A 72,089-nucleotide genomic window follows, 5' to 3' on the forward strand; every position below is an offset into this window, starting at 1 on the left:
TGAATTAATGACTAAGCTGAAAATTACATTTGACAGAGAACCTGCAAAAGCAGCATCTGAATCCTCTTCAGCACATTTACTCATCTTTCCCTTGCAGCAACCAAAAAAAAAACCTGAACCCACCAACCATAAAATGAGTATAGGCAGCAGATGTAGCACATCAGTTCAGAGTGACAGAAACTGGACCAGTATAATGCTGGTAAAAATTATTTTCCTTGAGATGCAAGAGAAAGAGGTAAAGATGCTTTTTTACTACTCATTTTTTTCCCCATTTATTTTCCTGTTATGGTGCAGTTCTCAGACCATGTTACTGGCCTTATTTCACAGAGGCAAAATAATTACACCATCCCCCACCCCCACCAAAAAAAAATAATCTTTTTTATACTTTCCTATCTCTAAACAAGTTTGGTTCAAGGTATTCTGCTGTCAGGTTCCTGTTTCTTCTATGTGTAATACATGCGATTGCTGTCGAAAGCTCATTAAGAAAGAAGCCATGCCTTTCACTGGACAAAGGAGGATGTAAAAGCACTTCATTGTTCCTGCTCTGAAGAAAAACAATTTGCCACAGCCAGATCCCCCTCCCAGCTGTGCCAAGTGCACAGTAATTTATTACCTCTGGATGTCTGATTCCAAGTGAAGGAAACTGAAATGTCATACCTTCATTCATAACACCATCTCATGGAATTATTTTTTCCGGATTCCCGGGAAGTTGAAATATTTGAGAAGAATATCAGGAACTGTTGTTTTAGCCTGTTTGGTGAGTAGATAATTGCCTTCCAACTCTATTCTTTCAGGAAATGATGTGAGTGTTGCATTGTTCCTAGATGGGGGCAGCAATGTTTTTTAACAAGACACATACATACATATTTTTTAAAAAAACAAAACACAACAAAAACATGCGATCTAAGCCACTGTACTGAACCAGACTTTCTGAATCTGGTGTAGATAAGAGGTTGGCCCAGACAACGTGTCCACATTTCACATAACTAAGAGCATTCTTTAGAAGGGATGTAAGCAACACTTTTTGTTGAAGAAAAAAAAAAAGAAGGTCTAAAACAAACCCTTTTATGATGTGGGAGTAAAAAGCTCATTATGTTAAGTGATATCAAACATGACCAGAAAAGACCCTAGGGAGAAATTACAGTTTTTTATTGGATTCTGTGGGACAAACTAGCCTGGGAACTTGAAAGCACAGGGAAGGTGCACGTGGAAATCACATCATATATGAAGAGTAATTTCTTACCGTGTGAAAATTATTTGGAAATAGTTTTCAGCTAAAGTTTCTCTTTATGGCAGCCGTTTCAAAGGGAGCATACTGAGGCAATGACCTACAGTAGCACTAATACAATAGCTGCTGGATAACCTCCTTGCAGAGGTATGCGGTCTTAGTCCAGTTCCGTGTCAACACGCAAAATGTAATCAGCACTGAAACTCATAGCAACAAGAGGCTCAGTTTGAGCCTCTTACTTTATTTTGATTGAAGATAATGACAAAAATTCAACTCAGTTTTTGAATTTCAATTTAATTCTTGATAAAAGTAAAATTGCACCTGGAAAGAGTATAAAGAGGGAACTACTATTTCTTCTTCAGGAGAGGCTGCAAAGGACAAGGGACAGCATACAGAAACCCTGCTATGACTTTTCATGCTCCAGTTTGACCACCACGCACTTCTCTAGGACTCGCATCCTCTAAAAACCAACAAACTGAAGAAAGATTTTTGCTTTTTGTGATCCTGTGGTGATGATGACTGCCACCTCAGTGACAAACACCAACCTCCATCGCACAGCAACCTGATGCAGCAGGCTGCATCATCCATTTCCTCCCTACTTCAACATCTGGCTAAGAAACAAAAAATCAGTAACTAAACAGCTTTATTACATGAAGTTCTATCTGTTCATGGATGTTTTAAAGGAAATTGCATTTACTGTACCACCTGCAAGTCACAGCTGCAACAAAATTTCAAAACACAATACATCCTGGTCAACCCACATTTTTTTACATATATATCTACCTATCTATAAATACATGGTTTTTTTACAATCAGAAACAGCAGCCTGTGTTTGGGCCCCCTTCTCCTGGATACACAGATACGCAAAAAGCCTTACACAAAATGAGCGAAAGGTACTGTCCTACACTCTGTATCTGTGCAGCATTTGTATTCTGCACTCAAGGTGTCCCAGACAATGAATTCAACAGATTTGCCTAATGAATGCCTCTAAACTTGCTCAGGACACAAATATCAATATATTTAGTGGGCATCGTTGATGGTCGGACTTGATGATCTTGAAGGGGTTTTTTCCAACCTAAATGATACTATGATCAAAGTCCTACTACCTCCAAGTGCTTCTTGATTCCAGAAAACTTTTCCAGTGTTGTGATGTATTGCGGGCTGCTTATTCTGAAAAAATTTTTGAACCATTTAGACTTTGACTTTAAAAGGTAATTCCTCCTTAAGATCTCAAACATTAATTAGTTGTTTGAAACAAAACTGCTAACTGGGTGTAATGCTGTAATTCTACTTTACAATTTTTAACATTGTTTAGTAAATACTTTCTAAATTATGCTCAATTTTCTTTCAAATCAGTACATTGGAAGGATGCACAGTATCTCCTATTTATGTAATTCAGCTTAGAAGCTTTCTAGGTGACATAGTAAGTATTGGAACAGATTTGGAGCCATCTGGAGAGGGGATTTTCAGGAACCGGAATTTATTTAATGAGGGCTAAAAACATCTGGAAAGGACAAACTTGGGTCCACTCATAAAGGACTTCCTATGACCTCAAGCAATCTAGAACTAAATTTCCCAAAGCTAAAGCTACTAAAAAGGCTGTGCACATTCTAGAACATGTTACAGCAAGAGGCATTTTTGCATATCCTAGTTTGGGAGAGCACTGGCTAGGTACCACTCCACAAGCTTTGCAAAGCAAGCTTGTAAATTTATTTTACAATTAACTCAAAGACAACTAAAAATGCTTATCCGGGTCCTGCGGTGTTTGCTATGGCAAGAACAAAGGTTATTTTTCTCATGAAATGCTAGATAAATTTATAGATTATGTCCATCGCGAGATGTCAGTAATGAGTAACAAGTGAAGGCCGTAAATAGTACTTTGGTTCTCACTAAATTCCATTACATCAAGTTAAATGCAATGTCTGTGAAAAAAACCAATGATACTCAGCTGCAGGTCTCCTTGTATCCACCCACTGAGTCATTAGTGAAGAAGACTGAGGAAATGTAAGGTTTTATTATAAATTACAGTTTTAAAACACAGTATTATCCATCCTTCAGTGCAATTCTCTTGAAAGTTCCTATTAAAAGATCCAGCTTTTTCTTTACTGTCTATAAAATAACATTAAATAAAAATCTGAACCACCCAGGTTCTGATCTGGCCCAGATAAAGGATTTAAGAAGGCAATCTGAAACCTAGGTGGATAGCTCTACTCAACTCCTAGTTAGGAAGCAAAAATCTGAGCCCCAGATTTTCAAAGCTACAGCTTTAAGCCCTAGCAGGACTTCTGCAAGCTCCTCTTCTTTCTAATGCTCACCATCGTCTTCAGTGAATTTGTTCCTACTTCGCTCATTACTATATAAAAAACGGCAAAGGTACTGCACGCAATACTATACACTCTTCAGAAATGGAAGGTACATATACGTGGAGTAATGTATTTCTAAAAGATTTCTTTCAACCCTTATAAAATTCCCTTTGTTAATTGCCCCAAAATAGATTTAAGCATTTTTGACTTCTCTTTTAATACCTATGTTATTTGGAATTTCTGAATAATCTGACTAAACTGTTTTTGAAAGTTTTGTTATTCTTTAAAATCCTACTACAGCAACTGCACTCCCATCTTCCTGCAAATTCTGCTGTATGTTAACAGAACATAAGCTAGATCAACAGCACTGAGCGTACTGCATCTTTACTACTTTGAGAAGTTCGTTTAATTATAAACAGTTAAAATAATTGGCCTGTTTAAACGTGTGTGGTATGACAATTTTGTTAACATATTTTGCAGAAGTCCCCATTTGTTTATTATGGCACAATCTCTTATCAATAACCATAAACTTTTGCCTCAAACCTCCAGAAAACCTGATCCACTGAAGTGAACAGCAGTGTAAGAATGCAGCTCCTGAAGGTTTTAATCTCTGGCATTGAGTCTTAACTTCAGATTATAGTAAATCTTAATTAGAATGCATAAGTATTGCGGACAAGATTGTTCAGATCAGCACACCTTACATAAATAATTTTAAGAGTGACCTGTTGTAAGCTTTTTTCAGGACTAATGGGGCAAAAAGCTGCTGATAAGTAGTGTCTTTTTTATTTAAAAGCATGTGGTTTCATCCACAAAATGTCTTGTACTTATACAAAATACTATATTAAAACTGAATATAAGCATTTAGTCTACACCTCCTATAAAAACAGGCTTTCTAACTTTCCTCCTCAGGCTTGCACTGACACCTACTGGGGAGTATTTGTAAATCTCAAAATCCATAGCCTCGAGACATAGGAAGCTTTTCAACTCAGGAGTCAGCTATATATGATTCAATTCATTGGCTGATTATGCCATGTATTTGCCATTTAATTTGACTACTGAAAAAAACTCCATGGTTTTTGAGGAAAGATTTAACAAGCCATAAATTAAAATATCAGAGAAGATGTACATGTTTTGGCTGCAATTATGGCATTTTTCTATAAAAAGTACTACCCAGTGATAGCATAGAAAGAAGCAAAGTAAGAGCAAATAAATCAGCTTCCTTCCTCCTTCCAAAGATAAAAAAAAATATGATAGGCCTTAGATATAAAACATTCCAAGGAGAACAGCACATAGGTTCATTGTTAAAACACAGCAGTTAAAACCAAAACAAACCCTTAAGTATTTCTTCAGCTCCTCAGTTTGTTACTACTCCTAAACACAGCAGCAAAAGATTTCATTTAGCAGGTCAAAGGAAGATACCAATTTCTTGCTATGTATTCATCAGAATAGAAAGACTAAGAAAATATTCCAGTGATTACATGACATCCAAGCCTACTTCCAGTTACAAAGAAGAATAGCTAAACCTACAGTTCAGTATAATAAACGGCACTAATAGTTAAGCAAAAAGTTATATGCATAGCCTGGTACAAAGACATATTGCCAAACTCACCTGCCATACTAGAAGTTAACTTAGGGCTTGAGGACCCTTTCCAGCTCCTATTGGAATCCGATGTAAACTTCCATCAAATTTAACAGGGATTAAATAAATGCTCAAGATTTTTAAAACAATGAAATTCAATCATGCAAATATTGCAAGTATAAGTTAAACACTTCCTTCATGCACCAACGACATAAAACCAACTTTTAAACTAATCATTTTTCTCTTTCTCCCAAATGGTAGATACTTGAATAACAAGAATTTGAATCTTACAAAGAAAGTCCCATTGTGGAGAACTACTGCGTCCAGACATAGTCCTGCCTTGCTAGAAAAAAAAACATGCTGAAGAAAGGAATCTTTTATATCCATCAGATGTGTTCTGCTTTGAGATAATATTCGACACATCAGGTTTGTTTTGGGTTTTTTTGGTTAGTTTTTGTTTGTTTGGGCTTTTTTTACACATTTGGACAGAAAAGATATGTTTTCCTGTAAATGTCTGCAAGTTGCTTCAAAGACAACTAAGCATTTCCAAGTACCTCAACACCTACAGCTTATCATATAAAAAAAGTGAATGTTACTGAATAAAATAATTAAGCAACAGACAGTTTTAACATGGTCCCCACAACGAATAAGAATGGGCCAACAGGCACATATAGACTATGAAGAAAAGTGTTTTTAAATGAACTTCAGCATAAAAATACCTGTATCATTCTAAAAGCGGAACACATTTTCAGTGTTAGGATTTAGAAGCTTTTCAAAGAATCAGGAGCACGCATCCCAGAAGATTTTGGAAATACCACTTTATTTTCCAGTGAATATCTAACTTGCAACATTTGTATCATTGCTTAAGAGCCCTCAAATTGACAAAATACTAAAATCTACAGCTTCAGTGCACAGTTAATTAGATATCTAAATCTTAATAAAAATTATCAGTGCAAAAATAAAAATTAATTCAGTATGCAGTTAAATGCATTTTGTTATAAAGATATTTGGGCTTTGAGCATATATACATCAAATAATCTGGTAAGAGAAGCCATTTTCAGTCTGTGCTCAAAACAAAACTATTCCACACCCAATTCTAAAGACAGGCAAGAACTAACTTTTTCTTTTTAAATGAAAGTCTGAGCTTAGTTACAACATTCATCATGGGTACATAAGCTGAAAAATATTACAGAGGTCACCTTCTAGTCAAACAGGGGTTGTTCTAAAAGAGGCTTTCCTATTTTTCATGTGTGGGATACTTTTGAGACATCTACGTTTTTTCCATCCACAACAGAGAATTAACAACATTCCAGCATGCCCCAGTGTCGGCAAGTCCTCTTTTCAGTCCAGATACACGATGATGATTGATGGAGCTGTTGGGCCTACAGTAGTGGGCAGAGCAGCTTGGCAGGAATTCAGTGTTATTGAAAGAAATCTCAAATACTTATTCCATCTCCTCTACTAACTTTAATCACACTATCAACATGCTGCCAGGAATGGAGCCTTGACACCAAGCCATAAACTTACACAAGCAACCATTGTTGGCATATTACTGTTGCAATACAGGTAAAGGGTAAATTCTGTTTAATTTTACCTGTTTCCATTCTATATTGGACACCAACTAAATTATGGAAAGATATTTCCTGTACTAACAGTTAGCTTGCGCCATATTTCATTAGGGTACTATGTCTCATTTTGCTTGGTTAATGAACTGGTTAACTTCTTCAGTTACGCTGCTGTTAACTGCAAGTTTTAAATAAAGCGATACAGGAGTTTCACATACCCGGTAAGAGTAACAGTAAGAAAGCAGATCAGTACTACAAGTATTTTAACACTAATCTGCTCATTTGTTATGCTGATAAAGAAAAATCTTTCCTCAATTGCTTTACAAAGTTCTGACAAGCTTATTCCAAGTAAACCAACAGCAGGTCAAATACTTAAGGTAAATACTGTACTAGCTACAAAGCTAATACAAAGACTGATATGCTTCTTGTGATTACTTTTCAGCTTGTTTTGGCTTTGCTTAGAACAGTAAAGCTTAAAAGGAGAGGCCTGAGACATTTAGAGGGAGAGAAAAGAAATTGTTCTCCAAGCTCACTTATCTGTTTTTATGTTAGCAAAAACCATTTAAATATCAACTGTACTTCATAACACTGAACATACAACCCAAAAGCTGGAATTGCAACTGCATTTAAAATTTTGTTGCGATCTTTCATTGCTAAAGCTGCAAAGTAAAATATTCCATAAAACAAGTTGGTTTTCCTGAAATCTGTGAATGGGATTTATGGTTTTCCCATTGAATTTTCAGCTAACTATGACTGGAACCTATTACACCTACTTTTTGGGAAAGGGCTGTGGCTGCACACTGGGACAGTTAAATGTTACATTAGTCTCTGTTTTCCCAAATGAGACAATACTCTCTGCAGATAGGAGAGAATTCCAGTTTGCAACTCCCTGAGCTGATGTAGTCACACAACATAATTTCCAGTTCCACCTTCAAAAAAATGAAGAAACACTGGTATTCCACCTGCCCTGAAGAAAACAAGCACAGATAGGCACTTAAGTTGAAAGTATGCAACCGTTTCTTCCCATACCAAACCTGTAGAGGAAATTCTCCTTTTTTTCCTATGTGTTTCAGCTTTCCAAAAGAATCTCAATTTAAGTCAGAAGCAACTGAGTATTGGCACAAACCCAGCACTATTAAAAAGGAAAGGTCTTAAAAAGAAACATATTTGGTCAGTTCCTTCTCCATCTCAGAATACTGTTCTTTGAGGTGTTCCATAGCTTTTCTGTGCTCTTCATCCACCTCTGCTTGTTTGTTTTGTTGTTCTTTCATGAATTCCTCCCAGTGGGCAATGCGCTTCTCTTCACGAGCCATCAGCTTGTCCGCCTGAAGCTGAGAGGAGGAAAATGTCAAGTTTTAATATAATTTCCATATTAAACCAGAGGGTTTAATGAGACCTACATAATGTTAAAGTATCAGAGAAACTGGACTTTTACTTCAGTAAAGTGAAACTAGCAAGGAAACATATGAAAAGGTGAAACTAAAAAGAAAACATTTATTTTTATAGTCAATCCAAAACAAATGGTAAAATGCCTGTGATACTATTAACGTGATAGCATTGGCTACAATAGCTTTTCTACGCTACAGCCTTGTGAAAAATAATTAAATAAATAAATGGAAAGACATTTTAAAGTTACTAGCTCACCTCGTTTGCTTCTGTTGGTTTCTAAAGATCGTACTTGTTGCATTGTTTGCTCCTCTGATTACTGACAATGTCAGAAGTACTGTAAGCAGCTGATATAAATCCATATTAGCTCACAAAGATTTTCTTTTAAAATGAACTTCTCATTTTGGGAACACAGCATTCAGTGGTTTTAGTCCCTTAGTTATGGGGGACCCCCCCCCCCCCAAATCAGCAAATGGACACAGCTCCCCCCCTCCCCCTGTTCTTCTTTTCTTGTATTCACACATAAAGAAGCTGCCTACTGACACTAACAGATTCAGGGCGTCCACTGTAAGTACAGGCAGGCCTATGTTATATATGATACAAACTAAAAATGTCCGAGTTATGAGGAAAACACTAGGCCCACTATATTTCATATTTGTGAGTTCTAGACAAAATTTTATAGAGTTATGTATGTCTATTATTTAGGTACATATGAATTATCAGAGATTAAAGGATCCACTTCAACACTCAAGACAACATTTGAGATTGTCAAATCCGTGTAAACAGAATGCTTCTATGTTTCACAACTAATTACAATGGTTAATAAAACTCCTGTAAATTATGTCAGCCAATCCTTCAACATATCGCTCCTCTTTTCTTGACATTTGCTACTTTCCCCTTGAAAGTCACTTTTGTTTCAACAAATGAATTTTCTACATTCTTGAATACATTTTTAAAACTAGAAACAAGCCACATTTCTATTTTACCACAATGCTTAGGTTCAGCATAGTCATCAGATACTAGTCTTGATGAAAAGCCTCTAATACAAAAAGGAAAAGAGTGAAATAGAATATAACAACATAGATATTCAATGTTTTGAAACTGGCAGTTAGTGTTTCTGCTTTAGCTAGCTAGCTTTTACTGTAATTAATGTTTTACTTTATAAACAAGTTATTTTTTTCCCCCTCATTCTTTCATACTGCTTGGCTTCTGGTAAGCCTGATTCCTTTCATTCTCTTATCACCCAAATAAAAAAAAATATCTAGCTATTGAGAAAGAGAGATCATACACACATCCAATATTCATGTCGAAATGAGATGTACTTCCGTGGATTTTTTGCATACAGTATTAACAGTCTAGCCTCCTTATATTATAGATGCCGAAGTCACAATAAATCTAGGCAGCTGTTCTTACATTTGCTCGATTTTCCAGCAAGAGAGGATTCATTCTTTTTTCCCCCCCTTTTTAATATATAAGCAATGACTCTTTTCTATGTACCGTACTTCTGTGTAGGAATAAACACTATCTTACAGCTTTAATAAACATCTGGCATTTTTGTCACCTTAAGGCAATGGGAAGCCATATATGTATTCTTCAACACTCTCAAAGTGTTGTTCTTCAAGATCACAAACTGTAGGTTAAATACACTAGTTTTGCCATGCGGCATTTTATATACATTATAACATTATGCCAAGAATGATTTGGTTTGCAACAGATGCAGTATCAGCTACTAACAGAATACACCAGTGTATATAAATAGGTCCACTAGTACACTACTTCCTATCCAAAAAGTTTTGAAACAGCTGGTGCATCACACACTTTTTGACAGGACTACGCAGCACCTACCCAAAACACACTTCAGCTAGACTAACCCATGCTCCTCACAACATGAACAGTTTGCAAGGAACATGAAACTCATGGTGCTACTTTCTATTTTCATTTTCCACTGTGCCATTCCTACCCAAGGATATAAAATGATTTACCTGGGAAAACAAGTTAAGACATTTCTGGAACATGACATAGTGAAGTTTAGTTTATCAAAAATCTGTGGTCTAACTCTTTTCTTCTCCCCCTGCTCAATCAGCCTTTAGTTTGTTCTGGCACAAGAGAAGTGACATTGTGAAATAAAGGGATATTAGCAGCTAGGCTATATGTACATTGCGTAATCTATGCCTAAAGACAAATTTAAACAGTTGAGTACTGAGAAGCAACTGCTGAAGTGCTTATTCTTTAAATACATAAATGCAAGCAGCATTGGAAATAAATTAACTCCATATAATTGCAATTTACACCTTTAACAAAGTAAAAAGTTGCAGATATGAATAATCACTTCAGAAAACAAAAAAAAATTAAGATATGCTAGACCAAGCAAGTAAGAATGACAAGAAATACCAAGTAAAAGACACCAAGGACTTGAATACTGTTTTCACTCTCCCACCCTGGTAACAATTTGGAAAACCCCACTGTAGAAGCTCAGTGCACACCTTGGGCACTGCAGCTCTGCTTCCTAGAAAACAAATTCAAACTCAACTGTTCTCGGCAGCACCTCCAAATCATTAACACTTAGGGCTGCTGAGTGGATATGTTTGTGTGTGCGAGACAGTCGTAATCTTGAAACCAGTATTCCTATTCCTACCAGATGGATAGCTGTGTGAACAGCAAAAATAACAAAGCGTGATTCTTAATGGATGTGTGCCTTAGGATACAGATCTTTTAACCAAAGCACGTGTTGCAGTGTAAACTTTCTTCTTATTAGAAGTTAAAGGATCCACGCAGGAGAGACCTACGAATGCTATTGCTGTGGGACAAGCTTCAGTGGGCACTTCAATCTCGTTAGGCATCATAGAACAATATGAGAGAGAAATCCTGACCAAAGACAGGTTCCTCCTATGCCCACATCCAACTGCAAGACCCAAGCTGCAACAGACACCATCCCTGGAGCTAAGGTACTACAAGGCTCCCCTCATCCAAGCCTTCTCCGCTGCCTCATAACATAACATCTGCTACCGTGGTACAGCCTTTTGCGTAGCAGAACATAGTGCACTAACAGTCTCTTGAGGACACAAGCTCACACGCAGGACATCGATACCTAGCCCTCCAGCCACAAAAAGATTCAGTTTCTCAGAACAGAAAGATGACTCTCACACTGTAGCTGTGCAAGGACCCTTCAGGTTTGCTCTAAATTGTGCTTTCTTACCACAATGCTCTCCACTCCTACCACATCCTCTTCATATCCAGCGCTGTTAGCTTCACTGCTTTATTCAATTGACGGTAACACACAGGAGGAAAAACTAATGAAATCAAGACACTATGCAAAAAATATTATGTCCTAACTGTAGTTGTAGTGGCAGCACAGCTAGAAAGCATGGAGGTCCATATAGGCAGATGAATAATCTCTCTTGTTAAATATGCCATTGGTAGCCATGAAAAATCTTTAAAATATAAAGTTTTTCTACACGTATAGATATCTTGGCATGGATTTGTATTGGTTAAATCAGAAGTCACTCTCAAAAAGCAAACAGTTTCCAAAAGTCAGCACAATTATGTATATTAGTGATCTGTAGAGACAATACTGAGTATATTTTATACAATCAATTCATGATTTCCAAATTTATACATTTGCAAAAAGTTTGTTTTCCAGAAAACAATACATGTAGAATTTGACAGTGTGTCTGGCAAATTAATTTCCAATTTTGTAACAGTGAGGAAAATAACAACTTCATTTTAAGATTACAGAACTTCAGGTTATTTTCCATCAATTTGTTATTTAGGAAGCATTCCAATGTCATATTATATTTCTCACTCTTCAAAGCCTGACTACTTAAAACTGAAGAAATAACCTCAATCAACTTAAGTATTAATACAAATTGGTGTTGCTCTCTTAAGCGTCAGGATCTCTAGTTATGAAGCATTAATTCATAGCACATTTAAACTCATGCCGAATAGAAAAGAGCATGTGAACATCATTTAAGAGAAGCAATCTTTGAAATATACATACCTTCTCTTGCTAAATATGAACTGAAGATTGAAACAAAAAGTTTAGGCTCTAGGTATCTCCTACAGCTTGCTGACACAAGTATGACAACAGTAAGAAGTATGATCAGTCTCTAGAGATCTGTACCACCTCAGTGATGCTGGTATACACAAAACTCTAATAATTCTTTTATAAGGTAAAAACAAGTTATCATGACTACAATAACTGTTAGTAATTCACACTCCAGCTTTTAATGTTCTCAGAAATTTTGTATTCAGGAAATGTTTAACAGCATTCTGAGCAACCTCAAACATGTTACCTTGCCTCAGTGGTTTAGGCTTAAAAAAAAATCCCAACAAACCAACCCTCACTCCTAAGAGAATAAATATATTCTAAGGAATCAACAGTCCTCCAAAATTGTAATCTGTATGTACAAGGTAAAAAAAGCTGGCCATATGCAAAATAGTCCATGTTTAGCAATATTAGAGATGTATGATAAAGTATCTTTTTACTTAAAAAAAATAAAAAATATCTAATTCACATATCCCAACTCAGAAGACAGTCTTGGTATTACAGAGCTACAGAATATTCTGGGATCAATCTCTACAGTTTCCCTAATCTGATGTATTCCCCAGGCAAGCAAAAAGAGAGGAATGAAAATCTTTTGCTTACGGTATTTACCCTGATGGTGGAGACCTACTTCAGTTTCTTATACATTGAACAATTAAGTTCTAGATAACTAATGCCAATAACTACCTCTAATATTAGAAGTTTATTATTCTTACATGCTTTTTTTAGTCAGCTGTTTCAAAGGGATACAGAACAGAAACACACCCTTTATCTGCTTGGTTACTGTGTTGATTGAAAAGAGTAACACTGCCATTTCTATGTATACATACATATATTTATAAATCTGAATTAATCAAGTCAATGACTCCTGTCAAATATCTTAACTTGCAAGACAAACAATAATCCAAAGACCTTCAGTAGCTGGGCCCCCGTAGGTGACATACGACACAGTAAGAGACTAAAGAACTTGAAATTGCCTTTGCATACTGATGGTCAGTTAGGAAGCACTTTAGTCTTATCACAGAACATGAAAATATAACATGCATTCTGATTAAATACATATTCATATTTCAGGAAGGTAAAAGAATGTTGTTTTTTCTCAAGTCCAGAAGCACTTGCAGTGGTAATAAAAAACTTCTGACCTGTTAAAATATTTTTTACTGTCATTAAGAAAGAAATAATGCCTGCATGCTTGAAACTACAGGTACAGTTGCATGAGAAAATAATCCCTTTTTCTCCTTTAAAAAAAAAAATTTAAAAAATCGGGAAGAATAGTAATTCAGTGTTAATTTTCATTATTTTTTAAACTTGTAACTTTGCAAGACCAACCCAACTATGTAAAAGATAAATTGCAATAAATTCTGGCCATACACAGTCAGCAAAACACTTAAAACAAAGATTTACAGAACTCCCAAATTGCTGAAAAGTTCTAATTACAAATTTTGGGTTGCTGGTAATGATTAAAAAAAACAGAAACAGACACCTTGTTTTTTAGGTTTCATTCTTCTGTTTCCAACTGCCTGCCAACTGGAAAAACTGTTAACTTGTAAACTAACAAAAATATCACAAAGAATAGCACATACAAACATGAAAATCAGTGTACTTTCATAGAACAACTTTTCAGCGTATAGCCTAATTTTAATTCCTGCCTTTTGTCATTTCAAATGACTGCTAAAACAAACAAACAAATCTGTAAAACTATAGTATAAACCCACAAGTAAAAAACCAACCAAACAAAAAAGAACACAAGCCCCTTCAGTCAGACTTAATTATAAATTAGAAAACAGCACCTAATAAACCCAACACAGCCACCTCAGAAAACATGTAAGTTTCCACTTTCTCCTCATCCAGTAAAGAAGTGTCTACAAAGTTGTTCTGGTATTTTTGTTATATAAATAAACCAATGCACTATAACAAGACAGAAGCCAATATTATGATACCACATTCAGGCTTCAGAACAACACATTTTGTTCTTCAGTAAAACCTCACGACCTTTGTAACATGGGAAAATTGCCGTATGAACTAAAGCATGCAGACGGACCTGAGCCAAGAAGAAGCGTTAGGTAATCATGATATTGTATGGTATCGGTACAATATTTAGCCAGGAACCAAAAAAAAGAGTCTCAGTAATCAGCTATAAATTGTAATATTTTAAGCATTACACAATGCAACATTTCCTGCCATGCTGTAGATTTCTATTTGATCCAAAAGGTCGTCTAACTGTCAGCCACAGTACATTATTCTTTATGCTTTTATTATCTGTGTTACTGACTGGCACTTACTATCACCTACTGCACAGATAATATTTTTACCCCACCTGAAAAGATCTACAAGGCAGCACAAATGGTATTTCTACATTGCTGTTAATTTGGCAAAATTTGGATAGATTTTTTTTTTCATTTGTTCATTTAATCTGAAAATCATCTCCTCATCCCCAAACACTCAGAACTCCAGTTCTACCCTCCTATAAGGTTTCCAGCTCCTGTCCACACTGATACAGCTTTTTCCTGGTTTTGATTGCTGGTTATATATTCTTTCAGCAATACCTCTTCTGCAAACAGTATTTCACATGTTCTGCTAGAAGTTCCTTCAGTCACCCACCAGAACATAAGCCACAGCAAGCTGTTAAACTTCACTTTTTGCATGTAACCCAAATACTTGGCCTCCATTTCTGTCTTTCAGTATAACTTCATAAATACAAGGGTTTGGGAAACTCAATCTAAGCTTAGAATCTGTTCTATGTTTGTAACAATGCCTACTACTTTTATGAGTAATTTTTTTAATAAGAAATTTAGACAACACCGAATTTGGAAGATTTTCAGCTTTCATGTTCATATAAAAAGTTGAAAATAGTTTTGAGTTAAAGTTTCGATATAAACCAAAGCTTGTCTAAATTACAAACATAGTTGCTGCCTTATTAATTCCTGTTCTTGGAATTCCCTTTGGTGTGTTAGCAAATTTACATATTTTGGCAGTGATGTCTTTTATATTCCTTTTATATCAACACCTAAGCTCAGACATTAGTTATTTGGAAAAAATCTAATCTGATTATGAAACCATTTTTTTCACTCCATAGTGCATACTGCTTGAACCTGAAAGATAGCAAAGCCTTCTTGTACTCAGTACTGACTCACATGAGTTGGTTGCATTTATTTCTATCCTTGTTTTACTGTCATTGGTTATGCAAAAAATTAACATTTGTAAAAACATCAAATTTATCAGTAAACTTTGTTTTTAGTATTACTTGGGCTGTTTTTCTTGAAATTAAAAAACACAAACAAAAAATAAAAACACATTAAAAAATGCCAAACCCAAACCATTTGAGGCAGACACAGGCTTTGAGAAATGTTACCATACTAGTTTATGCTAAAGCAATTAAGAGGTAATGAGAAGTGTTGGGTACCTTCCAGTATAAGCCTGTACTCTTCTACATAAAAATATTTAAAATAAAAATAAAAAAATAAGAACGTAGTACACAAAACCAGGTTTACAAAATTTCTTGAAATCTTCTCTAGTTTCTCCCATAAGCTTAAAGTAATCCACAGCTTGAACTACTAACTAAATATTACTGATCTAGATGGGAAGACTACTCAATGAGACAGAGGATTCCATGAATGCTTCTTTCAATGACACTCTTGTAATCACAAATTACTTTATACCCTAAGTGAGAATGTGGTAGGGACATCATCATTTCCCTTTTGTTCCTTAGCTGATACCAGCAGCTGAAAGGAACTGCAAAAAAGGATAATTAGTAAAGCAAACAATCTTAAAATTCATTTGATTCAGCAGAAATTGATAATTTCACTGAGGACTGCTAACACTAATCACTTGACACCAGACCCTACCAAAACTCCATTATTTTTTCAGAGCACGTAATTTCAGAAAGAAAAGTAAGGAAAAAGTATTTCTCCTCAAGTGGCTGCACTACAATGACAACTTTTATCTATAATGTAAAAAAAGTTACCTGCCTGTTACTATGCACATTTGGGAAGTTTCAAGCCAAAAAAATTTACTGTACAAGCTTAAAGAAACACTACAAATCCTGAATAGCTACTAGTATTCTGCCACTGCATAAAAAAAAAGAATGGAAACGTACAGCTAATGTTTTTAAAAAGAATAATTACCATTCTTATTGAGTGTTCGTTTTATAAGTTATAAATTTTTTAATTAAAGTTTTACTACAAACACACAGTAGCAGAACTGTAAGAATCTCCTACTTAACCTCTCTACTATTATCTATACTAGCGTTAGACACAAGCAAACTTTGTCAGGGTTCAGCAGTGTGCTGTTTGCACAGTACCAGTATTCAACTGCAACTGTACTGCCCATCTTCATTGATTACAAAAAGGAAAGAAAAACATGACTATCAGCTTACATAAATCAATGCACAGCCTGTTTTGCATGATGGCAACAGAAACGTCTTCAGTTTTTCTTAACTAAATAATTATAACTAACATTTAGCAAGTAAAAAGATAACACAGGAACACAATCATGAAGGAGTAATGGGAAAACATGAAACTAATTTCTTGTATAATTTTCCAAATTTTAGATTGAGAGCACATGTATTTCAAATGAGCAAAGTGTAGCCAACTGAAAAGATTCCAATGATTCGCATGTTCCTATAATATAGCCCTTCATTAAATAACCCATCCACAAGTGAAAAACACACTTCCTTTTCAACAAGCAATATATATAATATGGTCAATGTTCTCAGCTAACTAGGAAAGATTTACATTTCCATTCTGGTAGGTTAGTAGGTGATTTTTGTTCCACAGAAAATAATTTTTTTTTATATTTAAGCTTTCCCTGTGTGCTACAAATATTATAGTCTGAGCTAGGAGGGAAAATAAAGCAAAGGAAATAAAAAAAAATAGTTTCCATACATCAGGAGATTGTAGGAAGAACTAGTGAACCATTAACTTTGCAGTCAAGAACATATATGCCACTGCAGTATGTTTTATAAGTGCAGAAATCACCCCAAAATACATTTTACTGCAAGTATATGAAGTATAGAAAAATATGCTTTTAAGGTCTGCTATACAGAAGACAGAAAAACTTGCTGTAGAAGCACAAGACTCTTACTTAGAACACATTATAAAAATCTATCCATCCATCCTTTACCTTCCTCTCTTCGTGCTCCCTCTCTTGGAGTCTATGGATCATATTGTTGGCAGCTTGCACTGAAATAACAAATTGCAGTAGATCAGTCTGCTGTTCTAAATCAAAGAAATTTGCCTGAAAGGGATTTAAAAGACATGAGGCTGTTGCAAGTCAAAGATTATATTCGACTGTGTCACTTAACTCTGCACAAATAAGATTTGTCAGTACTTGCAGAAAATACTTTACATTGATAACTCTATGTAGGCATATCACCGAGATCAACCCTTGTGTGTTCTAGAAGCCTAAAAGAGAAAGGCAGCTAGGTCCTCTTGTGCCCATACAGTGTTGCTGACGAGCTAGAGTGCACTACTCAGCACCTCAGAAGACATCAAAAAAACTCTCATGTCAGTAAGTAGAAATGGGTGATCAAGCTCTATGTTTTGGTTGTTTGGGGTTTTTTTGTCTTATTTTTTCCCATCATGTGTAAAAAGTGATTTAGTATAAACAATCTACACGGAGAACATCTTTATGCTGGAGCCAGCCTCTTCTCTCGTGAGACTAAGCCTAGGAAAACTTCTCAGTGGAAATAGGAACTGTATTCCTATGCATTTTTCTCCCTAACTTACTTAACACTTAATTAATGCAGAATTAAATAAACCAATTTCCCCAGAGCAGTCATTTCTCCCACTAACACACCCTAGCATCAAGAAATACCGTACTTATTTATCATCATCTTAAAGTTGGAGACTTCTCACAGCAGGAGGCAGGCTCCTGACCCCCTGAGAACTTCCAGTTACAGAACACGTTCACTGCCCTCGTAGCTGATGAGGAGCTGGTAGCACCATGCATTGGAGCATCTGGTGGCTGAGCCTGAGCCACTCAGGACAATTAGAAGACAGTGGCAAGTGGTAGTTGTAGCAGAATCCCTATGGCAGGGGATGGAGGCTCCCCACCTGTCCGTACGTTTTGTCATCTAGGGAGGTTTGCTGCTTGCAGGAGCTCACACTCAGCATGCTGTAGAGAGGCTACTGAGGCTCAGACTATAACCCCTGCTGCTTTTCCATGTAGACACCAGCTGTACTGCAGAGGTGACCTGAGAAATATCAAGAATGACTACAGGGATCTGGGGACAGTGGTCAAAGGCATAGTAGTCTGGGTAATGTCCTCCTCATCCTTCCTGGTGAAGGGGGACTCCATGGGTTTTTGGGGTTAACAGCTGGTTGCACAGTTGGTGTTGGCAGCAAGGTTTCGGTTTCTACATCCATAAGACCCATTCTGAGCACCCACAGCTGCTTGGAAGAGATGGGATACATGTGACTAAACAGGGCAAGAGTACGTTTGCCAACAGGCTGGCCTACCTGGCAGGGCCAGCTTTAAACCAGAAATGACAGGTGAGGGAGTGACTCCTCAAAATAAAAAAAGTAAAGAAGTTGGGGATAGGGTAGGCAAACCAAGGGTCTGGGATGATGGTAACAGAAGGGACATAGCACCCTTTTCAAGGATCACCTCCTCCAAGCTCAAGAAAGGTCCATCCCAACAAGCAGGAAATCAAGCAAAGGCAGCAGGAGGCCTGCATGGATAGGCAACGAGCTCCTAACTGACTTCAGACTCAGAAAAGAAGTGTATAGGAGGTGGAAGCAGGGGCAGGTAACCCAGGAGGAGTACAGAGTTGCTGTCTGATCATGCAGAGACAGGGTTAGGAAAGTCAAAGCTGATCTGGACTTGAATCTGGTGAGGGGTGCGAAGGGCAACAAGAAAGGATTCTACAAGTATGTAAACAGCAAAAGGAAAACTAGGGAAAATACAGGCCCTCTGCTGAATGGGGCAGGGGAGCCGATGACAAAGACCATGGAAAAGGCCAAGGTACTCAATGCCTTCTTTGCCTTAGTCTTTACCATAAAGACCAGCCTTCAGGAAGCCCAGGCCCCTCAGACCAGAGGGAAAGTCTGGAGCAAAGTCGACTTACCCTCGGTGGAGGAGGACCAGGTTAGGGAGCACTTAAACAAACTGGAAATACATTAAGTCCACAGGGCCAGACAAGTTGTGTCCACAAGCACTGAGGGAGCTGGCTGATGTCGCTGCGAGGCCACTCTCTCTCTTTGAAAGGTCACTGCAACTGGGAGAGGTTCCTGAAGACTGAACTCCTATTTTCAAGGGCAAGAAGGAAGATCCGTAGAACTACTGACCATTCAGCCCAACCTCAATCTCAGGAAAGGTGATGGAAAAAAATCCTCCTGGAAGCATTTCCAAACACATGAAGAACAACAAGGTGATTGGGAGTAGCCAGCATGGATTTAGGAATGGGAAAACACCCTTAACCAACCTGATAGCCTTCTATAATGCAGTGACTAGCTTGGCGGATGGGGGTAAAGCAGGCAATGTTGTTTACCTCAGCTTCAGTAAGGCTTTTTACACTGTCTCCCACAACATCCTCATAGACAAGCCAACAAAGTAGAGGTTAGGTAAGTGGACAGTGAGGTGGACCTGAAAACTAGCTGAACAGCTAAGTCTAAAGTCTGTGATCAGCAGCACAAAGTCAAGTTGGAGGCAAGCCTCTAGTGACTTAGCCCAGGGGTCAGCACTGCAGCCGATACTGTTTAACATCTTCATCAGTGACCCAGATGCTGGAGCAGAGTGCACCCTCAGCAAGTTTGCAGAGGATACAAAACCAGGAGGAGTGGCTGAAAGACTATATGGTTGCACTGCCATTCAGAGGGACCTTAGGCAACTGGAGAATTGAGCTGAGAGTAATCTTCTGAGGACCAACAACACAGCCTAGCAGCAAAAAAAGACGGCCAACAGCACCCTGGGCTGCATTAGGAAGAGCACTGTCAACAGGTCAAGGGAGGTGATCCCTCCTCTCTGCTCAGCACTGGTGAAACCACACCTGTGGTATTTTGTCCACTTCTAGGCTCCCCAGTAAACAAAAGAGATGGACTTATTAGAGAAAGTCCAGCGCATGGCCACAAAGATGATTACAGGTCTGGAGCATCTTTTGTAACAGGGGAGGCTGAGAGAGCTAGGACTGCTCAGCCTGCAGGAAAGAAGGCCCAGGGGGAAATCTCATCAACGCAAATAAATATCTGATTGAAAGGAATGAAGATGAGGGAGCCAGACTCTTCTCTGTAGTGCATGACAAGAGCCAGTGGGCACAAACTGAAACACATGAGATTCCATCCGAACACAAGAAAACACTTTTTTCTTGTGGAGGTGGTCAAACACCAGCACAGGTTGCCCAGAGAGGTTGTGGAGTCTCTGTAGAGAAATTAAAAACCCAGCTGGACACAGCCCTGGACAACTGGCTCTAGCTGCCCCTCCTTGAGCAGGTAGGCTGGACAAAATGACCTCCAGAGGTCCCTTCCCACCTCAACCATTCTGTCATTCTATTGCTAATGATGTATTGCACAGCTGGTCATTAGAAAGTCAGGGAGCAATATTAAAGGTTCACTTCATTTAGAAGGTATTAGAACATATGCCTTATTTCCATGACTAAATTTTAAGTTTCAAATATCTTCCTGCAATTGTTTTGTGCGTATAGCATCATCTACTATTTGTTATTCTGCATATACCAGATGCCATATAAATAAGGGATATGAAATTAAATGCTTATATAACGTGCACTACATAAAATATAACAAAACCCACACTGGCATGTTTCAACTGCGTAAATTTGGCAGCTAAAGCTATATAGCCACACTCCCCTAAAATATCTTTTTGAGAAGCTATCCTGCTGAATGAGTAAGAAAGAAAAAAGATACTGAAAAATTAATACAACAAATTTTAAGCTTTCTTTTAAAATCTGAGCAATAAAAAGATATATTAGATGGTTATAATGATGCAACTAGGATTAGCATACAACAATTACTACTACTACCCTCTTTGTGACTAAATAATAGCACATTTCATAGCTATATAGCAGCAAGTTTTGTTTTAAATTATGGGGGCAGTATTATGCTCTCTTGCAGGAAAACTAAGAAACTTGAAGGTCACACCACAGCATGCTTGCAACAAACAAGAAAACTGAAATTTTGTCCATGGCTTTAGCCAACATGGAGCACTATCCTGTTTTTAAGTGAGTAGCAAAAGATTGAGCTGAAATAGCTTTTAATTAAATCAACAGAAAGCTTTAATGTAACCTTAGCAAGAGCTGCATAGGCTGGACCAATAAATATAAACAAAATGCCCCTGTGGTTTCCCTTTTAAAATCTGAGAGAAATGAGAACAAAGCACATAAATGGTAGAAAATTTACCCAAGGATGGATTTTTCCTCAAATCATATTTTGAATCCAAACTATTTAAATCATTCCTCAAAATGATTCAACAAGGGAAATAAGAAGCTACGTGCTTACATCTCTTGAATGCTTCATTCAAATTGTCATGCATTGCCTGCTCACACTTAGGAAGAACGTGTTCATTCGTTTCAAAGATTGTGTTCTTTAGATTTTCAAGTACTCGTAGTTCTCGGAGGCCACGTTTTTCCTGCCAGAAGAATTGAAAGAAAATGTGTGGCTAACAAGGAATTCCACTTTCCAAAATAAGATGGTTTCCCAGTTGATAAAGTAACAGCTTTATCCCAAAGACTATACCATTGTCTATTAAAGTGTTACTCGTTTAGCACAATTGATAAAACCAGTTTTGTGAAAAAGAGAGTAATGCTCCATTCTCCACACTAAAATACAAGAATACTTTGAATGACACTTCTGGCCCTTGTGAGAAAAGTTAGTATTTACTAATGAAAACATTGTGTGGAAAAATGTGTTGTTTTGTATAGATAATTTACAGCATATCAAAAACAACAGAGAGAAACAGAGCTTCAAAGCATTGCATTTTTATAACTCAATTGTTACAGAGAAATAACATAGCAGTGATTCTGCTTGCTTGATGTCTGACCTTCCAGATTTAACATGGTACAAGATTAAAACTATGCAAGTAAAATTGTTTTTACTGAAGTAAAGCAATGAAGTCAGGACTAAAAAATAACATAACACAGCTAACTAAAGAGGAAGTCATTCTGGCTCACTGCTGGTCATGATTAATTATAAGAAGAACAAGCTTTTGCTTTATTGTTTACATCAAAAAAAAATAAAATTCTGAAGCCACAGCACTACTTCCACTCTGAATTTCACCTGCACTTTGCTTCAGACAATGAAAAAGATTCTGAAATTTGCTCCAGGCTGCCACCTGCTTCCTTCCTACTTTTCGCCCTCTTCAGAGTTATGAGTAGAGTTCCACATAAGCATTGCTATACTGAAAGTTACAAATCATAAAGCAACTCTAGATAATAAAAAATACTGCATCGCATGAAGTGGGCAATTGGATCACCATACCTATTTTAAATCTTCAGAAACAGAGGTTCTGTTTACAGACAAGTAAAGCCATTTAATTAAACAGGCTCCAGACTTCCTAAACACAAATCTACACTCCTTACACACTAGATGCTAATCACTGAAAGAAAAAGTGTATGTCCTATGACAACCAAAAAATATCCGATATCTCAAAGTTAGAAACAAGTGTAATTTTTTGGAAGAAATTCTAAGTTGCAAAAGTGTAAATAATCCTCTGCTTTGCTATATTCCCCCTAAAAGTATAAAATAGAAATTAAGTTTCAAGAAAAGATCTAAGAATATACAAAATTTGTCTAAGAAACAGAACAAGACTTTGGGCGCAATGAGAGAAATATATGAATTCTGAAGATATGAGTTCTAATTCTGTAACTGAGTTTAAGATTTTCCTTCCTATGAAAAGCCATGTAAAACTATTTACTGTATCCTATAACATATTTAGGGAAGGCAAAGAAAAGAAATCATTCCTCATGACTCTCAAGCCATTACAATACACATCTCATCAGAGTTTAGCTCACATACATATTTCGCTAAACCAGTATAGAGACAAATTAGACCTGCTTGAATTATTAGCAACAATCCAGGGGGTGGGGGAGAAGACATTTTAATGTCATCTTGTTAAAAATCAGCTCTGCATACTGTCAGTTTGAGGTATAACTGTATTTTCAGGACTAATTTTAGGATTTTAAATTCCATATTCTGTAAGAATGAAAATCTACTCAGAAATAGCCTTTTGCTGCCACAAGACTCTATTTTTCTAAACTTTTGCTGCCATCTCGTGGAAACCATCTTACACTTTCCAAGCACAGTTGTATATAAACATCTCTACACCTTCAGTACTTTAGCCTTATTTGCAGCCAATCAGATAACATTCATTCCATTTTTAATTATTTTCTTGCTTTGCATAAAGTGCTGCTCTTCTCTTCCAGTAATATTACTTTCTTTCATGGAACAAAAGTTAAAGCAAAATTAAATTACAACTGTGCTAGCTGAATCCAGCTGAGGCACAAAGCAGTTTCTTAATCAGATGTAAACCTGTACTGGTCAACAATGTTTTTCTTGAACCAATAAGACTTATCTAAGATGGTAGGACTACATCTTTCCCCTACATTAATATTCCTGCCAGTCTTTTGCAGGAAAAACACTTATGGCCCTTTCAAAACTTTTTTAAATAAAAAGACTTAAATTATTGCCTTGTTTACTAAAGATGCAGACATATGCTATAGGTGCATTGAGTTATTTTGGATGAGAAACACACATCAAGTCTTTCTGAAGAAAATAACATACATATTATAATCTCTAAAAAGATGCTAAAACTGTTTAAAGTCTCAAGCTCTGAAGATTACAGCACCCAGTAAGATACAAATACTTACTTCAAATTCTTTAACAAAGTAACGTATTTCTCCCTGAATTACTGGTCTGTGATCCAGTAGTCTTGAATAGATTTCCCCGACATCTAGAAGATTAACAAAAGTTGGATGTTTAGTTTTTCTCTCACACTCCATACTAGGCTACACAACACAAGGTAACACATCATACTTCAATGCAAGAAGGACTACTGCTCACCAAACACATGTAAAATCAGAAGAGCACCAAAATAACATTTGTTGGCTATCTTATCTATGCAGCAAACCGCCAACTTCGATAAATCGTGATGAATCAGTACTCCAGGTGCCACAGACACTTTTCTGTGAACGTGAACATCCTCCTCTGCCTCTCAGTACCCTGTTTCAATCCTCCACCTCCTCAGTACAGCTTCTGTATCTGACTGTTAACAGTGGTAAAAGAGTAGGACTAAACACTGCAGCTCAACAGAGATTCACAGCTTAAGACGTGGGAGTTTTATGCAGCAAGAGACAAGAGGAAAGCTCACTACAAAGGAAAACTGTCAGCGTTTACTTGTACTCCAGGGCCAAAGACTTGAAACCTAGTCTTGAACAAGAGTATTTACAACATAAATAGGTATGAAAAAAAGGCTTAGCTGTCGTACAGGAAAAAAAAACCACCATTAAATTTAAAAGTGCTCTGATAGCATAGCAAATAGACTATTTCGAGAAATACACGGTGTAGTTCCAGCAAGCCCTCTTAAGTGATACTGAACGGGCACTGCCATCTAAAGGAAGAGTCCTGCTTTTCCTCCTGCCCCAGCTGTCGGAGCTACCTTCTGGCTCTCCCTCCCCACTGCATCCCCGTGGGTTTGCTCAACACCCTGAATCCGCGCCCCCCCCCCCCCCCCGCTTAAAAAAAAACCCGCAGAAGCATTATGTCGAATTTGGGGAATGACACGGCTGCAGTAAATCCAGCACAGGCTAAACCGCTTCCAAGCTCAAACGCTCCGCTGGACGGATTACCTACCGCGGGCGCTGGGGGCAACGAGGCAAAAAGCAGGAGAAGCTTCGCGCCAGCGGCAAGGGCCGGGGCCCAGGCTCAGCTTCCCCAAACCAGGCCACGCAGCTGCGCCGACTTTCAAGCCCCAAGGGCCGAGGAGCCAGCTTAAGCCTCCCGGGGCCGCCTGGCTCCGAACCTCAGAACGCTTAGCGGGGCCGCAGAGGGGCTGAAGGGATGGCTCGCGCTCTCCTCCCCTCACGGCCACGGCCCCGGCCCCGCACACGGCGGGCTCGGCCAGACGCAGGCACCCCGTACCGAAGGCGGGCCGGCCCCGCTCCTTACCCTTTATGATGGGCTGAATCGGGGAACCGGCGCCCAGCGCCTCCCGCTTCCTATCGCCGGGCGGCGGGGCCGACCCGCTCCGGTTGAGGGACGCGGGGCCAGCCCCGCTCATGGCGCCCGGCGGCCCTTCCCTTCCCCGCCCGCGCAACTTCCGGCCTCGCCCCGCTTTCCCCCCGTGAGGTCATCGCCGCGCGCCGGCCGTTGCTGAGGGAAGGGCGGGGCGGGCCGCCCCCGGCCCCGCTGAGGAGAACGTTCCTCACACGACGGGGAGCTTTGAGGGCAGAAGGCGGTGCGTGGCTTTCTGCGGGCCCGGCGTTCCCCAAGACAAACCACCAGCCACACGACCCCCGCGAAGGAAAAGCCCAGCACCTGTCTGTGTGTCGGTTTGTGTGGTAGGAGAGGAGACCTGCGTTCCCAGCCACCAGCGTGCTGCCGGGTGTAGCGAACGCGGGTAACAACTGTTGGACAGGCAGGCTATGAAAATTAAGAGCAGCAGTCTTAGTTTACAGCTATGCAAAAAAAGGAAAAAGGACATGAAAGCCCCGCACCTTTCTTCTAACGCCACTTGAGAGCATTACGATTTTTTCAATATACTTCCCTTATAAAATACAGTATATTAACCTTCTTTTCATGCCACAAACTCGGCAACTTCTTGAACAGCTTGATCCTAGTTAGGTCATTGCACCTACAGTTTGGGTGTTTACACATCTTTTTTTTATTCGCAATACATACAACACTGCTCAGTGTCTGTGTACGGTCGATGAAGGAAGTACTGGACCACAAATTCTGCTACGGTTGCTGCAGCCTTCAGCGTCCTGACCCAGAATACCTGAAAGGAGCCAGTTCAGCTGGAACAATTAATATTTTATTAGTAGAAAACAGGAGTAGTATGTATTTCTTTGTTAGAAATTAGTTCTGCCCATGTTCTACTCTGCATAGCTTTAAAAAGTGGGAACAATTGCCTGGCTGAGGGAAAAAAGACTGGGTTCTTTTTTATTGTGTGATGCTATTACAGCAAACAAATTGATCCTATTACTGAATTCTGTGTCCCATCATCAAAGCTCAGAAACTGCTCACTGAGATCACTATAGTATTTTTTGATAATACATATAAATCTTCTAAACTCAGCCTTAAAAATGAGCCAATTGGTTTTGTTGAAACAATCTCCCCCCCCCAATCAGTCAAAATATAGTTAGTTAGAATCTTTATAAATAATAAAATGAATCTTACATTGGGAAGTGTTTGATACTTCAACTAACATTATTATTAAATTCAGCATAAACATACAATCTAAAATAGTTTTTCACTCCTTCACTGTTACATAGTCTGTAAATATTACATTAAGTAGGCAATTAGCAGAGGTAAGACTTGTTATTAAAAAAAAATACTGTTCCCTTTCACATATCTTTTTTTCCCAAAGTAACCACCTCTTGCACCCTACAGATTAGTATTTATATTTTTCCACTTGGATCCAAAGCACGTAAGCACTTGACAATCACCAGTAAAATACACTAGTGCTCATATACTAATAATATCTATAGGATATTCCAGCTGGCTTGATGATCATTAATAATTAGGGGTAGAATTGTTCAAATGTTAATTTTATCCATTTCCAGTCTAGCTGCCATCCTTTCCTAGTGTCCCTGACACGTTATTTCCCCCTCTAAGCCCTGTGCTCCAGCTATCTTTTTATTTGCTAGGAAGAAATCTGGTAGTTAAGGGGGTTTATAACTACTGCATTTCTAGGAAAGAGTTTTTACATCATGAGTAATGTCAGATTTGGAATTACGGGACTGCAACAAGGGCAAATCCTGTGACAGGTAAGTGTGTCGGTTTCTAGGACTACTGTCCTGAAACCATTTCTCTTTGAATATTTTTTTTTAAAGAATATGCTTTATGCGCTGCATTTATGCCTGGTTTTTGGTCCCCCCACCCCCACCCCGCTTACTCTCACTGCCCCATCAAGCTTGTTCTCAAAACATATTTAAAAAAATTAGGGAGGACTTAAAGAGGTGATGGCTATAAAAAGACAGTACTTGTGGAGCCCCTAACCTGTCAGTTTGTAGGAAGTAGTCATCAAGTCACAAAAATATGGAAATAGCTATGGCTTGGAGCATGAAAATCAACATATGTAGTCATCATGTATTTTTTTGGAAGATAGGCTAAACAACCTCTGTCACTTTTGCCGTGCAATGGAACCCGCTTTCTCTTTTAGGGATCACCCTGCCACTTCCCATTAGCGTTAGCAGCACTCCGAATTGCAAAATCTTCAGATGAACGTGCCGAGTCCTGTCATTTCCCCCACAGGCTGTCTAGCGATGATAATCCACTAAAGGATTCTTTCATCCAAGTGGCGGTGTCCGAGTCAAATGCCGGCAACAGGCAGGGAAACCCAAACCTGTTGAGGCAGACGTCTGCCGGGATGGGAGCAATCGGAGCGACGGCCCTTAAGAGGGCGAGGCGGGGGACGTACTTTGCGCCAGCAGAATAAGTCCATGGGCTGCGCCCGTGATGGGAGACGGAGACCGCGATCGTGATGGCTGGAAGTTTGCGGGCCGTGATGCCGATGCTGGCCAAAGCAGGCCTGGGGCTGCGCTGTTTGGAGGAGTGCCTTGTCAGATTAGCCGTGCGGCTACTGTATTTGATGCTCAACCTGGACGGACAGGCCTGCCAGGCAGAAACTGCTCAGGCAGATGATGCTAGGGAGGACAAAAATTATCCACCGCAAGACTAAGAAGACAGATGACACCCAGCAGGAACAGCAAGCCAAATCTGCAGAATCCACAATGCAGCTGGCTAGCCCGAGGCTACCTGCCTCTTTGAAGTGGAATAGACATCACCGACGAGCTGTCAAATTAGATCACCAGCCTGGAAATGCTGAAAGAGATTTAGTTCTTCCAACAGAGAAGGGAAAGTTTAATAGATGAAAATCTTCCTAAAGGGGCCAAGGTAGTGTAGGGAGGGAAAGGGGAATCCTTCAGATGCAGCAACAATGAAAAATTACTCACCTCCCGCCTGCCTGCAGAGTGAGAGATGGGATGCGCAGCGTTCAGCAGCAGCCGCGGTGCCTGTAGTCACTACCAGTGTGGAAAATAAAGGCCACGCCTGCAGGAATGTGCACAGAGCAGCAACAAGTAACCCTTGCTACAAAAGCAATTCCCCCCCTCGCCCAAATCTGTGGTATCTTTGTATATCGCCCTGGAGCTGGGCTCTGAAGTACTATAAATCTAATATTCGAGACATGCAGCAGTGGGATACAAAGACCCAGCCTGAATCCGAAAGCTCGGCGCAGCAGAGGCGCGTGATGGCATCTCCCCTCACGCATCTTTTGCAATAAAATTCAAACACAAAAAATGCATGGAATACAATTCAATTTTGATAAATCCAGAACAAAAATTAAGATTACTAAGTGAGTAAGCATGTGCTCAGGTGTATGGTGAATATGAAACCTGGCGTTTCCGTTGGGGACAGCAGCAGCACGATCCAATTATAGATGCAAAGAAGAAATACCACTCTTAGGGGGAAAATATTAAACGTATTAATCCATTAAGCAGCTGCATCATTGCAATTACACTTTGAAGTTAAAGACCGTGAAACACACCAAAGATTAAAAGTGATAAGATTGAAAACCAAAAGGGGAAAAAAAATAATCAAATAGGCCTACAGATCCCTCTTCCTAGCGAAAAATTTAAAAAATAAGAGGTACAAAAAATTACATACTGTGTTCTCTGTACACATACAATTATAAAATCAATTTATGGCCATACCAAGGCAAATTTACTTGAAGAAAAATCATGATAATGTCTCTACTCCCAACTTCAGCATTCATGCAGCAGACAAACCATAAATCACCTCCAGAGGTGCAAACAGAAGATGCCAGCAGATCAGAAAGAATATGAACTGGACCTCTGAAAGATTACAACTATAAAATCACTATCAAGAAATCCAGTGTACCTATTCCTTTATTTTCATCTCTCTCAGCTGATCTCTTTTAAGTACTTTGTCCTCATGTCTTCCAAATCCACAGCACTGAGAAGCAGAATTTTGATCGTCTATGGCTTTTTAACCAAGAGAATAAAGATGCCCAAGTTCTACAGCTCTCTTCATCTGTAATGTTACTCGGCTGTATTTTATTTCATGGACAAAACCAGGTTAACACTTCTAAGTCACATTTTCATATAGAATAGTTAATATAAATGAGTGTCTTATCTGAATTGCAAAGTACTCACATCCATCTTAAACCTTAGTTAGAGTCTCAGCTCCGTGCTAATAACCCAGGATCCACACCCACAATGAAGAGTCTAGATTACTCTTCCATCAGCTATAATTTAAGTAAGTGTGTGTATGCATGTGTGCAAGAGAAAGAAAGCGAAGCTGAAGAATTATTTTATCAAGATACTCCAATAAGCCAACACCTATTGGGAAATTTAAGATGTACCTTAAAAAAAAAAAAAAAAAAAAAAAAGTCCCCCACTTCCAGGCCTATATTCTTCCAAAGATTCAGACAGTAGTAAGGAATTCCTGGGAAAAGGGCTACTTGCAGTTTAGAAATATTTTTAAGAGGGTAGGGTAGGCTATAGAGAAGGATTAAAAGATATATTTTTTTTTTTTAAAAAAAGATTAAAACGATGTGAAAACATTACCTCTTACAGGCAAACAGCTAAGATGCTAGCTAAGAGACTTCATGGTCCAAATGTTACACATTCTACCAGAGAATCTCTGGCAATTCAATAGGTGCAAACCTCTTGAAAGCAAGTACTTACTACGGGCGGGCAGTGAAGAAAGGTAACAAAACTTGCTTGATTGGACTGTTTCAATTGCTAACCAGAAGGGTTACCTCCTAACTTGTTTTCTGTGTGGAAAACCTGGAGTGTCAACCTGGTAGGTAAATCACCGATGACACAAAAGAACTGCCCCTAGAGACTTCTGAAGTCAAACTGAACTCTCACTTGAGAATGAAGTTACACATACAAAGACAACTGAAAATCATCAACACATTTCTAACATATCTGATGCAATACTTGAACACCTGTTTCAACCTGGCTTGTCTGCAAGCAGTGGTCATCTTGGCATCAAGGGGAAAAAGACAAGTCAAAGTGGTGAGTGTAAGATTTCACTGAACACTTACAATTATCATATTTATTTCACTGTTGAATTCTTCAGTTGTTGAAAGGTTGTCATGCAGCACTATCTCACCATATGGCAACAACCTCAAGTCCTAGAGGCACATACTTAAAAGACCATAACATGTCAGGCCCCTTGAATAAATTAGATAGAACAATTATGCAAAATAATAATACTGCAATGATGAGATACATTAACAAATGAGAGTGTCACTGTTCATGAAATGCTGTGAAAATAAATTCTACACACCACTATGGTCATCATGATCATCAAACTGTGAAGCAACAACAGTAAAACAACATCACAGTATTTACTGTGCCCTTCAGCAACTGAAATTTTAGGAAAGGAGAAAGGGGTTGCAAGGGAGGAAAGTCACTTTTACTAATGTTCAGTGAAAGTATAATAAAATATTACAGAAACAGAAAGACAAGTGGTAGTAGCTTTAAAAACAGTACAACATTTACCCATGTACATATAGAGACCATCAATGTTAATTTGAAAGCTCACGTACACTAGACCTCATCTGTAAATAATACGAAGCATCATCGTAAAAGTACCACCTCATACAATCTCAGATAGACCTAGCCACATTTTTATGATTTTTCAGAAGTTTTTTTTACAGATTTAGTTGTCCTTGATGATCAAGAGACATTAGACAGAAGGGGGAAAAGGGAAGGAAATCAATACCGTCTGGTTTTCCCAGTCATCTCTATAAAGGCAAAGTCTGAATTCATCCTTCTTTGCATTTAACCCTCTACCCCCTTAAGTTTCTCCTTGCAGGGGAGAGAAACTTGAAATGCTCAAGTTACCATATGATAATACCAAAATGCCTTTTAGATAGTATAGAGTTAAATTTTACTAATCCACTTCTAAACATTTCATCTTTCTGTTAGCTGAACTTTTTTTTTTTTGTAATAACATTTCAGCAGCAAGTAACACTTCTGTTCTACACCAGAGAAAACAAAACTGGCACAAGAGGCTAGGGGATACTGCAGCAGTAGCATGTAGGCACCTTGAGAAATCCCCACACTTGGAAACAGCAGCTGATTGGGATTAAAAAAAAAAAGACAAAAAAAAAGACAGTTTGTAGCATCATCACTACAAAGCTTGTCTGAAAAGATGACAGTATTGTTTTCAGCAATATTTTTAGCTCTGGTACCATTTCAGTGTTCGCAGCTGTAATGTAAGCTGCTATTTCCATGAACGAAGGCTTACACGTACACTTTACAAAACTTAAATCATTCTCATTTGCAATAGCATATATAAAACCAAACAATCCATAAGATGAATGTGAAACTTGCCCAAACCTCGACCAAATGCACTGATGATTCCCACTCACAGCTCCCCTTCAGAAACTGAAAATGGTTCATTATAGTAGAATTTAGTAGAAGTATAGGTATTTTTTCTAAGTCTCATCTCATCATCACTTGCTCCCAGCCAGAAGCGGGGAAAAAAAGGCAAACTCACTTATATTCATACTAGTAGGCAACAAATATTTGAATAAATTGGGAAATAAGAGTGCAAGTAGTGACAGTAAAAACCTGAAGCCCTCAGGTAGTCAAATATGAAGTCTGGAGTATAAAGATTCTAACGTATATTTGCACTAAAGCTCACTCCACAATTCTTGAACGGATCTCATGATTTCAGTAAGATCTTCATAATTAAGTAAACAACAACTAACAGGAGAAATGGTAGAAGCTGAGAATTAAGCCCCTGGGAAACGACGAGAACTTTTTCAAACCAAAGAAGAGTATCTATCTCAGTTTTTAACAATGTAAGATATTCCTGAAAATAACAAACACTGTGTGCCTGTAAACCCTCTAAAGAAGTTATATATATACACACAGAAAACACCTACTAGAGAGCTTGGAATTGTCCAAGTCAAGCTTACTCACGCAATTTTCTTCTGTCCTTTTATGTGTTAGGATACATTTTAATTACCTCATCTCATTATCTACCTATTTTTTTCTTAAAGCCTTGTAACATTCAAAATGCTCAAACAGCTATCCAAGATATCCTTATATCTACCTTATTGGGTAGGAGGCTCCTAAAGTAGCACACAAGTTAAGACAAAAGAATGTACAACTGAAGTTTTTTGCTCAACACTGTTGTAGAAACCAACACAGAAGTTTATCAATTAAAACACCAAAATATTTTTGTATTTCTTTCAGTGCTTTAAAAGAATTGTTAACTGAATTGTGCAGAAGGTAGCTACCCAATTCAGATGTATCCTTAGGGCATAATACAAGCAATTTTAAACTTGTTAAAAATAAAAATGGAGGGACCACATTCTACAGTGAAGTGACCTGTCCAAATGTCTGATTCACCAAAAGTGTCTTTGGTTTTAAAACAAACTTCAAAACATTGAGAGTAAAATTGACAGACTACCTCATTATCTTAAACTGAGGGAGGGTTTTTGGTTTTGTTTGGGTCAGTGGGGTTTTTTTAGCATCTTGAAACTTGCATTTACACTTGTGTGGAAATACCATATGAAGTGAGACATATGCAAAATCTTGAAAATCACTAGCTTTGTTACCCAGTTTTATTTTGATTCTAGAAGCACTTTCTTTCAAAGTTCATATACCACAAAATGAAGTAGCAAGTGAACTAACCTTTTAAAATCTTCATTTTCTTTACTGAAGAAAAACTAAGAAGTTTCACAGCCAAATTAAAACTACAGTTTTAAAATAATTTATTCAGTCACATAAATACTTTGTAACATTTGCATGTTCCCTTTTTCACATCCTTGGCACACAATATAGCTCTTAACTTTTACAAAACTAGTGTAAACATCCATGGAAAATAAAATGAAAAGAAAGCGGGACATATGTAAAAATTCAATAAATAGCGAAAGGAGTGAATGATTGAAGGAAAATAAGTAATTCTTTCCTACAAAGACCATGTAATTACTCTTGAATGTTTAATTCAAAGAACTTTTCATTTTTAAAAAATAGTGAATTAAAACTCAATTTCCATCTTTCTACTATTCTTGCATTTAATCAGATACATGATACAATTCTTTAACTAGTTCAAATTCTTGAATGAATAATAGCAATTCAATGCAATTATATTATTTGAGGCATCAACAGTTTTGGTTCACATACAGAAGGTTACAAACCAGTATTTGCAAGTTAGTGGTTTTGGACAGTGTAACTTCTAAACTCCCAAACACCCTTCCAACATGATGTTAAAATTTTCCTTAATGAGCATTAGTGTATAATCTGTTCTTGATAAAGATGACATTAGACAGATGTTGTCGGACACCTGGATAATGTTGAATGTGGTTGAACCAACGAGACACATTAAGGTATTTCTCCTTTTCTTGCACTGTGAGGTCCATCTGCATGGAAAAGAAATATAAGGCACCAACAATACAAGGCACTGCATCATTAGTGTCATAACATGTGGTAAGGTGAAATAAAAGTGGATAGTTTTAAAGCTGATTTCAGCTCACATAAGAAGTTGTTACAGTCCAGCAGCATTTTATCTTAATTTCACATACTACAATTCACAGCCCAAAATACATATTTACTTTTAATTTACTCAGATGAACAGACCTGGAGGGTGGAATATACATTTGTATGATAGAGAAAGGGGGAAAAGGGCATTAGTTTGCTTGAATTTAATGCAACTGTCTATTCATACAGTATTGGGGGGTGCAGGAAAGACATGCACAAGTCTTTCACTTTAGCCGGTAGTCTTGCCTCACAGGCAAAGCGACTACTTTGTATGTCAAGGAATATTATAAGCACAGGAATAAGGTCTTTTCAGGCAGTTTCAGACTGAATGGAAAAATTGAAAGTTGTTTTCCATTTTGAGCAATAGTCATACAATAGTTTCTAAGAAACCACATAGCTTAACACTTAACTCTTCAGATGTGCTAGCTCACATCTTTAAGATAGCAATGGCATGGTTCAAACTACCACAGTAAAACAAACTGGAAACCTGTCCATACTTCATAAACATATTTAGAGTACTATCACTTACTCCTACAGTTTGAGGTCCTGCTGTTCACCAGAGTTCTCAAGTGAACAGTACAGTCACTTGCTTATTTTAAGCCAGATGGACAGAGCTGCAAGATCAGTCAGGAAGAAGCCTCCAATTATGATATAGCTATTGCAACAGCTCCTTGCCACAGAATTGTGGCCAAGATTAACAAAGAGCTTCAAGCCTACATTTACTTTTATCAGAGGACTGGCTCAGATAAAGCCACCTACAATTACAGATCTTAACTATACCTTTCAATGTCTTCTAAGTTCAAGTCAGCAACATCCTCAAAGCTTCACTACAAGGTCTTTTATTACTTCTGAGTCTTTCAAGCCAGCTGTAGAAGAACCATTCCCATCCTTTATCACCTGTATTACTGTTCCTTGACTAGTAGTTTTAGGTCTCCTCATTCCTCTGTAATGAAGTTAGCTCATCAGTTTAGACAATGATCTGTTTCCTCACATTAACCTACTACAACTGAATTACAAATGGGGTAGTCCTCAAAACAAACTACAAAACTGCATCAGGAATGAAATGCAAACTTCACATCAACTACCCTATCTTATCTCAACAATACTTTAGCCAATCAGTGCAGGATTCACCTCACTTCATTTTCAGTTAGCTAAGTTAGCCATCAAGCTTAACTTAGTCATCTTGACAACACCTGCAGACAATGAGAAAGGGCACACCTGTAGAAGATAGTTTTAACAGACAAATCACTAGCTAGACATGCCTAATATTTTTCATGTTTAGACTTCTAAAGCTAATCAAGGTTAATCCCCTCCTCAAAAGCTAAAGAGATGGCATAGTCCTTATGCCTTGTTCTACAAACACTAGACTTCATGGATAACACAGGTTCACTGCAAATTTGATCTTGGGCACAGGACAGCCGGAAACAAATATGTTCCAACGAACTTTAAATCACAGGAAGGGCTATGGATACACATTTACTCAGCTGGACAAGTGAAAAGCTGGTGTGCAAAACTAACTCTCATGTTAAATTTCACTTCATGACACAGCAGCCCTTTCAATTTCAAGAGTTGCCTATAACATTTGCTGCTTCTCCTTACTGTTCTTTCACACAGACCAGCACTTGGCTTAGAATTAGAAAGCTTTAAGCATGTAGAGGTAAAAAGAAAATAAGGATATATACTAGAAGATGAACCACTCCAAAAAATATCAAGGAAGAGTAATTTCAAGGAGTTGCAGGAAGGTATTCTAAACCAATGCCACATAGCATTAAAGCTCTATTAACAGGACATTAAGAGGAACTGTGGCAACAACCAAAAAGCAGGGATCTTGCAGCTGCTCCTAAACCCAAGCAGCTCTTCTTCCTATGGGACTCATCTGCCAGAATACAAGCATAGCACTGCACGTGTATTTCCACAAAAAATTCTGCAGTTTTGAACTGTTATGAACCCCAGTTCAGGCAGTACAAGAAAATCTGGTTTTTCTTGCTTTTTCTTGGTATGGAAATGTAAACACTATTCCTACAGCTATATAGTCCGATAGAAGTGCACAGACAAATCAATTAAAACACAGCCCCATATTATTTTTGCTGAGCTAGAAACGTAGGAGAGTTAATCGGCGTTAGCCAAGTGGAAGAGAATAACACAGATAAGGGGAAAGACTCCAGAGTTTTTAAAGGCATTACAAACAAAAAGTGGAAGCTATTAAAATGTAACACCGAGTGCTTCACAAATTGCCTGAGCTTCTGCAAGTACGGTATATTCAGGACAAAACCCCCCCATGCAGTACCATTTAGGGGAAGATGCTTTTCATCACCTGCAGTTTGTTATAATTAATGGTAGTTGGAAGCTGGTGCTTGGTGTGAAGCTGTAGTACCATTCACAAAGCAACACAGAGCATGAAAAGAGCAATGTGTGTACTCTAAGGCCATCTAAAATTACTGAAAGTGAAGAAAAGTGTTTAAGTATGAGCAGATACTAAAATTACTGTCACTTTAAGTTCTGTGGGTGTTGTACACTTCAAGTTATAATTACAATACCATTTTTCAAAGCCTTTAGTGCATAAGCACTTGGTTATGAAAATGCTGAACTAAACTTCAGATTTTGCAGCAGATACAGGATTTCCTCCCCATAATTTTATACTGGTAATTCTCAATCTTCACATTTCTCTGATGTAAATAAAAAATAAGGTCTGGAAAACTAGTCCTCCTCCATTCTGTTAGTGTAGTGAAAAAACATCTGAAGGGCAAACCAGACAGCCTCTCCAATAACAAAACCCCCTTTTTGTACTCTAGGCACAACAAGAAGGATATTTTTACTTATTTACATAATGTACTCTATCAGTGAAATATATTAAAAAGCACTTTGTGGCATGCTCTACTTTTTACTCAGAACATAACTCTTGGGTTAATTGTTTAGAGATCACTTCCATGGCATTTTTTACAACATTTTGTTAGATGGGTATTTTCTGTTCTTCCTCATTAAATTAGATAATTCCCCCAAGTTAAGAAAGGCTGCTGTTCTGCTGTTAAAATAATTATTTGCTATTAAAGCAATTATTTTAATAGCAAAGAAGCAGACACTCAATTTGACAGGCTTTTTTTTTTATGTCATGGAAAAAAAAAAAGTCTTATTCTTCCACCACAAGGCTCACAAAGGGTAACCAAGGTGGTCATCATACAATGCAACTAGAAGAGTTTCTAGAAGGACTATAAATACACAAGCTTTAATTATATTTGTTTTCAGAAGCATTGGGGATGCAGGCATAAATTCCCATTCCCACACGGTGCATGTGCATGGAAAGTCTAAAAATACCTGCCTACATCTGAAGTTCTTCAGCATCTAGAAAAGGATACTATCTCACTTTTAAATTTAGCCTTTAGGTATAAGGGAAAGAGAAAAAACAAAACCAGTTGAATGGTGTATTTAATGAAATACATGTACTTTCACATAGTTTTCACTAATTTTCTGCTGTTAAAGGAACATGCTTAAAATTAAATCTTTTCTTTAAAGTAAGACTGTTTTCTGCAATTCAGTTTAAGTATAATTTCTAGCATCATTCATTTCTAGCATCATTCTTTAGAAGGAAAGCCCATTATCCCAGTACAAATGTAAGCAGCATATCAGTGAATATTAACAAAAATTCATGGCAATCTGTTTGCTACAGGAAATGTTTATTATGGAAAAAATTAACTGGAAAACAAACTATTGGAGTCTCATTATAGTTCAGTATTAGTAGTTCTGACCCGAGGAGAACAGCTTGCTTTGTTTTGTACTTGATTTGACCCCAAAATTTTGACTGAGGCTTCTTCCATTTGCAGATATATTCCACCCAGAAGTTATTTTTTTAGACCATATTAAAGAAATTTTCAAGTCAGACATATAGATTTGAGACTACTTCTTTGGTTCTGACAAAATTTTTGAAGTATAAGAACAGACCAATCTTCGTATTGATTATTTCTCTTAGTTAGAACTGGACTTGTGCTGTTTGAAAATTCTTAAGAATAAAAGCATAAGGAAACTTTTTTTTTAAATTTTAAATAACAAAAATGATATGAAAACAAGTTCATTACCACAGGGGGAATTTAATGCTTACTGATTGCCTGAACTATCCTCAAGCAATGCTTCCAAATTCATGTTTCCTCTGCAATCTATGCTTTAACCTAGTAGAACTTCAGTGTTCATATTTATCCACATATGTATTTAAGTAATCAAAGTGTCTGAAGATAACAATATTTATATTAGATACATGGAGACATGGAATTACATATGACAATGTAAATACCACTGATTGAAAAAGCTCATTTAGCCAGTATGAAGCATTACATTTTTTGAGTTTGTGACACATTATGATGCAGAACAATTTAGTTCCTGTTTATTATTACAAATGTGTAGTTCTAATTAATAGACTCAGTCTGCAAGCAGCCTGAAACACTACCTGTGAATCTGACCCTCACTCATTAAAATACTAATTCCCTTCCCACAATATGGATATTTAAACACAGAGTACTATTGTGCTTATTAAGACAACTAGAAGGGAAAGGAAGAATGAAAGAAAGGCATACAGCTGCAAAATTAAGAGTTGTTGCTGTTCAGTAGACAAACTGATTACTAAGTTCAAATGGACAAGCCTGGACAGTGAAGAATCAGGTTCCAGAACATCTAGATACCAGGAAGGGCAAAATGAGGGTGGGAGAAGGGGAGGAATATAAAGATGTGTGATCTATATTCAGAAACGCTAAGGAAGATGTAATCACAGGTGAAGAAGTGAGCCATAGGACTGGGTGGTCTTACAAAGCTTTTCAATGAAATGTGCATCCAAAGGCTTTTAAAGTTTTAATAATACTTGGCTCATTTGGGACAATCATGGTATGTCACTAATATTTACAGTATTCTATTACTAATGTTTGTGTTAGCCTGTAGCTAAGTCTATCAAAAGCAGAGAGATTAATCCTAAAGGTCATCATCAGTAACATTTTCAGATCAATTTTCCAGACACCTTGATGGACAGCAAGAACTGTGGGTCTCCTCCCTGTGCCTCCTATTTCTACCTCCTCTCTTGAGGGATTACAGAAAGCACTTATTAGTATTTTGCACAAGGCTTAGCTGAAACAGTGGTGGATATGTCAGACTGCTTCTCTGGACCACATCACGTTAAGAGATACAGCAGCTTTCCCTGCCTCCCCACCTCCCACCCTTTAAAGCTTAGGGCAGAAAAGCAGCTCTGAACTTACTCTCATTACAGGAAAAATAAAAATAATAAAAAAAAATAAACCACAGGATTCTACAGTTCAAGATCTTACCTCTATAGTTAAGTACTAGTATTAATCAAGTCCAAAACCTTCAAAATACACATAATTCCTAGCTAGTAGGTTCCAGATTTTCCTCTTTCTTTAGGATAGCTACCCCATTATTTGCCCTTTATACCCTTCCAATTCAGAAAACTGTCTTCCATGAAATCAAACATTTCAGAAACAGATGCTGTACTATAAACTTGTCCCAAGTAGTGTCTGGATGGTTGCAGGCACCCAAGAGCACCAAGTCATTTGTTTTTACCATCTGTTCTATTTCCCAAAGCAATAACTTGTATCTTTTCTTCTTGATTAGGTGGTCTACTCTAGAGCAAACTCTAAATTTAAAATATGCTTGATTTTCCCCTGCCTAAGTTTTTTTTTTTTTTTAAGTCTCATTTGCACTCATACTCTCTTACAGCACATACAGTCATGTTTTTAGAAAGTACTTATTTGTTTTTTCTACATCTACATATCATGTGTGAAAGGTAACCCATTCTGACACTCTAGTCAACGCATCTATCCTACTACTTAAGATATTTTACAAGGCAAATAGGATTTAACAGAATTACTTCTAAGTGACTTACTCTTAACATGTTTTCAAAAACCTTCTGAAATTAAGCTTCCATTCCCTATCCTATGCTTGACACTCTCTCATTTGAACTTTTACTCCTGGACAGTCAACATAGATATACTTAAGTTGTCTCTCATTTTTGGTAGTATTTCATTACTTGATCTTCCCCCCGCCTCCCTTTTCAAGTGCAGCATTCTTGCACTCTCCTCCCAGAGCCCTGCTTTTCATTGAATGAGGTAACCATTCACCCAGTTGATTGAATTCATCGATTCTTTTATGGCTCACACTTTTATATGCATTCATCCTTCAGGAACTTAATTTACATGCATGTTCCATAGCACCAGCAGTATTTCTCCAATACTAATAAGGTCAGTACTTTCAGTTCTGACACGTCCTTTCAGTTTCATTTCTCTATTTCCCCATGTAGTTGTGTAAGCAGTCATGTTTCAGACTTGAACAGATAGAGTCCTCATACCTAGAAACACAGGGATAGGTATCATCCTTCTTACATTTCATAAACTAAAGCATTCTGGACACCACAGAGAATACACTTCTTTTGACAGATCCATAGCTAAATATTAAAAAAAGTAAAAAATTAACAACTTAAAAACAAGTTTTATTTGAAGTTCTTGTAAGAAATCTCTCCATTTTTGTTCTGTAATTGTCACCGATCAAATCAGTAGGTCAGCTTCTACAATAATAAACTGCCCTTTAGATAACAATATGATAGTTGTACGTACAAAAATAATGCAAATAACACTTACCATGACATGATGCAATCCATAGTACATCAAAACGTCTGCTAACGTAAAAATGTTTCCTGCAAGGTAGACTTTATCTTCAAGGTGTATGTTTAGATTCTAAAGAGGAAAAATCATTATATTGCTGTAGTATTGACTTTGTAAGACAAAATATTAAGGCAATTGTTAAAAACAAAAGAAAACTTCCTCTGGAGACCATGCATATAAAAATAAACTTCAGCTTTAATTTATTCCAACTCAGCAAAGGAGAAAAACATTAAAAGATGATAAAATTTCAAAAAGTGTCAAGATAATAAACTCAAATATCCTCATTCTTTGACAGTGAGAATTCAATAAAATTTAAATGTTGGTCTCTAAACAAAGTGCTAGCCAGCTTGCTGCTAGCACATCATTTTTCATAATACCCCCACTTACATCCACTCAAATTTTTGTAAATACAAGTGTGATTTATTTTACATATTAAGCTGACTCCACAGAAATACTTTCAAATCTGTCTTTTCTTGGCTTCAAAATACTGGAATTAAAAAATGCAAGAGTGGTATATTTGTTTATCACTGCATGTGACTCAGAAGCACCGCTGTTGTATGTTTTAACATTTGTTAAGTGGAAAAGGCAGTCGTATGATCTAAGGAGAGCATATTGCTCTTCCAGCAGCAGCTTCTTGTGCCCTCCAGTACTTCCTCAATGCAGCTGGTCAGCAAGGTTCTGGAACTGCAAACATGTAAGAACCAGGGAAACACAAAGGGATAGTGGGGTGGGAGACAAATAGCACATTTCAAGCTCAATGCCAGAAACTTGATGCCCGTCAGCTGGTATCATCTGACACTTGCTTTTATTAATGTTGAAATCACTGCTAGCAATTCTTAATAACTGGTACTGTCAATTCAGTTGCTATCTAAATCTGTATGAAGAGAGCACTGCTTCAGCATTTTAAGATTACCTCTCTCTCAAGACCATATCAGAGGCTATAAGACTGGGTAGTAGAAGGCTTCCATTTAGGTTCAATGAATATTTCAGATCTGTATCACTGAAATACAGTTTTTCATGGCTTTTTGTATGCAGTCATTCTCTGCCAGAAAACAGGAGGCCGACAGACTTCTTGCTCAAGTATATAACTTCTGAGAACACAGGCATCGCGCAGCAGCCCTACCTCTCTACCTGTCCTTCCTCTTCTCCACATCTTACCTACTTCTCATCCAATTTATACACCTTTCTGCCTTCTACTTCCCACTAAAGAAAGAAATGTAACAGCAAACAGAATTATCTACTTTAACTCTGATCCCAGCATAAGCAAGCTTTAGTTTTATAATGTTGTTTTTCTGAAACATACGAAAACAGTTTCCCAGCTTTTCCTTGGATTTGGAAACTCTCCCTGCTAGTATTCCTCTGCTGGTTGAAAAAACTTGTAGTTAAATGCACTCTTTTTTCCTCAGAGATCTCCTTAAGCCACCCCCTCCCCACAGCCCCAGAAACAGAGGTAAACAACTTAAACATAACCACCATTTTTCAAAATGTGCCTGAAATAATTTTTCAGTCTCAATTACAGCATGTTCCATTTTAAGACAACCTTTTATTTAAAAAAAAGTCTAGGGCAAGAAGGGGGTTACTAATTAGTGAACAATTTAAAAATTGCATTTAGCCTTAAGCATATTGCAGTTTTTGTGGTTCCGTAATTTTATTGATATGGAGACATCCTACAGTGCATACATAAAAAACCCCAAAACACAAAACTAAAATGCTGAGACTTTAAGACATCTGACTATGCATATGCATTTGACAAGTTTGACTCCATTATGCCACCTTACTGTTTCTTTAATAACCTCTTCATGACAGGACTCCTGTACTTCTGTAATATTTAAACATCCTCATGTCTGCTTTGATTTCTTTTATTAGAGCAAATCAGGGAAAAATATTAACCCCTGCATAGTTAAAATTCTGTAAGGTCATCTGCCCCTGGCTATGCAGCTTCTTTTCTTTAGACTGGTTTACTGCTTTGCTCATGTTAGTTAGCTATTAAATTACTTCAAACACATAACTACAGTTCTGCGGAATTTCATACATACAACACAGACAAATACAGTATTAAGAAGAAAAAGCTTGCAGGAATTAAAAAAAAAACTCTAGACATCTCTTTACTAGAATAAAAATCATAAACTTGTCTATTCTGACCAGCATTTTTCATTTGGATTAACCAGAAACTCCAACATACATTATAATGACAAGTAACACCACTGAAATGATATCCTCCCCTCCTTTCTTCTTAGTCTAGGCTACGGAATCAGGATTTTGTAAAGTAATCTCTGAAGGTACAATCAACACAGTTATTTCCCTGCTCAAAATTTTGGATTTCTGCATCAAAGAAGTTATGGCTAATAAAACTAATTCTTAGTTTTATACATCTTCAAGAGGCAAGCTAGTTTCTATGCAGCAATATTGCTTGCCCAGTTTTTCAGGATGGGTTAGTATCATACAAAGAATAAATTTGTTCTTTGCATGTACTGCACACTCAAAATATTAATCTATTAAAAAATTCTAAAACTTTAAAAGCAAGATAAGCCATTATAGCATGAACAATTACTTATTCTGGTCTTCAAATTTTATGAAGTCAGTTAACTGAGCAAATGGAATTTGATAAAATTGGTTTAGTTTTAGATAAATTAGCATATAGTTTACAATTTTGCTTTTGAACATGTATTTTACTCCCATAAAACACAGACAGTTATTCTGATTTTATTCTGGAAGTCAAGCTAATTTTGAAACCTACAGAAAACCCACAGTATAATTTTTTTTTTTTTCCTGTGCACTAGACACATTTAGTTAATCTTGTCTCTTGGGTTATGCTTCCCATAAATGATTATATTATTGGCTAATAGCCAGCTGTGTATAAATTCCTGAAAATCAAGTTTCTTAAGTGACCACGGTATTAAACTGAAATAGTGTTCCTGTCCTGAAGAGATTAATGAAAATATGAATACAAAACTGTATTTGAATTTCTATTACATCCAGGAAGCTCAGGTCTGTTAGCTGTCATTTGTAGCACTGTCTTTCACATAGTTAACGTCACTACTTAAATTGATTACGTGTATAGAATCCCAGTATTAAGTGACTGAAATAGTCTTGGAAGTTGCTTGTAACTATATGAACTTTTTGTTGCAATCCCTCAGGAAACGCCTTCTCAAATCTCAGTTATTTAAGGCATAACTGCAGTCTGATGAACTAATATGCACTGAACAACTGCAGCAATTCAAATTCCATTTTTGGGTATGAGGGGGAAAAAGCAATGGAAAAAAGAGATGTTGCATTATTTATGGACTAACTGATGGATTTCCATTTGCTTGTTCTATGGAAAAAATCCAATTTACAGCCCATATCTAGAGTGACAGCTCAACACATCCCATCCACAGCACACTTATGACTACCCCACAGTATCACTTACTGTCTTGTAAGTATGCAATCTAATTGTCTGTAATCCAATTAATTCATTAAGGCAACTGAATCTATTCCAGTCACTGCAAGTTGAGACAGCAGCTCAGATAAGTAACAGTTGCTTCTTACAACAACTCAACAGCTTTTTTAATGGATGTACTCATACTCTGATTTTGTTTTGGATATTTTGTCCATAACACCACACTGCTGGTATTTGTACTTCCCTTACACACAGAAGCACAACCTTTCAGTCAGCAATATTCTCAAGGTCATTTACGCCCTAAATGCCTTTAAATCACACCATGCAAAGACAAAGAGCTGAGCACTCTCAAATGCCTCAGGAAAGCATCTGACAACAGCAGAACCCAAGAAAAGGCTTCTGCAGCCATATCCAAGAAAAGCAGAACTGCGCTGTTGGGGCATAGCCATATTTTTAATTCTAATGCAAGTCTTTTCTGTCTAACTGGCAACCTATGAGCTAAACCTGGTCTGGAAGAACATTATAATCAACATACTGCATTTCCTGTAAAAGACATAAGAAAATTGAGTAACATTTGTTGCTCAAATAATCAAAATTCATTTTTTTTTACACCTGTAAGCACACAAAAATATCCTAGCGCTCCCCAGAAAAGGGAGAGAAGTAAACACGGAATGTTGAAGTTAAAAAAAAAAAAACAACTATGCTTGCTGGACAAGCTCGCCAAAGTGGGTAAGCATCCCATTTAGAAGTCTGTCAAAAAACAGTGTACAGGAACTGTGGATTAATGGCATGGACAGAGCATGGATTAACCTGCTTATATATCTGTGGAAACAGTAATTTTTCAAACAAGCATATTAAACAAGAATTGAAGCTCTCTTATTCAGACTTCTAATTGGATTTCATGACTACAGCTAGACAGCACAGGAAACTGGGACAAAACTAGTTGAAATCATGGAACATTTTTTGTACGAGACACTGGTGGTAGTACACAAAAATTCTTGTGTTATAATTATCCTTCGGAGACTACAGATTTCTACATTTCTATGGAAGCTTTTCTGTGAATTCAAGTACAAACTCCCAGTTATTTAAGAATATGCCTCTGAAGATGGGGAGGGGAGAACCCTCAAGTTTTGAATACCTAAAATTTACAGAGACATTCACATCTCCTGAATGGAATTCATTAACATCTAAGTAGACATTTGATGGTGCAAAGGTTCTCAATTCCTTCCCAGGAGAGTAGAAAAACTACTAGTTATCAAACACAACTCCTCAGTAATTTTCAGATTTTTTTTTCCTATGCAGCTTAATTTACCACTAACCAAACATGGAAGAAGCAAAGGAAAATACCCTCACCTGTGGAAGAGAAAGTTAACATAATGCATTTGATATTATGTTATCACTGCTATCGACAATCATCATTCCTACATATCTGCTGAAGAACAGTCCAGAGGTATTGCTCCCATTTATTTTCTCCAGCACAGGAGCACAAATCAAAGTTAAACAAAATTCCAAGAGCACTTTCATTAGCCAGTTCTGAACAGTATGGCATTTGCTCTGAATGAATATAAAAAACCTGGCTGAGATGGTCTGACTACTTCATGATTGTTTTAATGCCAAGTAACAGCTTTAGTCAACATGTCAGTAAGAACAATTTAAGAACCTATTTTCCTAAGGCAAATAGAAACCTCTTCCTGTTCAAATTAACAAACTTTAAAGCAGTTATTTACTGACGTTTTTCAGAACCACATCACCTCAGTTAAGGGTTAAATAGAGGCAGCCTAAAGTTTATAGAAGTGACTGAACTGTTTTTGGCGCAGCTTATTATAAATTGTGGCTCTAGGCTGCAACTGTCCCAAGACTGCCATTGTGTATTCCAGACACGTTGTAAAACTACAACCTCAGACTTGCCTCCCTATTTTAGTTTTTCTTTTTTTCACCCGTACTCCCTTTTGGCATAGTATACTTTAATGGTAGGCTGCCTCTTTCTGATTAATCATGGTGGCAAGAGAACAAATTAAAAAAAAAAATCTTAATTGCTATACTGTGAAATTATTAGTGCTGGAACAATTCCACAGCAGCCCTGTGTCAAAATAAATTCTGGCTATTCAACACCTGCTAAAAAAAATCCATAGGAAAATTTTACAGTGGTAGTATCTATTAGAATATACTTGAAGGCAGAGATTCTCCCTCAAGTAACACTGACCGTTTCTCCGTAAGGAAATTTTGCTTTGTTTGGAAACACTTGATTTATCCACATATTTGTATTTCAGTATATTGTCTTTTCTACACTGCCAGTGTGGCTAAGGCTAAAACTGAAGAGAGCTACCAGCTTCAGCAGGAAACCATCATATCTCTGCATCTGGTTTTAATACTCAAATGCAGTTCCGCAAATACTCGTGTGTGTGCTGACAAAGCAGGTTATCATCACTTAAGCCATCCAGAGCAGATTAATTTTGTTATAACAAGACAGAAGACTTGCTTTTGGTTTTTATATGATAAAAGGGCAAGAAAGGCAAAAAAAAAAGTTATTTATTTATACTCATATGGTCTTCTCACAAAAGGCATCACAAGTTTGTTTGAAAAACAACCGGTATTACTTGTCATAAAGGTTTTTAAAAAAAAATTAATTACACAACAGGGACCTCCGAGGGCCACCTAGTCATACCACCTGGTCAAAGTACAGCTAAACCTGAAGCTAAACCCTGATTAGTCAATGCCTCCTTCAATCAAGTTCTGAAAATCCCAAAGGGTAGACAGTTTTCATGCAGTACCTGTAGAGTATCCATGACCGTAAAGGTTTTAATAGTCTTTGCACATAGAAAATAAGACCAGAGATGTCACAAAAAGCAAAGCATGGTAAACAAACTCATGCTTAACCGACAGAAGATATTCCACAGATACAATGAGATTAAGATAATTAATCTTGTGAGAGAAATGGTTCTTTATGGCTTTCACCAAGTTGATCCTTGTAAAGCAGGCATGAGATTCCAAGCCCTCAAGACCAAGGAGGCTGTCAGTTTGAAAAGGACAACAGATTACTAACAAGGTTTTGCTTTGCACCATTTTAAGATGCAAGATTTTCCTTGATTTAAAGTAACACAATGTATTAACTCTTGGACCCAGCTTCAGTTCATCTTTGGTTTCTGCAATAGTTCTAGTTGACTTAGACTCGCTATACCTAACAAAAGTCACAAGTATTAATTAAGACTCTGCTAGCCTTGAGTAAAGTCAACCTTCCTAATACCTTGCAGATCACAAAGCTATTTCTAAACCCAGACTCACTACTAGCACTGAGCATTGTGCACCTTCTGACCAAAACACACTTTTAAAGTTAGAAAAAATAAACACTTTGAAAAACTGACTGAATTTCACTGCTGTTTCATACACACTTAGTGAACAGAGACCTTAGGAGAGTGTAAAGCAAATTTTCTCTTCAAGCTCTGTTCCCAAAAGACTGCACAAATACTAATTACCAGTCACAAGGAATAAGAAGGAAAATAGAGTCAGTTTTGCCATCTACTCCCTGCTATCTGGCTGCTCAAATAACAGGATGACCCTCAAGATTCTCTTTCCTGCTTCCACCTGCTTAAGAGGAAGTAAGCTTCAGACTACAAGAGAAGGTTAATACAGTAGACCAAAGCCTCCATACAAAGTAGCTCAATGTGAAGGGCAGTTTTGCAGAGGTTCCTTTATGATTTCACTTTTTACACACAATTCTGTCCAGTAACTCCTTTTGGTATCAATACCAAATACCACAACATCAAGTGTGGCCTGTATTCCATAATTACCAAATCAATAAGAATAGCTCTTAAAACAATCAGAGCAGTGTTATCTCGAAATACAACACAACTTGTATATAACTCAGGTTTTATGAGGATAGTAAGAAACTGGCATCTTACATGGCTAATCAGAGACTAGACAACTGAACAATCTCCAAACTATCTGGAAGTCTCTATGCAAGAGCATATATTCTACAGTTTAAGCTGTTTTCCCTCCTGTTTCAGGTTTCTGGCTTATTTTTGTCAATAAAAGTGAAAAGCAGCAAGCAGGATAAAAGCCAGTACTTAAAGATGCTCTAAAGTCTTTGGCATTTTCTCAGTTTTATTAATTGGTTGTTCATACACACATTAGCACTGTAATCTTCTTCAAGGTCTAGCCAGCCCAAAATTCAGTGGTAAGGTAATTGAGTACTCCTTACCTTCAGAATTATTCTAGTATCTTCTTTACTAGAGCATCCATCTACTTGAGTCACTCTATATTCCAACCACTGCTGAACAACAGCTTTCTCTTCTGCAGTACTTCCAAGCAGTTGGTCTTTCTTAGCCTGTTTAACTAGGTGGGCAGCTATGGTAATTAATCCTGTCAGACCAGGACCATTGTTTGTTTGAAGAACAGGAACCTAGAAGAGGAGACAAAAGTGTAATGCTAAACAACTCATTCAAAAAGTAGTCTCTGTAAGAATAGCTAGTGGGTTTTTTATAGCTCCTTAAAAGGATCTTTAAAGCAATATATCAGAATTTATAAGTATTCATACTAAAGGTAGTACCATAAAAAAAAATCCATGTATGTTCTCTTTTTACTCTGTGGGGAGGTTTATTTTCAGTTTGTACAGAAGTGTATTCAACACGTGCATGTGGACAAACCAAGGTGCTTTTAGCTCCAATTTACCAAATTCTGCCAATATCAGCAAGAAATAGTATTGCTCATTCTAACACTGGCAGAAATCTTATTAACTAACTTTTAACTCATTTTCAAATTCAGGACTCTGACTTAAGATTGTAAAGTCAGCAGCATCCAGTTCTTCCCTGAGCAGACTGCAGTAGCCATTCACTGAAATGCTTATTCATACTTACTGTTCTATTGCCAAATGCTCTGACAGAAGGTAGTAGTAGTTCACTGGTATTAGGGGAGGACAACACAACGCACCTCTAGTTTTAACCATGTCTTTGTTTCTGACACTGCCACATGTTAAACCGTGGGAGAGGACACTGAACTGCTAAGAGTCACAAATTAAGTGAATGAATTAAAACTCACTGCAACAGATGAAAGCCCATTCATTCAGTCATTTATGGCATCAAATGATAGAGAAACTGATTAAGATGCAATACTTCAGAGGGTTTTTTTAATAGCATCTGACCACACAGAGGAGCCTGTCTATGTTCAGATTTAATTAGCATAAGATGCAAATTGAAAGCACAATAGTCATCTTACAGCTGTACCAAGAGTCCTTGAGTACTGTTCAATTTTTCCACTGAACATGCAGTCAGAAAAACTATGGACAGATCTAGTTACTTGATTTTTCAGACTTTACAGTAAGAGCATGAAAAAAACATTTAGATTATTAAATAATTAAGGAAGTTTTTGCAACCAAAGAATGCATATACTGATATTTGGGACTCAAAACATAAACAGTAAATAAAGTCAAGAAAAAAAACATATAAAAGCATAAGGCAACCGCACAGCTTCTTTCCTCTGTTGTCTCAGAGGGAATCATGTAAAGGCCCTCACACATTTGTGACACCCTCAGCCCCACGTTACATTTTTCATGCCTCAGGTGCCTCTAAACCACGGAACTTAACGTTTCCATGTAAATTTCAAAATATCAAGACACCTACTTTAAAAGAGAAAAATATTTAAGAGCAACAGTTCTTCACTACAGATGCATTTCTGATACTAACAACGTATCTTTTGCACATAATTTAACCGCACCAGCACAGATATAACCGCACTGGCACCAGGAAAACGCAGGGAGGAGGAGAGTGGTGGAAGAGCAAGCACATTTTAAGCCGACACCCCTCCAACGACACACGATAACCCTTCCACAGACACAGAAAAGAGGCTTCCAGAACCTGCGAGTAGGTAGAGAGACCCTACAGCCACAACTTCAGGCGGCTGATGAAGGAAGGGGTTGAGGGAGAAAAGGTGAAACCCCCGCTCGAGGGGAAGAGCCGACCGTGCGGGGATGCGCAGCTCAGGCCGGCACAGGGCCCGCCGGCCTGGCAGGGGAGCTGGAGGCGGGGGGGAGACCTCAGACACCGCGGCACACGTTGGAGAAGGGCGGGGGGAGAATCGTCGCGGCGGGCCGGGCCTTGGAGGCGGGAGGGGAGGGAAGAAGCCGTTAGGGAAGGGGGTCCGTGGACGCCCGCCCGCCCGCCCGCGCCGCGGCCCGCTCCCGGCCCCTCCTCGCTCCCTTCACCTTCCGCTCCCCCTGGACGCCGTACTTGTTCCCTTTCGGCAGGCCCAGCAACTTCTCCAGCAAAGCCAGCTCCTCCGGGCCCGGCCGCGCGGCAGCCGCCATCTCTGGCGGAGGACCACCTGGGAAAGGAAGGGCAGCGACGACCGCCACCTGACAACAACCGCCAATCCCATTGGAAGACGAGGCAACCACACCGCCGAAGGAACCGTCGCTGCTATTGGCCTGAAGGAGCCGGCCAGCCAATCAGAAGGTCGGCGCGTCCCACGCATGCTCTGAGCCGGGCTTTCCTTTGAAGCCCCGCGGGGGAAGAGCCGCGGATCACTAAGGACGCATGCGCAGGAGCAGAGACACGTTCCCCCGCCCACGTGATGGTTTGCGCATGTGCGCGGTCGGAGCGACGGGTGAGGGGTCTACGCCACGCCTCCTAGGTGTGGCCTCTGCCGGAGGGCGGGGCGAGCCGTGAGGGGCGGCAGGTCCGGCGGGCGGGCGGCGTCCGCGCCTCGGCCCCGGCCCCGGCCCCGGCCCGGCAGGGGGGAGACGTGGAGGCGGTGGGCTCCTTGCCGCTCCCCCGGCCGGCCGGCCCTGGCAGAGCCGGTTCCTACCTGGGGGTGCAGACGGCCTCCCTCTGCAACGGAAATAACGGCTGCTTGCTTCCCGCAGAGGGGGCGGCCTCCCCCATCCGCCTCATCCCCGGCGTCCCCCGGCCCCCAGGGTTCCGCCGCTGGCGGTGTCCGGGCCTGCCCGGTCCCCGGCTGCCGCCTCTCGGTCGCTCGGCGCAGCAGGCAGCGTGCCGGCTGGTGGGGCGTCCGGGGGACACCAGGAGGTGAAGCGGGCAGACGCGTCCCCCTCTTGGCTCCGCTCCGGCCGGGTTTCTCAGGCTAACGAGGTGACACTGCTTACCCATCCCTTTACCGGGCCTGCCTTCCTCCACCCCGTAGATTTTGAAATTCTTGTCCAGGTGTAGCCAAAGGAAGCAGAGGAGCTGAAGTTTCAGAGAGAGCGGCGTTACTAGAGATTTTGTGAAGTGAAGGAAGGAAGATCGTGCGGAACCGAGCCATTATACGCACGGATCAAGGGCATCAAAGGAAGAGGAGGGACAGAAGTAGGGTTAAGAGAAGCGTCTTAATGAACCATGGTTAATGATAGTAGTGAAGTTAAGAGAGAAGAAACGCAAAATCTGAGCTGGCCGTGAAACAGCCTGGTTTACCTGCACGTCAGTGTTACTTGAGGTTTGTTAAAGATGTGATTTAATCACCTTTCTAATGGAAGATATTCTGCTGCAGATGTCGTACCTGTACATCTGATCATACGTGTTAGAAATTAAAACAATTTTAGATTGGCAGGTCTATTTGTGCAGAATATCAAAGTGCAATTCTTGATAGAAGACTTTTAAACACCATATTAGCATTTTTTTACTAAAAACAATGAGCTAGTCTTGTCCTACTACTGACAATTTCAAAATACAGACTCAGGGCTATCACTGTGTTAGTCATCTTAAATAAGATGATCCTGACAAATGTCCTGGTTCTTCAATGAAACACTTTGTCCTGATAGAAGATGACATTTAGATTTGTACCTTCTGTTGCAGAAAAAGTCTGAAAGTGGCCATAGAGCCTTCCTCTGAGTGGGGAGCTATTCTGAAATCATTAGTGGATTCTTAAGCTTTTGCAGGAATTTGTCCGACCTTTTATATTAACATCTGCAAAGCTGCTCTTTTAAATTTTTTTTTGTTCTGCCTTGAAAATATCATTGTTCTTTGCAAGGTTGTTTGTTTTTTTTTTTCTTTTTTTGATTCTTCAGCCCCTTTCCTGCAGCATTATTTTGAAATGCTACTGTTCCAGTTGTGGTCCAGTGTGATATCAATGAATGATCTAAAATTGTACAGAAAGACTCCATTTTTAGTGGGTAAATTGATAGAAAGGTTTTGCCAATTTTTTAAAAACCTAGTTGATTGTTTCATTATTGAAAGTGAAATCTTTCAGTAATGAAACATCTATCAGTAAATATACACCTACACTTACAGGTTATTTTATATATTTATAATTCTTAAATGCTTTGGAACCTAGAAGGTGAGACTTATCAGCGTGAAATATTAGTGTTGATGGATTGAAATATCTATCAGTTACAATAAAAAGGTTACAATTTCAGATGAGAAGCTAAAGCTTTTTTTTTTTTTTTTTCCCTTTCTGTCCTCCCACCTCAAAGTTTTAAAGTCCTTGGAAGGGGAGACTTTATAAATTGGGTGGAGGAGATGAACTGCTTTACGGTTGTGTAGCAGTTTTCCCCTCATAACAGCACTTAGCAGTGTCTCTCTCCCTTTCTTATTCTGTGCACAGTTCTCCCCTCATTCCATTAGGTGGAGCTTTGTGATTAAGACTGCAGAAGAAACTTGCTTCAAAGTGCAAAATAATTCACCACGGAATGGCTGGGGGAGGAGGCGAACGAAGCCTACTTTGCTTAGAGGTATCAGTGTCCTGTACGCAAGCTGGATACACAAAAATCTGAATCAAGACCCTCGTACACAAGGAAAATAACTTGAAAAATCGATTCTGTCAAACGGAACGCTGCTCTAATCTGCTGTTATCATAGTCAAGTTCCAAATCTAAAATACCTTAGGTTATAAATTAAATGTCAAATATAATTAATTTGGCACTTGAAACATGAAGTGGATGACTGTCCTTTAGAGAAAGCCTGACAGCTTTATGTATGTCACATTGGTATCTGTTAAAACGAGCTTTACATGCCAGACGATCCTTGTGTGAATCATATTGCTGTTAGCTGTACCAGAATTTTGTCAATGTAATAAGTCTCAGAACAGTTTTCCCCTTAATTATCTGAAGCTTGTGCAAGACAGTATAAATCAAGTGTCATCTGCCTCATCTGTGCGAAATATGGTTTTATCATACATCAAATAAGCAATTTATTTCTTATTCATTACTAGAGAAGTTATTGTTGAATATTTACATAAAAAACTATATTTTATACAAATGGAGAATGTTTTCTGCCCTGTGCCTTGGACCCACTGCAGTTACAATTTGAGTCCTCTTCTCCTTCCACCTTTTTAAATTCAGCAGCAGCGGCTGTAGTCCTGCAGTACCCTTCCACAGGGAGGTCCGGGTAATAGCTGCATGTACCACTCCTTCCTCAGCCCACTGCTCTGATGCATGGAGACCCCTTCTTGCATGCCCTCCTCCCCTTGCCCCAAACCAGAAGCAAAGACGTCTTTCTTCACTTCTTGCATTTTGTGTCCCCACTTTGCACAATGAACTACACTAACCTTAAGGCTTATTATTCACAGGTACCCCTGGGGAAGTGGAGAAGGCGGGTTTGCCCAATGGACACTTTTACACAGTTATTGAAATAAAAATATCAATAAACCACATTATTTCCCACTAATAGGACCGGTAGGACCTTCCTAATCCAAACCTCATAAAAATTCCCAAAGCAAAGATTTAATAGTAGAGTGCTGCAGCAAGGTTTCATTGCTGTAGTTTCACGATTAATTTTTAAATGTGTGTAACAAACTGGCTAAATGTTTGTGACTGATACCCTTTATACTGCCTGATCTACAGCCTGTGTGAGTGGAGCTATTCCTTTAGTTTAAGAGCAAAAAAAGAGGCTGAGACCTTGCTGCTGTTACTTTGCTTGTTGAAATGAGGGGAACGTGCCATCAAACTAAAAGATCCAGACTTGTTCCTGTGGTGGCTGAATGAAGCAAAGATGAAGTTGGCTTTCTCGGCCCCCCCCCCCCCCCGAGTTCTCTTGGAAAATCGAACGCACAAAAAGACTGGTTCTTGTAACAGCCATCTCTCCTCTGCTTCATCTTCCCTTTTTCTTCTGCTCAATCCCATGCTGTACAACAGAAACACGAGCCCCAGGTCCATCTTAAAATTTAGCCATTCTTCTATGTGTCAGGCAGAAAACAGTTTAACTCAAAAGCAATATTTTAAACCTAAGAGGCATGATAATTTTATCTTTTTGTCTCATTTCCACTAGGTTACACCAACAAAAGGAATTCTAGTTAGAAGCCTTTCTGCAGGCAATGACTCAGAGACGTTACTGTCCCAGCAGCCAGCAGCTGATTTTAGCCTAAGTGCATATTGAAGGAAACAGGGAAGGGAAAGTTGTCGTGATGTGACTGCTGTGATAGTGCAACAACAAAAGTAGGGCAAGGGAGACTTGTTATACTCCTGAGAAGACTGATCTCATGCACATGTATGTCTTGAATTAGCAAAATACACATATCTTCATATTCACTGAAGTTGGAGCAGCAACAGGATTCATCACTGACCATTACAAAATTGACTTAATTCTTTTTGTCTTCTGTTCCATGGAAGATGACTGCAAGTCATGGCACTGCCCAGGCAGTACAGTGATTAAGGTCATCATCTTAGTTGCAAGGCAGTGCCAGATCTGCAGGCGGGATTGCTGCATTACTGCACGGCTGCATAAAAGCTAATTAGCCCAGGTAGGAGGCAGCTAGCGCCGCACTGCTGTGCCTGGTTTTAAGGTGTTCCCAGAGCTGACTTGCTTGTTCATAGCTCAGAGTTCCCTGAACTTTGTCTGTTATGGGCACATCTGCGTTTGGATCTCAAAAGCTTGTGACTCGGTTTTGAGATTAAACAACTGTTGAACATAGGTGTGAGTTTGGGTTTGAAAATTCCAAAATAATTGTGATTATTTTCCATGGATTTGGAGACCAATCAACAAAGAGTGTGTATGTATTCATATATGTATCTATAAAAAATGTCTCATTGATGTTCCTTTGAAGTGTTTTTTGTCAGAAAGCCCAGGTAACTTTGTTGTTCAATAAGGAAAGAGTCAACTCTTCGGCACTGATTGTCACAAATTTGATTTCCCTGAGACAAGAAAATATGGACCTGCATGGAAAAGGTACTGAGAGATCTGTAGAGACATATTCAATGCTCAGTTCCATCCTTGTTTCTTAAGTCAAATTTACTATCCTTTATTACTCACTCGCCTTCCAAATTAGAAGATGTCATTAAAGAAAAACAATTGAAATCGGTGGGTGTACAGAAATGAAGAATTATGGAAAATGGCTGGTTGTTTGGCACAGAAGGGAAAAAAACGATGTCTGATATACTAATCTGAACGCTAGGGTTCAGTGTGGCAGAGGACCACTGGTTTGTTCAGCGGTTGTGCATATCTAGCACAAGCAGTTGTGTTCCTGAGAGACAGCTAAGTAGATGAAGCAGATAACTACTTTTAAAAAAGTAGCGTACCTAGAACACTACACCTCGTTTATCATGCACAAATGTGGTCCATGTGGTTGTTGAAAATGTAATCTGCTTCTTTTGCATCTGAGTGAGTGCTGGGTTTTGTCTGCTGTGTTTTTGAGAACAAACGAGATTGTTCTAACTGAATCGCTGCTGGCAAGCTGGTTTTGGGGGGTATGCCCCATTTACATAATGCAGAGTCCTGGGTTGAAAAGGCTAAGCTATTTCACCATACACTATCAGTAATGTGCCACTTTAGTCCAGACTAATTCTGTTCTTTGTTCTCCAGCTGTCGCTGTGCTGAGCTGGAAATATGTCCTGAACATACACTAGATGGCAGGCGGGTCAGGTGGCTGGAAATGAGCCTTGCCCATTCATCACACAGCCTTCTCTCCTGCCTCCAAAAGATCAATTGGTCTTCCCCAGGCCTATACAAAAGCACGTTTGGCTCGCTGTACTGGATATGAGTATGCAGTCAGCAGACTAGAAGCTGATCTAGCCCTCTGCCCACAAGATGCTAGGCCACGTTGTTTCCGACAGATTTGCTTTTGCCTTTTAGCCGACAAGGAGAAGATGCCCGATCAGTAACAGCTCGATCAGTAGCAGCTGTTGTTGAGAATAAGGCTTGTGTGAGAGAAGTGGATGTGTTAAAGAAGCGCTGTCAGCACCTGAGGCAGGCTCTGATGGCTTGTCTTCAACAGTAGACTCCTGTATTTGCCCTGCAGGAGATGATGGCAGCTTGTCGCAAAATTTTTGTAGCAGAACATCTTTCCAACGCTCTGTGTTTGCCCCAGGATGAAAGATGCCCTCAACATTGCCCTGAAAGTGGAGATCTCTTTGCAATGCCAGCATGTACAGCCTTGAATACATCAGCGCTTACTGTAGGATCCTTTGGGAGCTGTCATGAGACACGGTCAAATTCAGCCCTCATGTAAACTGGTGTGGTGCTCGCTTGACCCACAGCTCTGTCAGTGTAACAGAAATGCTGTCAGCTTTCACCTCTCCTGATGTCCTTGAGGAAAGGACGGATTTGAAAGGAGATGTCGCATCACTATCAGATGATGCTAATGTCATAGGTGAGTCTCACAGGGCTCTAAGAGTAAACCACATTTTAAAAATAGTCTTTCCAATAGGTTTTTTTTTTTTCCATTAGTGATATTTGTAGGAATCCCATGAGTGGTCATCAATCGCTTTTTTTTCCTCAAACAAAAAGTTTCCTCAGTGTTGAGTTGCAACCGGATGCATCGAGGATTCCTGCTACGTTATGTGAATTCCTGAACTGGTGCACCTCTTCTGATTTCAATTATCAGTTAATCTCCAGATTTTAAAGACACAACTACTCTACAGTCAGACTCATGCTAATGTAGTTATTAGCACAAATAAAACAAGTCTATACCAAGGATTTTAGGGAGTTTGCTTTATCCGTTGCAGGGCTAGAGCACTTCCAAAGAAGCAAGATTTTTTTTGTTGCCAGTTGATCTAAACCTACTCAGCACATCTCTAGACAAGAAATGGTGAAAAACATGCTTTTTTTTCTAGACTTTTCTCTAGAGTAAACTACTGCTGCTTGTAGGTCTCTATCAGTTTGGAATTATGGGGAAGTAGATGCTCGTGTAGCTTCAATTGCCTTATTTACCGAGTCAGCTAGTAAAATAGTTGGGACTCTTCTCAAGAGCAATGGAAAAATCTCAGTTTGAATAAACAGACATAATGAGAAACTAGGAAGTTTAAACTTCAGTTTGTAAGTGGCTCTAAACACAGTGGTCTTTTGAGTTCCAGACAGATTCATACTGAGGTAGGTTAAAACCACACCTGGATGCTGTACTATTGCACTGTGCGCAGTTTTGAATAACTAATTGCCAATCCTAGCAGCTCCTCTGCCCCCCCTTTTATTCTGTCCATCTGCACTGACTACACGGTTATATGAATTTGTTCAGAGAAACACCTTGTTTTGGAGGCATGTCCCATGAAATAGCAACCGTGATGGCTCTCCAGGGTGAGTATTGCCTATATCGCTGTGTATCGGATGTATCATGGTTATTAATTGTTGTGAGAGGATTCTGTCTCTACCTTTATGCTTCTCTCCCAGATTGAAAAGCCTTTATGGCCTTCAGTATTGCATCTTGTAGCATTTAGAGAATGCAGTAGTTAAATCAGTAACAAAAAAAGAGGAATCAGGCTTCAGTTGTTTCTAATCTAACCATCTGACACTTCCTAGAGTATCTGTACATTTTCTGTAATAGGACAGGAATGACCAAATAGTACACACAAGCACATTTTTCTCTTGATCTTTTTGAGCCAATGAGGAACACTCAATAAAACTAGGAAATGCCGCAGAACAGAAAAATGAGAAATAAGTAATACAGACTTGACACAGTGAATAGGCAGGTGTATTTATACAGACATGAACACCAAGAGGGTCCTTCACTGAGTGGTAGCCAGCCTCAAAGGAAAGCTTACAAACCCCTTTTCCTGCACATGTGATTTGAGACAAGTTGCACGAAGACAACAGGAGCAAACATCAGGACTCAACCAGACAAATGAAAATGTGGAGCAAATGACTCACCGTAGTTTGCAACCATAAGGCTTGTCTGCAGCAAAGCCCCCTGAAGTCGGTATTGGTAGTGAAAATAAATGTTACATTCCTTCATTTGTTCTTTGCTTCTCCTTACTCAGTCTCTTTCAACTTTGAACTGCTGGAGACAGAAATCTACAAAGCAAGCAAGCATATTCCAAATATAAAATTGTAATTGAAGCAGTACATTGTATAACTTTGAAAATGCATTTGTTTCCGTTAAAGCAAATTTCTTAAAATATGTTTGTAATATATGTGATAGACCCAGGCCAACACAAACTCTGTCTGTGGGAGGCTGCCTCTGTGAGAAGAAATTTACTTTAGCTTTTGGCAAGTGTGTGTGTTTGACATTAGTGCATACATCACCCAAAGGAAAATCTCTATTAGTGGAGATGTCACATGATGCTTGACCCAGGACTGCAGGAAGAATTACACACAAAGCTTAGGCGTTTAAGATCTTCAGGTTACATTGCACCATAACCCATGAGTTTGATAACAGATCTACCAATAGAAAACAGGGCCACAAATAGAAGATTACCCCGTCCTGCAACACCTCTGCAAAATCACACAGTTCCTCCTTTTCCTAGGTGGTTTTTGGCTTTGGTTTGGGTTTTTTTTTTCAATTTAGGTTTTTTTGTAAAGAACTCTCCTCTTCTGCTTTTCCCTGTTGCTCCCTGCAGTCATCTTCAGTCTTGCTTCCTGCCTCTATCCAAAACTTGTGAAAACCATACCCGGCAATGCAGTCTTTTTTTTTATCAACTGTTTATTTGCTGCTGTGTTTTGGAAAGCATTTTGTGGAGGTGAGGAGTGAGGCTTATGTGATGATGAGTATTTGAATTGATTACAGCAAGAAAGTATAATGCAAAAGAAGGTTATGATTATAAGCTGCTGGGTGTTGTTCAACACATCAGTGACATTGTGAAAAATCTGGTTTAGAATTATTTGAGCCCACAATCTGGGGGACTGTAATTGGGTTTTACTTCACAGGAGCTCACAAAGGTTCAGACAATAATTTATAAAATATACACAGAGATCAAAGTGGTTTGAAATTCAGACTGATTTTCTGTCTCTTTTTTTGGTACAGGGGAAAATGAATAAACCCTCAAAACACTTTCATTTAAGGCCAGTTCCTGCCAGCAAGGGAAATTTAATCCACTCAAGCCACCAAATCATTGAGTACATTTATTCATTAAAGTAATCAATCAGTGGAAATAGGTTTTTCTTTTTATATATTAAATGGCAAAAATGATGAGTTCATAAAAATGTCAAGAAATTTTCATCTCTGCTATCTCTTTTCTTAGGTCAGCTGTCTTCAAATGTATTATCCCATTTGTGGGAATCTTACTTATTCTGTCTTTCTTGTAGAAAGCTGAGTATTGAGTACTACACAGAGATTAAAATTGAGTAGAAACTATAGAAAATGTCAAACATAGCAGAAATCATGACACTTGCTCTTTTGACCAGTCACAAAAGCATCAACAGTTGTTAATTTTTGAAGCCAGTACTCTGGCAGTGTTACATTAATACATCAGTCACAGCAACTTCTTGTTTACATTTTTGCTAGCATCTACAAGTTTGTCAAGATCTATTGTCTCTTTCCCTTACGCAGTTGGCTTCTTTTATTTTGACAAATGGATCCTTGCCAAGAAGTTATGTATGTGCCTTGCACATCATCATTTGGAAGCAGGAGACAACATCGCGATTACCATTTTTCTCTACTATTTATAACACAGGCTGCTTCTTTGAGATCTTTTAGTGGAAAAGACCTGGTGAAGAAAAATATATACTGTCCATTTGCCACGGTAAATAAAATTACATACATTGTTTGTCTGACATACTCTAAACCTAGAACTTAAGCTCCTTTTAGTTTGGGAAAGATGAAGTGCCTCCCAGGTTCTTCTTTGAGCTCATGTTCATTTAGGAAAGTAGGAATGTAAAGGGGCCAACGGCGTGTCATGAAATTCAGTGTCTTACATCTGCAGGCAGTCCTGTAATATGGAGTAACCCAAATTTATAAAACACCCCTAAGACCTTTGAATGAAAGACCTTACAATTGTTACAAAGATTCTAAACCTCAAAAATGGTGTCACAGGTAAGGAAGAGATAAAATAAAGGCCATTGCCAATATTTTGGATGAAGCAGGAATTTCTCAGGTAATTCCAGATCTTCCCAGGCAGTCATAGGACCATGGGCCATGCCCCAAGCTCCAGAGGAGGAAGGGTATTCCCAGCTAATTTCCTGAAGTAAAATTAGATCCTGAATTGTGTTGTTATCAAAACATCAGCTTGTTACTATTGAGTCTGGTGACAGGTTTAACCCTGAGAGTGTGAAAAAGACATGCTAAAGAAATACCTGATCTTCCTCGATAACGCCAGGAACATCCACCACCTCCCCTAGCACCGCAGCTCCATCTGTGGCCAATCTTCAGAGGAAATTGATTGACAGCAGCCCTGAAGTATGGACTAATTAAATATATCATAAGTAGGTTGCAGTGAACACAAATCAGCTTGACCCAAAAAAATTTTGGTTCCCAGATGTCAGCAAGATTTTCTGTTTAGCTTTTTAATATGGTCAGCGTCCAGAAGCAGTCTCCGTAAATAACAGGGGCATCTTTGATGCAAATTCTTACTCCTCACAGTTTTAAAGTTGACTAACAAATATTTTTGGAGCAAGCAGACATTAAAGGGCAGCCGAAGGCCTGTTTATATGGGGAAATCAGCATGTGGTAAGGTAAGATGAAAGCTGATGGTACAGTAGCTGTCTGCACTCATTCTTCATAGGAAGAGTGGTGAGCCCTCAGGGGGTGCTCAGATGGCCTCTGCCAGCGCTCACTGAGGTAGTTTAAGGGGTCACTGTCCCTGATATCTGCCTTGGCCTTTTGCTGGAGATTATGGCCCCTATTTCAGCAGTGATGGAAAGGAGCACACGGCCACACTTCCACCATCCTCCTTCATAGCCTACCACATTCATTGAAATGACCGATGAAGGCTGATTTGTGTTAATAAGCTGAGCTGCTGTCGATGGAGGCTGAGGAACTGAACCACGTTTGGGGTTGCTGCCCCAGCTAAGGGAAGAAAAGTCCTGTCAGAAGAGTGGGGCAGGTGCCATAATGACATAGAAGTCTTAAGAACATCTCTTTGTGACTGGAGTGGAATAAGATACCATGTATTTAATAATTACACTCATCTACATGGGGAATCAGGGCAGAACAGCTAGTGGCTTGCACATCTACACTTTATATAGCTGTGTATGTATGGTCTTGCACTAACTTCTTGGGCACATCAGCAGAAAAAACTCTGCAAGTTTCAGTTATTCAAAAACATAGTAAAAGTGTTCCTTTTTGGACAGAGCAACACCATATTGCTTAACTGTTTCATTAGAACTCGGCGGTCCTCGTATTCTTGATGACATTAAACAGAACAGAACTTTGCCTGAGTAAGTGTGCTGCTACAATGCTGCTATCATTGACTTATCTCCCTAAATGGGATAACAAAAACCCTTTCAGATTCTGCTAAGCATTTCCTTACATGCCTACTCCGTGCAATGCAACCCTCTTTATTTCTTGATCTTTTGATGTAGATCTATGAGTGTTAATGCACATCCCTTTGAGGCCTTAGGATTGTGCTGCATCGTCTTTCCACAAAGATGCAGTGTTTAGGTAAAGAGAGCAAAGAGGCTGAGACACAATCTCGAAGATTACCTATGCAACTTGGAGATCATGTTGTCAGTGTGTAAAAAATTGTTGAACGCTCAAAAGAGAGCCAACAGAATGTCTTAAATTGCTTTGCATTTTTGAAGGAATTCAGGTATCTTAAAGGTATCCAGAAAACACAGTTAAGTTTCAAGCTATTGTAGGTTGGGATTACGGCCTTAGCATCTTAGCTCACAGGCTCAAAATGCCTAGTCTTTACTACTCATCAGGAATCTCTACAAATGTATGATAATTAACAGTATTGTGAATACCACTTCATACTTCCAAACTAAGCCTGTCTTCTGGTCATTGGCAAACCCAATTTTGGAATAAATGGGGTATACGCAGACAAGACTGCTATATACCTAGCTGTCAGAAGTTCACGTCTCTCTTCTTTATCCAAACCTTCAACAGCGCGTGTAAATGAATATACCCACCAGCAGGAATGATTCATGAAGTTGAATCCAATAACATACCATGCAACGAATACTAAGGTTGTCTGCTGTAGCAACCTCACCAGAGTTGAAACTTTCCTGACAAAGTTTCATCTGCATTTGGCTAGGTCTAGTCAAGGTCGAAGACTTCAGGAACTCCAGGCAGATCTTTTGCAACCAGTTGCCTTATGTCAAAAAAATACCTTGCCCTAATACAAATTGTTTTATGGACACCATGAATTCCTACCTTGAAAGGCAGCTAGGACGAAGAGGAGAAACTGAAAGACCTGCAGCTTCCCTCAGATTCTTTCAGGCACCATTGCTGATACTGAATAGCAGCTGTTTGCCAGTTAGCACATACGAGGACTTTACTGTAATGGAGGCAGCCAGCTCTGCTGGCCTTGGCAGCAGAGTTTTACATCCTCCGCTGATATTGATGCCAAAATCTCAGTTCCAACAACAGGTTGGTGTTTGTCTGATGTGCAAATACATGAAAAAGTCCTTGGGGAAGAAAGTAACTCTCGATTTTCAGAATGTTTTGTCTATTTGTATTCCACAACTTGTCTTGCTTCTGCTGCATTTTATAACATCTGGGCTCTGTACAGGCAACAGAGTGCATGTTGTTTCTGTCCTATGCTCTCTGTCCTGGAGCAACAACAAGTGCTGCTGGTCAAAAGACTCTTATTTTGTAAGTCTACCAAAGAGGGAATGTAAGTGGAAAACAGGTGGGAAAAAATCATCAGTGCTGCTTGCAAACATTCCTTTCCTATTCCAATACTGGGACTCAAGTTTTCTTCTTAAAGTTACCCTATCAAGTAGAAATGCTTAGCGATTCACACAGAATCCCAGGGAACAGGAAATCATGTGAAAATGCACCATTCCAGGCCCAGACCTACTTCCACTCTTGACAAGGAGAGTTTTGCCGCCGGTTCAAATGAGGGCTCTTGGAGTATGATCCGAAGCCTTCTGCAATCACCGAGTCTTCTTATCTTCTGGCGTTCGTTCATATGACAATAAAACCACGCTAAAGCAGGAGAGAAGTGCTTAGAGCTGTTTGAGGAAACACTGGCCAGGTCCTTGGGTAATTAACTTAGCACAATTGTAGGCAATGATGTATGCCGTATTCACTGAAGTTATGTCAATTTTTCCTAGCGAAGGCTTAGGCTGACAGTGTTTGAACATATCACTGTTCCATAGGCTGCTGCTCTGTCTGTACATCTGGGTGGGATAGAAGTTAGAGGCCAAATGCAGTCCTCGGGTATCGTTTCAGAAGTGTTACAGGAGACTTCGTTGCATTTTGTATAAAAAAAAAGGAAATTATTTTCAGAGTGAATTTAGTTCATTTTTCACCCTTTAGTTTTACAGAGATGGGTAACTGCAGCTGGGGGTTGCTTGTACTAGCTAAACTATACAGCCATGGTGAGGGTCCAGTCACCTGGAGGGCTTGCGAGCTCAGCTGATAGGTCCCTGTGGCCAGACCTTAGACATACTGGCTTTCATCCACCTACTTAACCTCGCAGATGAAAAGCAGAAACTTTTAACCTAGTCTGATATCTCACATACATACGAACACACACGTGCATTTATAGGTTGCAAATTTACATATTTAAAAACAAAATGAAAGTAAATGCAAAATTGGGACATACTATGTGAAGCACATAAGCACGTTGGAGGTAAAGCCCAGTTTCCAGAGGTTACTGACAACGGCCTCATGCCATAAGGAGAGGTGCTACTTTCCATAGCGCGCAGAGCCAGTTATACCAGTGCCTTGCCAGAGGGGAGTGGGGAGAAATGTTTTTGCTGACCCTGGCAGATGACAAACTTGCACCCTGAAGCCTGATATCTGATTAGTTGTTCAGGTTTTTTACATTGCATGGCTGTTAAGTAATAAAATAGTTTCTTCCTAAGACCCATAGCATTTCATTTACCAATATACTATTTGGTGCATTCCTCTTAGTGCGTTTCCAACATCAACTTAAAGATCTGTACCTCCGCTCCTGAAGATGTGGAATTGCAAACTGACAAGCCTGGTTAGTGGGAGCTGAGTCAGTAATACCTCCAGGGATTAAGGGGACAGAATATTTATAGGCAATCTAATGCTTTAGAGTACTTTTCATTTAAAAAGAACCTAGCAATTAGGTACTAATATAGAAAGCACTGAATATTAAATTACTAAAAGGTCATGTTTACATACTATGTTTTGCCCACTAGCCACACAGAGAAAAAAGTTAAGCATTTGATTTCACTCTGAACTTTATGTCTTTGATAAATTCAAGATTATTGTTGTATTAAAGCCATTTTATGTCCTCAGTGGGAGTTAAGGCACTCAGCACTTGCAGGATTGAGTCTGAAGTAAGGATGGGAGCAGTAATGTGACCACTCTTGAATCATACTGCCTAACATCTGAGAAGGATCAGGAAGACAATCCTTAGCCCTGAGCATTATATACAAATGAAATAGGGGTTATCTGGGGGCAGCATAATTCATTAAATGTTCCTTCTAAATGTAAAACACCAAATTCCCTCGACACAGTCAGCCTTTCGATCTGCAGTCTAGTTGTGACATAAAAAATTATATTACAGTAAGAGTAAACTTAAATTCAGAAAAAGCTCAGAAGTTCACTGTTAGAGCTCATTCTATTTTCTCATTACATCTTGTAACGGACAGCCAGGAAAAACATTATAGATATCATAGCCTTTTGAAAAAGTATCTGATTTTAGAAGATGGGACTAGATTCTCAGCTGATGTCAATAGGAGATTTACATTAACTGTAATCCAATTACCCTGTAGCTCTGTCAGCTGAGAATCTGATTCAGGAATTGTAACAGTCAGTTAGAAATGCATCCGTGTATAGCTTCACCTTCTCCTTGCACATCATTCTTTTTCACCTCAGACCAGCGCTGGGAAAAATTTCAAACAAATTTGTGATCAGATTTTTACGAATACTGGATACAATTACATTGTGACTGAAACCCAGTTTATTTTAAGGAAGGGTGTAAGGTGATCAGACTACGCAAAGGTCAAAAACCCCTCACAACTGTAATTGTACTGTAAGACATGTACATCACCCCTGTTGCACAGACTGTATGCTCTTTTCATCTTTGATGTATTTATCCTTACACCAAATCCTCTCACGAAACAAGGAAGGATTATTTGTCCAGTTTGGTCAAACGGGACGCAACAGGGCAAGTGGTTTGCTTAAGGCTGTGTAGGAAACGTATATCAAGAGTGCGAGTCTTTCTCATGCTGGGCTAATGTCCCAGTCCCCAGACCACTTCTGCCTGCCTAGCTCACCTTCTGTTATTTAATTAATACGGGCTCTATCGATAATCTTTGAAAAGTCAGTTATTTATACTCCAGCTTAACCAACACAGAAAAGTTGAAATGTCTGCCTTATGAGCTGACAAATGGAGGGTGCTATATAAAGGCAATGGCTATTGATTTTAAATATACTATCTGTTACCGTGCCATTAACAGGAGACCAGTCCAATGACTAGGATGATTCAAAGACGCTCCCCTCGGCTCCAGCAGCACTGCCCAACACCCTGCTCGTATTCTGTGTCGCACGAGAGAGAAGCAGTCGAGTAGGAGCGCTGCTCCCCCTCCGTCGTACGGCCCCATCTGTCATCGCGGAGCTGGGACGAAGTCTCAGGGTCTGAATGAAGACTACGACTGACCCTGGTGGATTCTCAGTAACGCCAAATGACACTCCCTTTCATTATAAACTGCCAGCAAACTGTGAAGGAAAATTGAAGAAGTTAACGCTAAGGTCTTGGATAAAAGCTTTGTAGGAATCGTCTCAAATGAGAATATAAAAATACTCATGGAGAAAAGGGAAAGAAAAACCTTAGAGAGGGATTTGCGTTGCCCTTTTTTTCATAATTGTGTTTTAAAATTTCATCATGGAAATGCTGCTGGTTCATCCGTTTGAAAAATACAGTCTCTGCCTATTCCAGTCTCTCCCAGATTAGGTCAGTCCTGATTCACTGTCCACTGAAGTAGACAGTTGTACTTCCATGTGTTTGTGTTAAGCTTAACCTAGAGATTTTGAAGCTATAACGGAAATCCACATTAGGGTCCCTCCAAAACTCAAGATGACATTTTAACTACAGGTACTGTTTAAGCCCTTTAAGATACAGCGTATACTAACGTTGATGTTACAAGTGGTTACTAGAAAGATTGGGTTCCTTTTTGACCTGTCTGTGACCGTGAAGCATTGCAAAGGGGCCAGTGGAAGAAACAGGTGAATTGGGCCACTTACTGGCTTTTTATGACCTTAATATAGTGAGATAAGGAACAGAAGAAGTATGCCTTTTTCTGACTTATTCCCATTTTATTCAAAAAAATATGAGGGCTCACCTTAAATATATATGATGCTATCAAGTTCAGCAAGCTGCATGATTTATTAAACCAGGGTCACCATTTCTTCCTGTCAGTTATACATGATCAGTTAGCGTAAGTGCCCATCACTCGTTATGTATTTATTTATTGGAGGTTAGAGATGGTCTTTTAAAAAGACTTTCACACACGAGCGTCAGGGCACAATACCCAAGAATTGACTTTTCAGCTAGCCAGTGAAATAAATGTTTTGGGCCACATTATCAGTTGATAGAAATCCCTGTAGCCTCATGCTTCCAATTTACCTCCGCCCTGAGAATCTGGCCTATTATCAGTGACCTTGTACCTGACCATTTTTGGCACAGTTTTGCAATGGCATGGTGTAGCAACGCTGAGACATTTTCCCAGAAAAATACAAAGTGTTATACACCATCTCATGTCAGGTATTCTGTACCTCAAATTGGTGGAACAAAGCATGTTATTTCCACTTAGTGGGAAGAAACCAACATTGTTATTTCTACTGCTCTAGTGTCAGGGCTTTTTATTTCCACTGCAATGATTGTACAGGCTCTCAGAACCAGTAAGACAACATCCACCCTGCCGAAAAAAACCAACAACAAAAAATTTGGCTGGTCTGAAGCACGTTAGAGCACACAAAAGGAAACTGACTCCAGGCTGCAGCTAGAATGGAAATGTCTGTCCTTGTGATAGCAGTGGTGGGATTTGACTAAAAATTGACATTTTTCTGACATCAGCAACTTCTGGATTATTTCTGGTTCTCCAGATGATGCGAGCAGAAAAAGCAAAACAAGTGTGCCTATCAATTCCATGTTAACTTCAAAGCGGGGAAAGGAAACATGTATTACTTGCCTTATGGTTGTGTAAAATAAATGCAGTTCACGTTTAAAGGTTCTGGACACAAGTGGTCAGATATAAAGAACTCAGATACACCGTATCAGACAAAAAGAAGTCATATCTCTCTACAGCAGCCTAAGATTTAAGATGATTTCCTCCAAATAAGGGATACAGCATCACTTCTCAAAATTTCCTGCAAGAGAAGCAGCTCGAGGCTGAAGTTGGGGCTCCCTGGAAACTTCTCCATCACTTCGCTGACGTGAACCAGCGCACTGTGAACGCTGGCTGTGCCCCATTCCCAGCTCCCTCTTCCCACTTGTTAACCTGAACTGCCCTCAGTCCCCAGCCCTCCGAGTGACCTCCTCCAGCTCCCAACAACAGGCTTTCTGTTTCACGGCATGTGAACCTGGGCCAGGAAAAGACGGGTTAGATTTTATGAGGATTGCAGGCTATGGAGTCATTGCTCCTGAATACACAGAAAGTTGGACTCTTGGTTCAGTGCAAATCTATATTACTTCATGGATACAAATGGAAAAAAATGAATTTGTTTTCGCTGAACGTACAATATGTGGATTCTAGGGTTAGACAGGATTTATTTGCTGGGCTGAGAAATACAAGATCTTGGGTTTATTGCTTATCAGTGGAAAAAAAAATAGGTCTCTCTTATCCATGAAACTAAGACTCACTTACTCATGATTGTATGGCTTTATTAACACCTGATGTATTTTAAAATGAGGGAAATTAAATTTCTTTTTTTTTTTTTTTTTCTGGTGAAAATGACCATTCTGTTATTTGTAAATGTAATGATCTTCTCAGCTTGATAAATTAGCACTAAGTGTGGGCAGAAATATGAAAATGAGCTCTTTGACAGATATTATCACCTTTCACCTTGGAACATGTATGTAAATGCTCTTTACAGCATTGTTTTTTCATGAAGCTATATTTACTCCGGGCTGTGACTTGAGAATTCACAATGTAAGAATATAATACAGAAAATTTTGTATAGCATAGCAATTTTATAAAATGAATTTACTTCATAGAGGATTTTATGGAGAATTACTTATTTCAAGTCACCACATCCCTTAAATTTGAGGCTGACACCAGCATAAGATGTATGCTGCTTATATTACTAAACACTGGGGACACAGTTTCAAAACATCTCTTCTAAGTGCCTGCAAAAAAGTCTAAAATTAATTTTAACCCCTAATAAACCCTTCCTACCAGTTCCAGCTAACACCTGCCTAGTTGCTGTCGCACATCCTTACCCAGCGGCGATGGAGACACGGCCATCCCGCACCCCGTTTCTCGGAGGGGATGAGAACGGGGAGTTGGAAAAGAACTCAGCCCAGCGTGGGCTATAGCATCTGGATCTGTAACAGCGAGCAGAAGCAGTACCAGAGGGCAGGAGAACGCTCAGCACCCTCCAGCTGGAAGCACAGCAAGGCAGAGCCGTGGACTGGGTCCCCACCGGGGCCGCTGGCGCCGCACGGTCTCTCCGGCGCCGGCTGAGGTCACTGTGGCTCCGCACCTCCCGCTGCTTTTGGAGCAGCTTTTTGCTGCTGGAAGAAAGTAAACGGCAACAGATTTTTCTTTCTTCCCCCCCCCCAGCACATATAGTTTCTAAAAATGGGGACTAACTGATGGTTGTAATTCTGATGGAGATTTACCTGTAGGCAAGACGGCAATCAAACCCACACTATTAACGGAAGGCTGATTGAGTTAATGAATATAATTGTCAACTCTACAAACTGATTCAGTCTGTCTAACAATCTATCAGTTTGTCTTTCCTCTTGCAGTTTGTCCCCATTTATATCTTGCTGTGTGGTGACTGTAGGTGAATACCTAAAATCCCCATAAATATAAAATTGTTTGAGGGAGGACTGAGGGATGCTTGGGAAAGAAGAGGGGAGCTGCTATACATGGTAACAGAATTTATCACTGTTCAATTAAACACAGCAAATTTGGGCTAGGCAGCTGAACTAGTAGGTGACATTACCCTTTGTCTTTATTGTACAGCTGGTCCGGACCAAATTCAGGTCTTTTACTCGTTGGACTAAGTCTGCAAATGATGCATCCTTAAGTTAAATGACTTACGGTCTGAGGGATGAGGTAGTGTACAGGAAGCATTGCATATAAATACCGGAGACTGGTGCTCCAAAGTAAAAATAACATCTTCTGGAGGGCAGGGAAGAGAGAAGGAGACTGGAGGAACATCAAAAAACACCTTCTGTGGGTCAGGGCTTCAGGCTTAGTAAGCCTGCCAGCCCAAACTACACTGCAACCCCCCCCCACCTCATCTGCAGGACATTTTATTCCCTATGGGGAAAACCCCAAGGGCCTGCAAGGAAAGACTTTCCATCCTCCCCATCAGTCAGTCTCAAAGTTCAGAGGGAAGGGCGCAAGGTGTTAGAAGATGAAGACTAAACTACTGACTAGTCAGAAAAGCATAATTCACAGCTCAGACCAGGGTCAATTCCAATTCAGAAGAGCCCTATCCAGATCAGGCAGCCCTTCTAGGAACAGTTACTATAAATAACCTTTTCAGCTGTATCAGAAAAAGTTTACATTCAACTCTTGAAAAAGGTACATCCTGCCCTCCTGCCAGAGGTTGAGACCAGCGCTCAGAGCTGCCGTCACCGAAGAGGCGAGGGACAGCACGCAGCAAGGCAGTCGCCTGCCTTTCCCCTGGGGTCACTCACAAGCAGGAAAACAAAAATTAGAGCACAGCACAGGGCTGTAAATAACACTATAAAGAAGTGTAACATTGAAATAATAATAATGCATACCTTTTAGAGTAGAAAGAACCCCTGTGTTTACCGGGAAGCCACTTGTGGATGCTACCAGTGAAAGCAAGGAGCCAGAACCCACAAAGAGAGATCAGAATTACGCTCCTAGAGCAGGAGTTGCTCTTTTTGAAGCAAAGTAACAGATGTCCCTCACCTGCTCCAAGAGAAAGATCAGGTGGAATCAGATTTGCCACAGCTGCATTTGTCTGTCTGCAAGTGAGGCTCTTGGGCAACTAACGGCGCAGGCAAGCGCAGGTAGGTCATAGCTACATTTAATAGAGGACAGTGGGCTGTGGTATGGGCCTCCTCTAGCTGAGCTCAATATAGCAAATATATAAGCAAATATAGTTGCAATACGATCAGCCTATAGATGCATTGTGAGTTGCATATTGCCTCACTGGGGGGCAAAGGTGCACATACTTGTATAAATAAAAAAAGAGTTGTGAGGAGACTTATGTAAAGTCTCCTAACAAAGAGGTGACCAAATCTGCTGAAATCCAATGTTTTATAGCTGTATGTTTAGGTAATGTTGTGTTTTGCCACTGTCCCTTCATCTACAAGTCTTTTTCAACACATGCATGATAACACAATATCTCTCTGTGTTCTGACATGAAACTGCATTCTTAAAGCCTTGCATGTAGCAGATGGAGAAAGATTTATAACCCATTGGCTCATATTTCAGTTATTCCTTAACTAGCTTTTGCATATTATTAATTTTATTTAATAGAAGAATATTTTGCATGTCCTGTCATGCAGCATTGCAAGCCTCTTTCCAGCATAAAGAATCCTTCCCCTCCCAAATTTTCTTACGCTGCGTCACTGCGTGTGTGTCATGGCTATTAGCTGACTAATATGTGTTGTCTGTACAACTGCGAGTTTATCCTCAAGTTAGTTGGATTAGACAGGGGGTTCCAGAGACTACACTGCCACTGAATACACTTACTTCAACTTTAACATGAAGTTTAATCAATAAAAATAACAGCAATAAATTTGTCTCATTCTGCTTTTTTTTTGTGCTGTAGACATGCGTGAGTATAAATGGCTTTCAGCTGTTCCTCAAGAGATACCTTCGTCATTTATTGAGCACTTTGTGCTTCACAAGAATTCCTATTACAATGTCACAACTTAAATTTGTCTTGCCCCGATGCTCTTGAAATGCCTAGCCATCTGCTGGAAAAGAAAGTATCATTGCATGTAGATATCATCTAAATCAACAGTGTCAATAATCTATTTGCACATGCAAACATTAAATAACTCTGAAAATAGAAAAAAATACAATTAAAAAAAAAGTGAAAAGCCTCTACTCCAAAGAATAGAGTGGAGTTGCTTGTTAGGAACTTCAGTGAATGAGTCAATATCTCTTGCTCAAAAATGAAACGTTAGCTAAAAGTTGAATTAACTGAGTAAGCCAACTAATTGAAGTCTTAATCATGACCCGTAAAAATAACAGGATTGTTTGCTTTTTTTCATTTTTTATGCGTATAAAGACTGTCTGTTAGGCACTTTTTAAAGGACGTGAGAGGAAAGCAGGGATTTTATGTTCACTGTTCAAGTCCTGTCTTGCCTGCCTGCCTGTGAGAACTAAAAGCTATTTAAATTATAACATCGGGAGAGTCCAGAGCAAAAATGTCAAGTGGTTAGGAGAGAAAGGGTTTTTAGCCTTGACTGTTTTGGGTTTTTTCAGTTTATTTAATTTTAGTGACTAAAAAGCATTTGGAAAGAGGAAGTTTTTATTTAAAATTCAGCATCCATAATACTTACATTATGGTGTGAAAGCTGCACTAGATGAGTGATATCTTGGCAGATCTCCCAGGGGCTTAAGTAGGGCAGAATTTTACCCATTATTTTTAAAGCAAACAAGTATAGGGGAAAAAAAACAAACAGAAGAAAAAGATTCACATTTTTTTCATTGTAATAAAGAAATAAAAATAGCACCAGCTTAACTTTAAAAAAAAAAAATCTTTGGCAGATCAGCCTTTCACAGAAGGGGTTTTGAGAGACCACCGGGTCAAGTTTGTTGTTTGAAAATATCTGTCCTAAATATAATTCAGAAATAAAAAGGGGCTTGGGGTGGTGGTGGTAATTGGTGTTTTTTTGACACAGTAGTTTGACAGAGACTCAGCCTTTCATTTCACCTGAAGGATTTACTAA

General features: G+C 39.0%; 2 protein-coding genes across 4 annotated transcripts; both read right to left on the minus strand.

Moving 5' to 3' along the window:
- Window positions 1-4,532: 4,532 nt before the first annotated feature.
- BLOC1S5 (biogenesis of lysosomal organelles complex 1 subunit 5) lies at window positions 4,533-25,347 on the minus strand. The gene is made up of 5 exons (XM_049824099.1): window positions 25,216-25,347; window positions 23,919-24,001; window positions 21,553-21,682; window positions 17,225-17,283; window positions 4,533-8,006 (listed from the first exon to the last, which is right to left on the minus strand). The coding sequence occupies exons 1-5, from the start codon at window positions 25,325-25,327 to the stop codon at window positions 7,827-7,829; spliced, it is 564 nt and encodes a 187-aa protein (XP_049680056.1). The 5' UTR covers window positions 25,328-25,347; the 3' UTR covers window positions 4,533-7,826.
- Window positions 25,348-25,465: 118 nt separating this feature from the next.
- Window positions 25,466-50,177, minus strand: EEF1E1 (eukaryotic translation elongation factor 1 epsilon 1). Of its 3 annotated transcripts, none has more exons than XM_049824102.1 (5): window positions 50,023-50,177; window positions 48,025-48,225; window positions 40,424-40,519; window positions 28,224-28,320; window positions 25,466-26,044 (listed from the first exon to the last, which is right to left on the minus strand). In XM_049824102.1, the coding sequence occupies exons 1-5, from the start codon at window positions 50,122-50,124 to the stop codon at window positions 25,956-25,958; spliced, it is 585 nt and encodes a 194-aa protein (XP_049680059.1). In that variant the 5' UTR covers window positions 50,125-50,177; the 3' UTR covers window positions 25,466-25,955. The 3 variants fall into 3 exon arrangements, with proteins under 3 accessions (XP_049680059.1, XP_049680057.1, XP_049680058.1); XM_049824101.1 differs by lacking the exons at window positions 25,466-26,044; window positions 28,224-28,320 and adding exons at window positions 33,596-33,679; window positions 40,135-40,230; XM_049824100.1 differs by lacking the exons at window positions 25,466-26,044; window positions 28,224-28,320 and adding an exon at window positions 33,015-33,679.
- Window positions 50,178-72,089: the final 21,912 nt, after the last annotated feature.

The sequence above is a fragment of the Accipiter gentilis genome, chromosome 20, assembly GCF_929443795.1.
Source record: "Accipiter gentilis chromosome 20, bAccGen1.1, whole genome shotgun sequence".
Taxonomy (NCBI): domain Eukaryota; kingdom Metazoa; phylum Chordata; class Aves; order Accipitriformes; family Accipitridae; genus Astur; species Astur gentilis.

Excerpts from the sequence above, each read along its gene's own strand:
- BLOC1S5 (XM_049824099.1), bottom strand. The coding sequence starts at position 25,327 with ATGAGCGGGGCTGGCCCCGCGTCCCTCAACCGGAGCGGGTCGGCCCCG. Across the intron at positions 24,002-25,215 it reads GATTCAGCCCATCATAAAGG|ATGTCGGGGAAATCTATTCA; the intron begins GTAAGGAGCGGG and ends TTAATCTTCTAG. Across the intron at positions 21,683-23,918 it reads ACTTTGTTAAAGAATTTGAA|GAAAAACGTGGCCTCCGAGA; the intron begins GTAAGTATTTGT and ends TTCTTCTGGCAG.
- EEF1E1 (XM_049824102.1), bottom strand. The coding sequence starts at position 50,124 with ATGGCGGCTGCCGCGCGGCCGGGCCCGGAGGAGCTGGCTTTGCTGGAG. Across the intron at positions 48,226-50,022 it reads GCGTCCAGGGGGAGCGGAAG|GTTCCTGTTCTTCAAACAAA; the intron begins GTGAAGGGAGCG and ends CTCCTCTTCTAG. Across the intron at positions 40,520-48,024 it reads ATACTAGAATAATTCTGAAG|AATCTAAACATACACCTTGA; the intron begins GTAAGGAGTACT and ends TTTCCTCTTTAG.